Source organism: Phytophthora cinnamomi (assembly GCF_018691715.1).
Source record: "Phytophthora cinnamomi strain GKB4 chromosome Unknown Contig61, whole genome shotgun sequence".
In the NCBI taxonomy this organism is placed as follows: domain Eukaryota; phylum Oomycota; class Peronosporomycetes; order Peronosporales; family Peronosporaceae; genus Phytophthora; species Phytophthora cinnamomi.
Genome location: NW_027150994.1, coordinates 561886 through 631655, shown reverse-complemented (window position 1 = coordinate 631655; position 69770 = coordinate 561886). Strand labels below are relative to the sequence as shown.

Here is a 69770-nt window from a genome sequence, read left to right as displayed (position 1 = left end):
CTCTGCAACAAGCCGCGCCGCCTCGAGCATGGCAGCTCCCTCACTTGCGACCAGGTGTGGCACCAGAACTGGAAGAATGGCACCACAATCCCCCCACAACTGCAGCACAAAAGCAGGTTCGCCAGCAAGCGCAGACCGGAGGTAGTTGAGGAGGCTGAACAGGAGGAGTAAGACAGTTAGGTTTGAGGAGTAAGTGAATGGAAGTCCTCTTTGCTAAATGCTTGTCGCGTTGTCGGTCTCGTCGTTGCAAGAGGAAAAACTATTTTGCAGGGAGATCGCAATTGGTAGAATTTTGGGCATGTTCTGTACTGCACAGCCCAGCGCATTGCCCAATCAAATTTCTCGCTGAGGCCACGTGGTACGCGAAAAGGTTTGATACATGCTCTATAGTACTGATTTTTCGGTATATATGTTAATTCATATATTTAGAATTACGGATTCTCCGGAATAATCTTCAGATTAGAAGGGCTAGGGGGGACCGTGTAACGGGTTTACACGCAGAAGTGGCTACAAGTCATTTGTGATTTTAATAGATAAAATATATGTTAAAAGTTTTAGATACTTCATCACCTTGGTGTGAGTCACATCAATGGATACATTGAAGTGGGTCACCACAATGAGTGATCCACACATACCCAAAGTCCTATTCGTAGAAAAAAAGCATCTTTCTACCAATTAGAGTCGTGCATATTGGCGGGGCAGCCGCTGTCAACCCCTTTCATAGATGATACACATGTTTAGCAGATTTAGGAGGAAGATCAATTTACAAACAATACAGTTCTCATTTTACCCTAATTAAGCTACTTGGAGTCTTTATTTGATTTATATTATACTTGTGTACTAAAGTATAATTAAATCAAGTCATTACTAATTCCTACGCTTCCTCATAGACGTAGCGCAACGTGTAGCTAAAGTAGTGCGCCAAGTTAGGCCCACTACACCTGGTAGCACTTTGTAGTCCGTCCAACGACCGACTGCTTGACGTTCGTACCAGGTGTACCGAAGCAGGCTCTGTTATCTTGCCCGAGCGTCTGGGCAGATCGTATGCTCACGTTGCGTGTTCTCGCGTGAACCTCGAAGTTTCAACACCGTGCTGGCCGTCAGAGATCACCGAATCTCCCCCTACCGGAACGTCCACCGAAGTGTTCGCTCCAATTTTATTAAGGGATTTAGTGAATGAAAACCAAACCACTTGAATAGAAACTAGCTACCCAAGCCAGCACTATTCACCGTTCCGTCTCAACAACCACACAAAGCTCGTACGAACAGCACGACCGACGGTCCACAGATCCCGCGCTCGACGCTTCCAGGGCACTCCGGGACCCAGTGTCCACCGTTACTCCTCTTCACGTCTCACACCGCCTGCTATCCGCTCGTCCGCTTTGCTCGTCGATCCGATGCAGCCACTCGTCTCGCATCCGTCTCACCCGTCTTACGTCCGTCCAGCACTATGTGCCGCCGTCCGTCGTCCACTTCGTGCTCTTCGGCACGTCCGCTCCTTGCGTCCGACGGCGCAAGTCTCGTCGTATGGCCGTCTCGGCTTGTGCCCGAGTCCGCAAATCTGCTTCTGTCCTTCTCTCTGCTTACGCCTCGCCGTTCGGTCGTCGTTCTTCAACGTCGACTTCAACGTCGTCGCTGGGTACAGCGCCGTCCTTCATGCTACTGTCCGTTTTGCCCACTCACCCGGCTTCTACCGGTGCTGTCGCCATCAACTGGACCGCCATCGTGCTTCCCATCAAGATTGTGCCGTGCTGCTCGGCCACCAACTTCGCGTCGCCGTCCGTCACCATCGTAAGGTTCACGTGGGTCTCGACGCTCAACACACCTGTTACACGTCTTCTCCAAAATTAGGGTCTTCCACGACCCTTTCGTCCTGTAGGAGCTGGCCGTACGCGCACATCGAGATCCATCGCTTGGCGCCGTACTTCCGTCATTGCCGAAGTCCTGCTCGTCGTAGGTTGTGCGCCTCAAATTCAAGGACCTACTGTCCTGCTGCATTCCTTCGCCGCCGTCGTCGTATCTCCACCACAAGTCCACGTTGCTGCTGTTCTGCTGCCGCACTCTCCACTGTTCGCTCACGTCGCTTCGTAGCTCGTGCCGCCGTTGCTGCTTGCACGCGAGCTATCGCTGATGCCACAGCCGTTCCGCCCTCCGTTTCATCATGCTCAAGCTCGAGTGCGTCTACGTGCTCGAGTTGCCCCTCGATATCCGCCCCCCACCGTCGTGCGTAGTGTAGTGGGGTAGTGGTAGCTAACTAAGAACGAAGAATGAGCTATAAATTGCTCAGGGTCATTTTCCACGTCCTCTCGTTCCACTAAGTAATTGTCGTAGGCTGCCGGTTCCACCACGCGTACTGGTCCAAGCCACTGATGTACTAATTTCTATGCCTTCGGACCTCTCGGAGGTTTATACAACGATAGTCGATCTCCAGGCGCGAAAACGCGCTTCTTTCGCACCTTACGGTCCTAGTACCGTGCCTGTCGTTCTTGTTCATGCCGCCGAACCACTTCCGCACACTCGTGGCTACTCGCCATTGCTGCCAGTAGTCGTTGGTGATAGTCCGTCAACGGACCAGCTTCCGTGACACTCGCCGCCCTCAGTAAGTCGTTAGGATTCCAAAGTCGTCAGCCCATCATGTGTTCATTTGGTGATAACATGACCGTAGAGTGCCGCCCGCTGTTGTAGGCGTACACTGTGAAGTCCACCCAGACGTCCCAGTCCGTTCCTTCTCGGCATTCATGTACGTAGCAATACAATCATTACATGTTTGATGAAAGCACTCTACTAACCCAATCATTAGTTGACGATATGGCACTGGATTCACTTGCTGCGTCTGCAACATGATCACAAGCTGCTCAATGACCTTGCCCGTCAACTCGGGCGCGCTGTCCGTCAAAATCTCTCGGAAATCACCAAACATCAACACCACGTTCTTCATGAGGAAGGCCGCGACATTCTCCGCGGTGTGCCTCTTCACCGTCATCGCCACCGCATACCGCGTCACATACTCAACCACCGCAATCACATATAATTCACCTCCATCCGTCGTAGGCAGAGGGCCTGCTACATCTAGCGCCCATCTGTCGCCAACGTCTCCGCCTCTGATGCTACGTAGAGGTGATATCACCTCTCTAGGCCTCGCATTGCGGCTTCCGCATTCCTGGCATCCCAAGATCCATCGTTTCACTTCGTTGCGCTAGCCAGGCCACCAGTAAGTTTGAGCGATTCTAGCGTAAGTATGCGGAGCTCGTAGGTGCCCTGCCCATACAGAGTCATGACACTACTTCATAACCGTAGCCCATAACACCGGAGGTAATATAACTCGTTGCCCATATTGCGTCTCGATCACCACTAATCCGAAGGATTTCGTCACCTTCTGGCCTCGGTACTCGCCTGCTTCGAGCATACGCCGCACCAGTCTGTGCGTCAATGATCTCGCCGTCAGTAAGTTGTAGCGCAGCTCGTCGTTGAACTCGTTCACTGCGTTGCTCTAACTGCTCATCATCGTCGTGTTCAGATCCCGGCGGCTTGTTAGGTGCCCGTCTTTCGTCACCGCCATACCGTTCGCTTCGTTGCTCGCCAGCAGCATGCTGAGGTGTCGTTTTGGTACGTGCACCCGTCGTGACGCCTGACTTCGTACTCGACAGACTCGTCACTGTGCTCGTGTTCACTGTTCTCGCAGACCGGGACTCCGGTCTCGTCGTAGGTCGCGTCGACCGTGACATTCGCGTCGCCGTCGTACTCGTTGTCGCTGCTGCCGTGCCCATACTCTCCGTCGTCCGCGCGGGTCGTTCCTCGACCATCCCGCGCTGTACGCCGTCTTGTTCCAGCGGAACCGCGAAGGTCACCCGTTTCCGTGCATGCATGTTGACCGTACTCGTCGAGTCCTGCGCCATGACCAGCGTCGTCTCCATCGTTGCCGTCATGTTTATCGTCTCATTCACCGTCGGGTCCGGCACCACGTCCGCTGTCATGCCCGTCGTCGCTGTCGTCCCTGTGTTTGTCGTCACGGCCGTAATCGTGGTCGTCATCGCACCCGTCGCCTGTGCCTTGGCGTCCGCGCTCGCGGTCTCCAAGCCCATCACCGCTACTCGCTCGCCGTGAACCGTGCCCGGCTCGCCACTCGCCGTCGTCGCCGGTGGTCGTACGCGACCACCGCGTCGTCGTTGATCGTTCGCTGCCCCACCACCATCAACCCGTCGTCCCCGCTGTCGCTGGCTGCTTCCAGTCGCCGGTGTGGCGTCGTCGCAAGTCGCCATCGTCGCCGAATGCTCCTTTCGTGGACTCATGGTCATCGTGGCCATGCTGTCCTCCGTGGTGGCTAACTCATTTGCGGCGTACTGCTTGCCCATCGCGCTCTCGCTCGTGGTCTCGCGCGTCGCAGTCATCTCCAGCACGCGTTGCTGTTCTGCCTCAGCGCGCTTCTTCGCCGCTCGCGTGAGAGGTCGCGTCGTGCTCACCGATCTTCCACTCCGTCGTGCACGTCGCTTTCTGGTGCGCGTGTGGAGCGCTGCCATCATCGCCTCCGTGCCCACTATCAACGTAGGTACTTCTGCTTCCTGCTCATCCCGTGTAGCGTCACCGTCTACCATGAGGCGCTCGTTCCTGCTGTCCACGCGGTCCTCATGCACGGCGCGCATGTCGTGCTCACTCATGTCATGCTCGGCATCGTAGTTCGTGCCGTTCTTCGTCGTCATCTGCTCATCGTCGTCCGTTGCGAGACTCGCTGCTACCAGAAGTTGCTGGGCCGCTGCTCTCGCCGTCGTCCTCATCATGGTTGCGCCTCATCATCCGTCACTGCTTGCTGCTCGGCTGGTTGACTCGCGCCTCGTCCAGCTCGACTCAGTTCGCCATGCGAGCCACCGCCGTCCTGCCGCTCCGTGTCTCGTCCTGATCCAGCCGTCGTTACCGCTGCCGTCCCATTCGTCGTCGCATTAGTGACACGTGCAGCCGCTCGCCGACGTGATCTCCGTCTGCGCCCGATCGCCGCCATTACCGTAGCTGTTGCGGGTGCTCGCGAGAGCGCATCTGCCACTACATTAGTACTACCAGGACGATACTGCACATCGAAATCGAAATCTTGTAAGGTCAAGGCCCGTCGACGGAGCTTGCCTGTGAGGTTTGGGCGGGTCATCAGCCACTTCAACGCCGTATGATCAGCCAAAATCGTGAAATGCCGACCGTAGAGATCGGGCCTAAACAGTTTAATAGACCAAACAACTGCCAAACATTCCAGTTCCGTGATTCCATAGTTCGCCTCAGTAGTGCTAGTGACCTTACTTGCATATGCCACGGATTGCCACCCATGACCATGGTCTTGCATTAAACATGCACCGAGTCCTTGCTTACTTGCATCAGTCACCAGTCGAAACGATAGAAAATCAGGATAAATCAAAAGGGGTTTACTGATCAGAACCCTTTTCACGTGATCGAATGCATGTAGCTGAGCGCTCGTCCATTCCCAATCCACTTTGTCATTGATGCCATTATGCCGCCAAAGCCTGCTATAAGCGTCTGTAATAACCGGCAAGGTGCACAAAACGTTTCACATCAACTGCATCCCGCGATTGAGGAAAATCGCGGCGACTCACCAATCCAATGGCCTCACGCTGTCTGCACTCAACTCGTGCCCTATAGATACTCCATGCGTCTAGCAGCAAATATACATTTCTTGAGCATCAAGGTGAGCCCTGCCGCTGAGAGTCTCTCCAACACGCAAGCCAATTCCAACACGTGCCGCTCAATTCCTCCTCGAGTGTAAACGACAATATCGTCTAGATAAGCTAAACATGTAGTCCACGTAAGCCCGCGTAATACACTGTTCATCAACCTTTGCAATGTGGAGGGTGCATTTGTCAGTCCGAAGGGCATGCGCACAAACTGATACAGCCCTTGTTTCGTCGTAAACGCCGTCTTCTCTGTGTCTTTGTCAGCGACTCGAATCTGCCAATAGCCCGCCTTCAAGTCTAACGTGCTGAACAATAGAGCTCCGCCGAGCGCTTCCAGCGTCTCATCAATTCGAGGTAGTGGGAAGACATCTTTGCGCGTTACTTTGTTGAGTGCTCGATTATCTACGCAAAAGCGTATTTCCCCATCTTTCTTGGGTACTAACACCGCTGGGAAACCCCATGCACCATCGCCCTCCTCAATCACTCCGACCGCCAACATTTTTCGCACATTTGTTTCAGTCACCACGTCTTCCGACTGTGCCTGCCGCCTACACTTCTGCATAGTGGGCGCTGCACCGCCCGTGTCGATGTGGTGCTCTGTGCTAAGTACCGTGGCAGGTGGGCAATCACCCTTCGCCGCCGTCAGTTGCCTATACACACGCAGCATTTTCACTACCAACCGCCTGCTTTCATCGTCCTCGACGCCGATCTGCACGTCCTGCTCGTCCTCAAGTGGCTTGTCAGCACCTCCGAGTCCGTCCAACTATTCGTGAATGCGTTCACGCTTCAACTCGCCGCTCATGTGCAACAACTCCACATCGTCATCCACCGGAATCCAATCACCGAGCTCCCGCCTGGCTGGCAGTCGTGTCCGCTCACCTTTCGCGTTCACCGCCGGGACCAAGGCCCGACGATTCTTCACCTTCGTGACCGTCGCAGCCATCATGACCGCTCCCGTGTACTTCGTCGGCAGGAATACGCCGATCTCCCCGTCGTTTGCCGCCACCGACACTTCGACCGGTATCACTGCACTCCCGTCGAGCTCCGTCGCACCATCCGTACAGCCGCTACTCGTGCACCTCCCGTGGCGCCGTACGTTCGAAATGGGATGGCAACGATGCGTCCCCAAAGTAGTGTAGCCGACCTCGTTCCTCTCGAAGTCCATGGTAGCACCGTGGTCACGCATGAAGTCGACACCAATTAGAACGTCGGGGCAACCCGACACAATGCAGGCTTCAATGTAGATAACTTCACCAAATACATTGCGCATACTGACTTCCAAACGAATACGACGTCTAAAAGAAACCCTCCAATTCCTTCGACATAGTCCACAGGTGATGGTCGATCCACTCGATCGCCAAACCGCATCCAGTCGGTGCCCGCCACTGTGAACCGTGCGCCCCTGTCAAGCTTCACCTGTTTTCGTTCGCCAGCCACCTCCATGATAGCGGTGGGTAATCCATTGTCAGCTCCAACGTACTCCACAGACTCGTCACGCACCGCTCGTCGCGCGGTTTCATCATCTCTGTGCTGTACTAGACTAACACGGGCTCGTTGGCCACTTTCAGGTGCACGTCCATCGTCTTCGTGTTGCTCGCGCTGCAACTTGCGCTCCCGGAGCTGTTCAATTGCTTCAGCTCCTGCTCGTCGTCGCTCGGTACGTCGTTCGTCGCTTCGTCGCCGAACTTCAAACTCAATCTCACGCTCACGTGCACGCTGCTAGCCATCAACACCTTGACTCGTTCTTGCTTTGCGCGAGTGCGATCTTTCCGCCGTGCCAAGCGTGCTTGCTTCACATCGCTCAGCTCGTTGGTTTTGATGCCCATCGCGTCTAGTTTGTTCGTCACGTTGCTCTCCGTGCTCGCCGTTGGCATGTGCGTCAACTCCGCCGTCGTAGCCGTTTCCGGTGAGTTCGCACCCGCTACCGTCACGCCGGTCGCCGAGGTCGTGCTCGTCGCCGTGCACGCTCTCGCCGCCGTCTTCGTCCATGTCGCCGTACTCGTCGTCGACGCTGTGCTCCCATCGCTCGGCACCTTCGTCGACTCGTGCTGCGCTTCCTTCTCGATCACTGTGACCGTCGCCGCCGTGCTTGGTGCTGGCTAGTCCGCCATGCCGTCGGTCGTGTTGTTCGTCGCGTCCGTCGTGACGTTCAGCTTCAGTGCCGCCTTCGTCTCGGTAGCTGCCACGGTCATGCTCGCTGTTGCCGTCCGTGCAGTCGATAGTCGTTGTGTCCGCGCCGTCGAGGCCGCGCACGCATTAACCGTCGCTCGTTCACTTGGACCAGTCGCCGTCGTACTCGCCGTAACTGGGCTTGTCGTCCTCGCTGTTCGTGGTGCTGCGCCTTCTTCAGTGCGGAGTCGGTCGCCAACTTCTCCAGTCAGACGTCCGTTCTCACGTCGTCGCTCGGCTGCATCATCATCTCGTCGTTCTTGTCGGTGGTCGGTGCGCACATACCGTGCCACCGCCATCGCAGGTCTCACCGTAGCCACATACCTGGCCGGTCGTCCTTCGTCGCGCGTTCCCACGCTCCCGTCCATCAATTGCACGACCTTCGCCATGCCGTCACTCGACTTGCCCTTCTCGCGCGTCGCCACGCAAACCAGACCAGTTATCCGCGGTACTGCCGAGCGCTCGCTGAGCCCTCTAGCGCACACCACCATGATCTCATCGTCCACGCAGAGGTTGCCCCCGTCTGCCGTCTCATCATTCACGCCGAGGTTGCCCCCAAGCGTCGTCTCATCATTTGCAGCGGCGTTTCCCCCACTCGTCTCATCATTCGCGGCGGAGTTGCCCCAACTCGTCTCATCACCATTCTCGCCATTGCTTCCACCCGCGAGCCGAACAGCTGCCGAATGCTCGCTGCTCTTCTTTCTCGCGACGGTTGCGACCGTGCTCATCATCTGCCTTCTCGTCTTTCCGCCGTCATCCGCCATCGTCCACTCTACCACCCGGGGTTTTCCTTCTCGTTCTGAGCGCCATATCCCCGCTACAACGCCCTCTTCTCGTTTTCCATCGGTGGTTGACTCTGCCGCCCGCGTGTTTGTAGGTAGGCGTCGTTTCGAGCTCGCGCATTTGGATCGGTGCACGCACGTGCAAAGTGGCCAGATTGGTTGCATGCGAAGCACTTTGGTGCGTCCGGACACTGCGCCACCCAGTGGCCAGCTTGGCCGCATTGGAAGCACGCGCCAGTCGGCGTGCTGTTGCTGCTCGTCCGATTGCTCAGAGGCTTCTCTTCCGTCGCCTGTATCTCCACTTGACGCTTGTCGCGGTGCGCCTGCTTGACAGCCGCCTTCAACTTCTTTTTCCGCGGTTTAGCGTCTGATTCGTCGCTACTTGACTGAACTTGCTCGCATTTCGGCTTCGTCTTGGCCGCCTTCTTGCCCACCGCTCGGCTGCCCGTCGTCGCTGCCGGCGTGGACCTCTTCCGCTCAGATCTGCGCGGTTCGTACCAATATTTACCGTTCCAGACATGACCTGGAGGCGGATCCCATGTACCAGTAGCGTTGGTGTAGACGCCCTGTGGGTTCGTGAAGAGCGCCACCTGCTCTATGTCTGCCCGCACGGTGGAGCCCTCACTTGCACCCCCATTGTTCAGTAGCGAGGTCGGCAAGCCCATGCCGCCAATGCCTGGTATCGTCTGGCCAGTCGTATCCATCATTAGAATAAGGTGAGGCCTCGGCGCCGTCGCCCATAGCGAGTCCATGTTCACCATTCCCTGCGCGACATTGTCGACCGGGTCATCGATCTCGATGGCCTTGTCTACAGCCTCCTCTAATGTCTCGGGTCGCGGTGCCTGTCGCACTAATTTTCTCGTGGTCTTGTCGAGACAGCGGTAGAACTGCGCCAAAAGAACACGCTCCTTGACGTTATTACGTCCCACCACGTCACGCAAACCAGCCGCGAAGTCGGCATAGGTTTCACCGGGCATCATCGGCCTCACGCTAACCCGTTATTCAGCAGCAGACTTGTCCTTCTTCTCACCATAACGTCGTAATAAAGTTTTCTCGAGGTTGTGCCATGTGCGTTTGCGTTTAGGCATTCTGTGATTCATGTTTACCCACCATCGTGCAGCATCCTCCATCTGCTTGTTCCCCAGAATGTAGTAGAGAGCCTTGTCGGACCACCGACCACGTCCTGACTCCTCTGCACCCTTGAGAACTAGATCAACCCGATCTATCCACGTCGATTCTGAGACCTTCGGGGATGGAGTGTAGGTAGTCAGTTCCAAATCTTTGACATTCTTTCGCCGTGGCTGCCGTGCTCGTTGTCTACCTCGTTCGCGTCTTCCGTCACTTCGGCGTCGTCCACCGGTCCCGCCATCAGAATCATCGCTCGGGTCATCGTCGCCGTCATCATCACCGTGGCCGCCGGTACCGGAGCCATCGTCGCTGTCACTGCTGTCGCTGTCGCTGCTGTCGGACTCGGATGAACTGCAGTCGTTCGGTGGTTCTGGCGACCTCCTCGTTCTCTGGCCACGTCGTCGAGCTCCACGCGCAGTTCGTTGTCGTTCTTGGCCGTCACCAGTCGTTGTCTGCGGCTGCATTCGTGCCGTCATCGTGGTGAGTTGCTGCACAGCCGTCGTGACAGCCGTCACATTGGGTGACAACGTCGGTGCCGTTCGCGTAGGTTCGTCAGTCACCGTGCATCTCGTTGAAACCGTCGGTGCCTCCACCGTCGCATTCGTCGTCGTAGCCAACATCGTCTGTGGCGTCGTCGTCGTCACTGGTGTCGTCGTCGTCGTCACTTGTGTCGTCGGCGTTGACACTGGTGGCGTCGTGCTCGTCGTCGCCGACCGAATCCCTCCACGCCGTTCATCACTTCTAATCGTCATCTCACGCTGCTCGTCCGCAGTGCTGACCTCGCACTCATCGACACGTGCGCCTGGGGGGTCGTCACGTCCTTCGGCACGTACACTCGCTTGGATTTGCGCCTGCAGACCAGCTACGCCGTCGGCAGCTTCTGCACCGCCGTCGCAATGGTCGCTACCTCCGCTGCAGTTGCGGGAGCGTTACCGCCGTCGCCTGAATCACCGTGTGCTCCCGTCATTCCTCTCGAAGGCGCCTGTTCCGTCGAGACCCTGTCTGGGTCACCAGTCGTCGCGTGCTCCTCGCGCGACGGCTCAGATCCAGCTACCGCCGGTTCCCCGTCTTGCTGCGTGGACTTCGTCTTCGCCTTCGCCGAGGGCGGATCGTTTTCGTCGGCGCCGTCGTGCTCGTCGTCACCGGCTTCGTCTTCATCATCGTCACTTCATTCCAGCAAATGCTTGGACGTGCGTCTCGTCATACGCCTCATCTTGTCAGGCTTGGTCATCGCCTTGGCTCGCGTGGGGGTCAGAGTAGCCATGGCCGCAGCAACGCTTTCCAAATTGCTCGTTTCATTCACGTTTCGCCCCTGTATGACCACCATGAAGCGGGCTCTGTTATCTTGCCCGAGCGTCTGGGCAGATCGTATGCTCACGTTGCGTGTTCTCGCGTGAACCTCGAAGTTTCAACACCGTGCTGGCCGTCAGAGATCACCGAATCTCCCCCTACCGGAACGTCCACCGAAGTGTTCGCTCCAATTTTATTAAGGGATTTAGTGAATGAAAACCAAACCACTTGAATAGAAACTAGCTACCCAAGCCAGCACTATTCACCGTTCCGTCTCAACAACCACACAAAGCTCGTACGAACAGCACGACCGACCGTCCACAGATCCCGCGCTCGACGCTTCCAGGGCACTCCGGGACCCAGTGTCCACCGTTACTCCTCTTCACGTCTCACACCGCCTGCTATCCGCTCGTCCGCTTTGCTCGTCGATCCGATGCAGCCACTCGTCTCGCATCCGTCTCACTCGTCTTACGTCCGTCCAGCACTATGTGCCGCCGTCCGTCGTCCACTTCGTGCTCTTCGGCACGTCCGCTCCTTGCGTCCGACGGCGCAAGTCTCGTCGTATGGCCGTCTCGGCTTGTGCCCGAGTCCGCAAATCTGCTTCTGTCCTTCTCTCTGCTTACGCCTCGCCGTTCGGTCGTCGTTCTTCAACGTCGACTTCAACGTCGTCGCTGGGTACAGCGCCGTCCTTCATGCTACTGTCCGTTTTGCCCACTCACCCGGCTTCTACCGGTGCTGTCGCCATCAACTGGACCGCCATCGTGCTTCCCATCAAGATTGTGCCGTGCTGCTCGGCCACCAACTTCGCGTCGCCGTCCGTCACCATCGTAAGGTTCACGTGGGTCTCGACGCTCAACACACCTGTTACAGTACGAATGCGGAGCCGAGAACCACATGAGCATGGAGGTACCCATTGATACGCCTGCAACGCATGTTGCACGAGCTGACTTCCCCCACCTGTCTGACCCAGAGTGGGAAGCCCTAGTGGAAATATACTTGGGCTCACTATGGTGCGAACTTACTGTGGCAGATTCACGGGAAGTGTGATAGTGATCTTACCACGCCCTCTCTACGACCTTTGGCATGACTTCAGAACGGAAATGGCGCGCGGCAAGAAGAGAGACGTAGAAGACTTCGCAGATGGAGCTGTCGTTGCGATGTCCCTTCAATCCAAGCGGACGAAAACTACCACTAAACGTACTTACCAGTCCAAGGTGGGCATCCTGACAGCTTGGCTCGCAATACACTTCCTCGAAACTATCGACACCAACACCAAGGAAATGCAAATCCCGCTGCCAAATCGAGAACCCCGGCCCACTTGTGTGATCGTGATAACTTGAATTCAAAGGATGCAACATCAATTCTGCTCTCTGCATCGTGTGTCTGGGGCAATCGTAGCGCTCTCGTTAACATGTATCGCTCAAAGCTTCTTGAACTTTACCCGCAGCTGGACACCGAGCTCTGCGGAGTTCTTGAAGGGTATGAAAAACTTATCAATGATTTGAAAAAGCATGGAATGCTAAAAATCAACGAAGGGAAGCGCCAGCCGAAGGCTGGTGGATATGAACTTCTTGCGCGGAAGTTTATGACAATTGAGCCTATGAAGAAAGGACAGACATAGCCTACCGCATTGGTTTTTTCGTGCTAATGTGGAATTTAATGAGTCGAGCCGACTCCGTGGATGCTATTATGCTGCAGCACATGGAGTGGAGTGATGACTGTCTCATTGTAGACCAACAGGGTCACAAAGGTGATCAGACTGGAGCTGAGAAGTTTGGAAAGCACGTGTAGGCCAATCCCTACGTGCCATCACAATACCCAATTCTTGCTCTCGCAGTACATCTTTTTCGTGCCCCTAACGCTCCGTTAGCAGCAAACAGCAACTATTTCTTGGAAGTGATAACAAAGATCGATTTGGACACTTACTGCGTCGTGGTATTAGTACATTAAAGGAGATGCGCACACTAAGTTGCATCCGTGAAGACATCGGTACGCAAAGTTTGCGCAAAGACAGCAGTTCGTATGCACTTGGTCAAGCCAATGGCCCCGCTCCCGTGTCTGTATAACTTTGCATGGGTCAAAGCCTTGGGAACCTGAAGGATATGTACATATATTTTGGTGAGGGAACCGACCAGCTATACGGCAGGATGATGCCCAGATTACCATTCATTTCAGAGCGTTTTGGTGTATCGCCCCCACACTTTCCACCACTGTTGCTGGAAAAGATGACTACAGCGTACTGGAATCAGATTGTAAGTGGCTACTCTAGCTATCCTCGTGGTGTACAATCAGCAATCCCGTTTCTTTTAGCATCTCTTATCCATCACGAGCAATACTTGCGAGATACATTGAATTCAAAGCCCCCGATTTTTCAGCGAGAGTTTTTTTCAGCAAATTCACGGTTTGGCATCCATCGTGGCGCTACTGTACTAGCTATCGGCGTTTCACCTGTGTGTGGACTGAAGACAACAGGGATACCAGCACACCTTGCCGTAGCTAACCAAGTAAATGATTTACGAGAAGAACTTGCGGGTCTCCGCAATGAATTGACGAGCTTGAAGACAGACTTTGCATCAAATCCGCCGAGGCAATTACAGCGATTGTTGTAAGTGAGCTGCGTCAGCATTTGGTGATAAACGGAGTCGCTCCAATATCGCTGCGCGACCTTGACACAAGGATTGCTGACGTACGGAATAGCGTCATGACTGAATTTTATGATACTCTAACTCAAATTCGGTCTTCTAACTGCTATTCTGTCGCTCACTAATATTGACGATCGTAGAGAGAACTGGGGCAAGATGGAGAGATATCCCATGCTGTTCCAAAGGGTTGGAAATTTCCTGCGCGAGCAAACGTGAAACGATGTGGAACTTGTAGTTTTTCGGGGGTAAAGACGCACGAATCCGTCCGTACGAATAACGCAACAAACAACATGACATACAGCAATCTCACCGAATGCGACACACTCGTGCTAGTGTTGTGATGACGTACCTGGAGCAACATGCTCATAAAGCCGATGCCTTATCAGCTGGTGTGACGCGAATATCCGCTCTATGTATTACTACTGTAGACGAAGTGTTCGACGTCATTCTCTCGAATATGCTGGATCATGTTAACGAAACAAACCCAACAAGGGCCGAGGAGTTGTCTTGTGGTACGCTATACAGTCGGCTGTGTCAGAATCGTAACACTCAGCAGCGTAGTACATGAATAGCAGCACAATATTGTAGTTCGCAGGAGTGTAAGGCATGAACAGCAAGATAATTATCACCACCGGCCACAAATACATCAAATATTATTACAAACGGCCCTAAACCTATTCCGTTTACTGGGGGTTGCACCCCCAGACCCCCGCAAAAAGACAACTAAATCCGAGTTGCCGCAACGGGCCCCTTCGCTGGAATGCACGTCGCTGTGCCCGCCTCCGCAAATACCGCGCGGCCCTGCTTAGTGGGCACCCCGCGCGGGTTTGCTGCGGCTACGCTCCTCGCAACCGCTCACTACCGTCTCTTTGCATGCTGCATACTTTAATCCATTGTGTTGATGTATTTGTGGCCGGTCATGATAATGTTTGATGTATTTGTGGCCGGTGGTGATAAATTTCCTGAATAGCATCAACCCTGAATCCATTTCGTAGTACACTTCCACCGCATCAGGTCTAATCAATCAGAACACTCTATCACATCGTGATCTGATACATATCACAGGCGCCGTCGTTATATACATTCCCGAAAGACTAAAAGTTCTCTATTAACCCTTTCGTGAAAATAGCTTATTGACTGGAGTATCCATGGTATACAAATCTAGCATACTTCCCAATCAAGGGGGGCAAAATGCCCCTCTCATAAACCACGCTACTCTCTTGAATTAAAATCTTGAATATTTTCATTGGCTAATAATGGCAAACACTCGATCATAATTGAAAGCGAACCACAGTGATTGGCTGGAGTTACGAAGCTTTGATCGCGTAATGCATCCCGATCCTCGAAAGATATCGCGTAAATTACGAGTTCCACTCGCCACCAACTTCAAAAATTTGCGTGGGTGCTCCTCGACGCTGTCCGGGCACGGGTGTTGACAATTTCGCGCCATTATCTAATGGAATTAGAGTAGATAATAGCGCGAATTCGTCAATGCTGGTGACTCGCCTTGAGGCCACCGCTGTCCGCGAGGACTTGGGGGATACCCTAGATGAGCGAATAGGTGCTAACGGAGGACTAAGAGGCTTTACGTAGCTACTGGTATGAGCATTGTCCTTGAGCGCTCGCCAACACAATGGTGGCATTATAGCGACCATAGCGCGAATCCTTTCGACCGTTATTGAAGTTAGCATGTGCATTTCACTTGGTTTCGTTATTGAAATAGACATGTGTATTTCACTTGAGTTTAGTATAGGAATTGTCAACTTAGTGTCAAATCGACGGAGACAATGGCTGCCACCCACTTGGCTGCATTCCTCACAACCCAATATTCAGCGACAGTAGAAACCAAGCAGTTAGGGTTACTTTGCGCCGCGCACTACAGTCCAGCGATCGAGATGAGACCCCAGGCCGGCATGATCGACGCAGCGTGCCGACAGCCGTAGAAAGCGGAGACGTAGGGCATCAAGGCGGAGCCTCGGGATCAAGCAAACGAAAGCGAGGCCGATGGAGGGGAAGGTCTAGGATGGGGGCGAGTTTGTGCTGTTGATGAAGGTGGATACGTTCGCATTGACGAAAGCATGGAGATTCGTGAACAGTACGAGATTTTCGGTAGATATTGTAGGTTCAGTAGGCACTATGGCGGCAGTCGCATCAAGAGATAGCGTAGACTCCATGGGCACTACGGCAGCGGTAATTGTTTCAAAAATTTGGTAGATGCAGTTGACACTACAGCAGTGGCGGTAGCAGCAGATGATGGAGAGACTCCATAGGCTCTATGGCGGCAGCAGCAGATAGCGTATACCCCGTAGACGCTACGGTGGCAGCAGTCGTCTGTGTTCGCAGCATCAGCCTGTTCAATGCGAGGGCCTGGAGTACTATCGGATTGTAGTGCAGCCCCGGGAACCCGTTGGCGTGAGAGTGTTGCGGAGCATGCGCTCTTAGTTGTCTTGTTACGCCAGGAGGTCGGCCTCCTGGTCTTTGAACTCGAGCAAGGAAGCTTGGCGGGAAGCGTGAGATGTTGTTGCCCCAGGTTCGCATCAGGACTTGAAGGCGAGACTGACGGGCGGCTGTAGTGTGACCGGTGCGTCTCATGCGGTGGGCGATAGTGGCCCAAGATATTCTTGACCCTTCATCGATGTAGGCACGGGCAAGCTGGGCGAGCTCCTGGTCGTCTTGGAAAGTGAACAACGTTCCCACGACTCGCAATACCGTATCGTCTTAGTCCTAGGCGTCACTTAAATAGCACAAGGTGCAAATCACTTGTGTGGTGAAACGCGTTTGGAAAATGAAGGAAATGAGAGCCTTAGATCTGATGCCAAACGGTGCAATCATTTTGCACGCCCGGGCTGGCTACAGGATCCTCAGATTGACACGAACATTTCGATATGGGTACAGATACTGGTGCAGATCGACCGGTACCAGAAAAATGATACACCCGCATTAACTCTGACCAGGGAGCCAGTTTGGCAAATGTGAGGTTGGGAACCGCTGACACGTGGCGTACTTTAGGAGACGGCAGAGAAAAGGGAAGAACAGTGTAGTTTAGACTTGGCAATTTACCCAGTAACACGGAGAGGGATGTTCCTTGCAAGACACCGGCGCCTTCTATATTCCGGAGCTGGGAGGTAGATTGGCCTCCTCCGACGACCAAGGAACGCTAAGTCACGCAAGGAGAAGGCACCCAAGTCCCCGGATAGCTTGGCCGGGCTGCACACATCTCTCCACCGCTAAAGATCCCGCCAGAAGGAGGCGGTCAAGCACGAAACGGAACAAGAATGATTGGAACACACCCAATGTGCAACCCCGCGTAGATCAATTTTATTCAAGATAAGATCTACACCCTAACGACTGCTGTGTGAAGAGTTTCCACGACAGCGTCAAACCGAATCCCCCAAGTGCCGTCCACTCCACCTCAACCCAAGATCAAGCCCGACATCTTCCAGAGTCACCTTGGAAGAGCGTAACCGCCCACACCGACGGGTACACAAGGTGAGCAAGACTTCAGGCCGTTCACGGCAAGCGTGGTACCCCCTCCGTTAGTCGGTAATCTGGGCGCCTCTGTGTGTGAGTGCGTGCCGCGTCATAGTCTTCGCGAAACCACTACGCTACAATGGTGCGTGTGCCTGGATCTTCTGATGACCCTGGTTTTCACCGCGAGTCCCAAGAAGATGTCAAGAGCAAAGTTGAACCGGGGATCGGCGCGTTGACGAAAGGTGAATCGACGTCCTCGAATCTGAAGAGTAAAGGATTTACCGATCGTCAAAGTGCTGGGAGGAACTCTGACGGGATGAGGATGAAGGTTCAGCGATGGACCTGGAAAAGAAGCCTCACCCTCCTCCCTTAGGCCCCTCCGTGGGCCCCGCGGAACACGATGTGTATCGTGATCCGCTGAATGAAGACTCATCGGTGAAAACCGAAGACCTTCGCCCACAACCACTCTCCCCGCCCCGCATGTCCCCTCGAAGAAGAAGAAGAAGACTGCCACGAAGGTAAAGGCCACCAAGAAGATGAATCTGAAGGCACCGAACGCGGAGGAGACCTGCGAAATCAAGGCGTGGACCGAAGATCAGCTGCAGAAGATCTTCTACCAGAAAGAGTTCAACGTATTCCTGGCAAAAGATCCCACGATGAAAGTACTGAAGCCACAGCTGATCGGAGATCTGCAGGGTCCCGTAGCGGCCCCAGTCCCAGCCACGAACCAGATGGATGCGATTCGCCGATTGATGCGATTGCTGAAGAACGCGAACATCGCGACCAGCGCATTCGACGCAAGCGAGCTGTTTGATCTGAGTGGGGTCACGATCCAGTCGGCGTCCGCGTTGCTGTTCAAGCTGCTGTCTCCACTGGTTGGTGCTTCCCCACAACCGACTATTCCAGATCTCGGTATGCCGCGAGCCACCGAGGGCTCTCACACAGAACCGTCGCTGTTCGTGTCCGCGAACGAATCAGAACGAGGATCTGTGGTGTCGGACCTCGGATCGGATGCTTCGGTCGGTATCGGACGGATGACGCTTGGACCGTCTGGAACTGCCACGATCGAGGATCGGAAAGTGAAAGCGCAGCAACTGCCTCTTCGTCTCGAAGATCTCCGCGGCCGTGAACGGATGCAGTCATTTTTTACTCTGCGATGGAGTGGTTCTTGAAGGAGTAGCAAGCTGCTGCATTGACTTCTCCGTTGACCAACCAGCTTGGGATCTCTGGTGTTCATGAAGTCGAGATGGAATCGGTCGGACCGCTGCACGATTCGCCGAATGAGTATGACCCTGAAGACTTGAGCATCGTTGCACCCTGACGTGCTATCGTGGTATCCGCTGAAGCAACATCTGGATCAGCACCCAGTGCATCGGCGATCCTTCGAGTCCGAATGTCTACGATCGCAGAGCTGAAAGCGTTCTCCTGGAAAGATATCGACGAAGATCGCTCTCGAGTCTGGCTCAGTAAAGTCGAGTCTGCGTTCATCCGTGATCAGGCTCCAGACAGCAAGAAGTGCATCGTCTTCTGTGGGCTACATACTGGGCCGGCTCGCAATTGGTACCAGCAACTTGGTCGCTCGACGCGCAGCAACTGGAAGGAGCTGCTCAAGGACTTCAGTGTCGAGTACTGTGGCCTTGGTGTGTCCCTCGCGAGACAGTACTACCACGCGAGGAAGCGATCCGACGAGTCGCCGCTTGAGTATCTGCACAGACTGACACTGCTGGGCCTAGTATTCCCACCTGCGTCAATGTTATCGTAGGTGCGGAATTCTTTAGCCGTCACTTTAGCATCCTGAGGCGTCGTTTGTCCTTGCCGCTTCCGCACTTAAAGCTGAAATTTGTGACGCTGAAGGAGTAACGTAACCCATGTAGGTGAAGCCGCAAAATTGCCCTCCAATCCATTTTCAGCAGCGATCTCCGCAGCTTGCAGCTGCAACATAACCCTCGATGCTGGGGATCCATCCTTATGCAGCCTGTGCAACCAAAGAACGAAATCTTCCTCTACAGCTTGGGGCAACACCGTGGCTTCGCCAAGGTTGCGCAGGTTATGATGGTGGCCGCGTCCAGCATTACAAACAGCGCGAATTGTAGGAGCTTGTTTACCCACGTATTAATTTGTTTCTTCCGAGCACGGAGCTCCTTGCCCTCCGGTTACCATATAATTTCTTTATAGTCTAGTCTAGGTTATGACCGGACTCTCTGTAGCTTTGGACCTCCTTCTTGTGGGAATACGCCACTTATAATCGCAGATATGACTTGAGCTTCTTGCCTTGCCCGTTGATCCGAGGGTGCCCCATGCTCCTGCTTCTTGTGCACACTCCGAAGAAACGCGGTACAGACACCGCGCCCACTTCCGACACATGGGTACACGGATAATCTTCCAGAGCGAAATGAAATGTTGCAGGAAATTTGATTTAAGGAATGTATACCTGCAAGGTTGAGAGTCGAAGAATTACATCGCCTACCTTTACGTCGTCTTCGTAGCTGCACCCATCAGTGTCAACTGGGGTATCCTTGGGGCCCAAGTAGCAAATGCCAGTGTGGCGGAAGCAGTTCTTGATCGTCTTCTTCCCCGTTATTTCACGCCAGACCTCTTCGCTCCACCGCATAGCTTGGAGCTGATCGATTGCGTACGGATCGTGCTTGATGGCGTCGGGGTCGCGCAGCTTGTTGTAGACCCAGTGGAGTTGCTTTTTCTTGTACGCAGCCTTGAACAACGCTATTATACCCGCGTCCATGGGCTGGAGAAAGGCAGTTGTGTTGGGCGGGAGATGCTTCAGGGTCACATTAGTCAGGGCGAGATCGCCCGCATCATGGGAGGAGGCGTTGTCTAGAAGCAGTAGGATGTGGCGGTTTGCTGCACGCATATGTACAGGATAGGCAGAGCATCCGTGCCGTCAGCGTTTGCTGTCATTGCCAGCGTGATACGTGTCTTCTTTTTCTTCACTCCGCGCATTTTCTTGGTGCAAATGGAGCGCGTAGGACCCATAGCGTAGCCCAGACCTGTTTCATCCATGTTAAAAATATCATGAGGTGCATACAAGTCGGTTACCTGTTGAATATCCTGTAATCCTTTTCGAACGACCTCCGGGTCTACTGATGCAGCTTCACCATGTAGTACGCGATGGCGCAACTTGTGGCGCCGCATGAACGCTGTGAGCCAGCCGTCGGAGAAGTTCAGGTCCCACGCGTCACAAAGGTGGGCTTGCAACTCCCGAGCTTTCATGGTTACCAGCTCCCGAGACAGACAGATATTCCGAGCAGGCTTGGCGTGCAGCTTGAACTTCTTCCTCACCCAGGCTGCCAGCTCAGACTGCGTCATGGCCGGGTATGCCTCAGCCATCCGTATAATGGCTCTCTTGTGGCCAATTTTGAGCCACCGGCCCATTGCTGCTTCGCTTGCGAGGCTTGTTCCAAAGTGAGTGCCAGCAGCAGCAAGCACTAGGTGAAGAGGCCCTCGGGGCCTATCATTTTCTCGCGCAAAATGGTCTCTATAATTTAATTTTTGTTTCTGTATAAATACAGCACGGGTTATTGCCGTACCCCCGTGTCGGAAGTGACCGCGCAGACTGTATGGTCCGTAGGTTTAGCAGTCATTGGGCTTAAAATAGATAAGGTTGGGGTAGTGTGTAACTCAGCCATCTGCTTTACATTCGCGGCTTCTGATTGGCCACTTTGACGCTGACCCTTAGGACTAAGAGCATACGGTAAAGGAATGTGATGCAAATCCTGCCAAATGTCTCGGTTTCACTATATAAATTGATGGATAGGCAACGGGTATAGCCGATACATCGGGAATGGTGTTAAGGGAACACAAGTGCCACGTACGTGTCGTCACTAAAACAATCGTACTTATAGTGAGTTTTGCTGACGTAAACTCGATAAATTTCGCACTGAAGTGCATATTTTGCAGTTGTGATTGTCACATATCGTAATATATCGAAGGGTTGGGGCACGGATACCAGTTCTGATTAGCAGTTAGCAAAGTGGGTGGAAACTTAGTTGAACTTTTGTTAAGGGGGGCAAAATGCCCCCCTTGATGGCCGATTTTCTTGCAGCTTTTGAAACAGCCACCAAAGGGAGCAAAGTGCACACTTTGTTCACGAAAGGGATAATAGCGAGGCGATGCACCTATTGATACCCACGAGCAGCACGGGCTGCAATCCCGCCGACCCGACGCAAATTCTCTTGATCAAGTTCTCATGGTCCATGACATGAGTCGTGGAGATACATGTATACTCACGCTACGCTGCCTTGTCGGGTCATTCAAGGAGGAGGTCGTTGTCAAGAAGACAGGGTTCCTTCAGAGGGGAAGCTTCGTCATTGAAGGTCGTGTCAGCTTTATTGATAGTGAGATGGCCCACAGGTTGTACGCTCGGTACAGTCACGTGACACCCTCACGGAGAGAGAGACGCTTCCAAGCAGCATCTGGAGTAGTTTACTCCAAGAGAGGCAGAGATCTGCACGCCTTGAACAAATCAAACCAACCAAACTGCAAACTATTGGTTCGAAGTTATATTTCATGACCTTTGAACCAATTCTAGCCGTTACTTTGGTTTGAACGTTACCAGACCAACGCTCGTGAACCATTCCTGAGGACCCAACCCCATTCTCGTGGTTTGCTTTGGTTTGCAGTGTCTCACTCGGTTCAAACCACTTCGAACCAAACCACGAAACTGTTTCGAACCTGGTTCATTGGTAATTTTGGTTTGGTTTGTTTACCGAACCAAACCACGTGGTTTATTCGTCGAGATCTGAGCCGATAGGCACAAGTCCAGGTGATTTGCCGGCGTGGTCAGGTCGAGAAAGGGGTGGGGTCACCTCCCCACCTTCGCGCCAGTGTGTGATCAGCTCAGTCCCAACCAACGTCTGGAGCGATAATATGGCGGACTTGCAGTCAAACGACCAGGTCTTGATAGACGACATCGTCGGGCTGCTCGACTTCGACGCCCCGCTCACGCCCAAGGTGCCGACCATCGGGTCGCTAGGAGATGCAAGCAACAAATCTTCGCCCTTCGTGCCACAAGTCGTGGACACCGTAAGCCCATCGAGCGCCAGCAGTGACGACAACGCCCAGGCCAACAAACGCAGCACCAAAAGGGAGAAGGAGAAGGTCCGACAACGGCGACATCGCCAGCGACTCAAAGATAGTCGCGACGAGCTTCAGTGCCAAGTAAACGAGCTCTCCCGACACTTGGAGGCCTTGGTGCAAGAGGCAGAGAGGAAGAGGCAGAAGATGGAGGCAACCAGCAACCAACGCACCAGCTCTGGCTGGATGGAGGCGGATTTCCAGCGAACTCAACGACTCAAGTCGGAAGCGCGACAGCTGCAGCTAGTCTCCGCTATGACGTATCAAGCGGAGTATATCAAAAGTCTCCGCCGAATGTACAGCAAGGCTAATGCGAGCAGAGCCGACAGGTTTCCTCTGGAGCCTTGTATTCCGACATTCCACTCGATGACAAGCGTACTGTACACCACGTATCTCCAGCAACTAGAAGGCTGCTACGCTCGAGTGGACATGGTAATGGACGCTTGTGGCGTGGTTTCGCTGCCTGAAACAACTCTGTCCACCATCCACAGACGCAATTCCGACGGTGATGTGGCTTATTTCCAACACGTGAACAAGGCCATGCTGCCGTGCTCATTTCAGCAGACATGCGACGTATTGTGGAGAGCTGTGCAGGAACAAGAAGAACCAGCTTTCGGAGGCATCGAAGTTGCTCCAGACAGCGACGTATTCATCAAGTCTCGAGTACTCCGGGCTGCGGGCATTGGTACGTTGGCACAGCGCTATGTTTCACGTCGCTATTTCGAGGAAACGCGTATGGTTCTAGTCTGGAAGATGTCCTCGGAGGGTGATGCCGGATTCCGCGGGCTGCACGCGGAAGAAACGGGTTGGCTCTGCGTCGAGCCTTCGCCTGGTGGTGTGGTCCTTTCGGCCTGCGTCCAGCAAGTGCCCATGCGGTTTTGCGATCCCAAGTGTCTGCAGCCCGCGATTGCGCCGTTTTACAACTTGTTGAACGAATCGTTAGAGGCGGATAAAATGGGAATGACGACGAGCATGGGGAGAATGCTACTTGACGACGTTCGGACAGTAATCGAATGCTAGCTACTTCATGTAGTTTCGATGTAGAATAAACAATAGAATTGAGCCTCCACTGCTAGGCTCCTCAGTTCCTCGCGTGCTCTTCTGTTGAAGGCAGTACATGTATATTCGGCACGTCGTTGCTCCTCTAGCCCGGCGGGGTTCGAGAATACTAGTATCTCCAGTCTCATCGTTAAAGATACTGGAGTCGATACGTGATACGTTCGGTGCGTTTGGTGTCTTGGTTGTGGGGAGGGGGATGATAAGTTCTTCAAAAGCCTCGCCACTTGGCAACAATATTTTCGTGTCTTTGGTATCAAACTCAAACTCCATTTTCTCAATTTTTTGTTGCACTTGCAATTTCTGCAGTGAGAACTGTGCTCATTAAGGTAGGTCAACGTCAATCAGAAAGAGATAGTAAAGTTTATCCTGAGCAAACAATGACCACGTGAAATGTGTAGAATGGAGCACTGAGACAGGAATGCCGCAAATAGTCAGTATTCTATTCCAAACCCAATACTTCAATGAGATTGCCAAAAAAGGGTTCAACAATCTTACCTTTTGTTTTTCAGGTTGTGTTCAGGTGTTCTGTTACCGCTGATTTTGACGTACTACCGTTTTGTGGTTCCACCGAAGATCAACACGCGGGATCCGATATCATTGGGGTGCTTCAGCGCCACTCAATCGCTCCACTTCCCCTGCTCGCACGCTTATCTGCTTTTCTTGGCGTTTCCTATCTCATGGCAGACTACTTCTGGTTCTCAGCACTTCGGAACTTAGCGGTGACTGCTGGTTCTGTCATCTTCAACAGCCGCCACTCTTTGTGTACTACTTTTCCGTCTGTCTAGTTCATGGAAAAGTGTCTGAGAACAAGATGTTCGGAGTTTTGACGGCGTTCGTTGGTTTATAGTATTCCAAGGTGGCAGTGAAGGTGAAGGTTTTGGAAACCTGAGTATGGTCGCTTGGCTGATGGTGGTGGCATCCGCGATTTTGAATGCAGGCTACAATGTGACTGTAGCTTTAACTGCCAGCGCGGATATTAACGACACCTCCACGCTCATGATCATGATAGGGCTTAGCGGGATTTTTACAATCCCTGCATGGCTGGTCGGCACGGTGTTCTCCGCACATGGCCCATTCCCTTCATTGTATGAGACTGGATATCCGCCAACAGCGGAAGGAAACGCCATGCTGGCGATTGGCATCCTAATGCCCTCCACGAACTTCGTATTCCTGACGTTTGCTGTCTGCTGGACTTCGTCGTTGGAGACCAGCGTGGGCTTCATGCTGACGATCCCATTATCCACTATGATGCACTACACGGCATTCAGGTGACAGTGCCTAATGGGCTCAGTACTGGTGATGACGGTCTTTTCCATCCTGGGGTTGAGCTCTTCGAATGTTGCTACTCCTCGAATCAGTACTCAACGCAGCAGCCGTAAGTGCTTGAAGGAGATAACAATGCGGATCAATACAATAATGACATCGCTGTTTTATCCTTGAATTCCGATTTGAAGTATTGGGTTTGGAATAGAACACTGACTATTTGCGGTATTCCTGTCTCAATGCTCCATTCTACACATTTCACGTGGTCATTGTTTGCTCAGGATAAACTTTACTATCTCTTTCTGATTGACGTTGACCTACCTTAATGAGCACAGTTCTCACTGCAGAAATTGCAAGTGCAACAAAAAATTGAGAAAATGGAGTTTGAGTTTGATACCAAAGACACGAAAATATTGTTGCCAAGTGGCGAGGCTTTTGAAGAACTTATCATCCCCCTCCCCACAACCAAGACACCGAACGCACCGAACGTATCACGTATCGACTCCAGTATCTTTAACGATGAGACTGGAGATACTAGTATTCTCGAACCCCGCCGGGCTAGAGGAGCAACGACGTGCCGAATATACATGTACTGCCTTCAACAGAAGAGCACGCGAGGAACTGAGGAGCCTAGCAGTGGAGGCTCAATTCTATTGTTTATTCTACATCGAAACTACATGAAGTAGCTAGCATTCGATACCAGCCAGAACGTCGTCAAGTAGCATTCTACAAATGCTCGCCGCCATTTTCACTTTATCCGCCTCTAATGACTTCTTCAACAAGTTGTAAAACGGCGTAATCGCGGGCTGCGGACACTTGGGATCGCAAAACCGCATGGGCACTTGCTGGACGCAGGCCGAAAGGACCACACCACCAGGCGAAGGCTCGACGCAGAGCCAACCCGTTTCTTCCGCGTGCAGCCCGCGGAATCCGGCATCACCCTCCGAGGACATCTTCCAGACTAGAACCATACGCGTTTCCTCGAAATAGCGACGTGAAACATAGCGCTGTGCCAACGTACCAATGCCCGCAGCCTGGAGTACTCGAGACTTGATGAATACGTCGCTGTCTGGAGCAACTTCGATGCCTCCGAAAGCTGGTTCTTCTTCTTCTTGCACAGCTCTCCACAGTACGTCGCACGTCTGCTGAAATGAGTACGGCAGCATGGACTTGTTCACCCGCTCGAAATACGCCACGACACCGTCCGAATTGCGTCTGTGGATGGTGGCTAGAGTTGTTTCAGGCAGCGAAACCACGCCACAAGCGTCCATTACCATGTCCACTCGAGCGTAGCAGCCTTCTAGTTGCTGGAGATACGTGGTGTACAGTACGCTTGTCATCGAGTGGAATGTCGGAATACAAGGCTCCAGAGGAAACCTGTCGGCTCTGCTCGCATTAGCCTTGCTGTACATTCGGCGGAGACTTTTGATATACTCCGCTTGATACGTCATAGCGGAGACTAGCTGCAGCTGTCGCGCTTCCGACTTGAGTCGTTGAGTTCGCTGGAAATCCGCCTCCATCCAGCCAGAGCTGGTGCGTTGGTTGCTGGTTGCCTCCATCTTCTGCCTCTTCCTCTCTGCCTCTTGCACCAAGGCCTCCAAGTGTCGGGAGAGCTCGTTTACTTGGCACTGAAGCTCGTCGCGACTATCTTTGAGTCGCTGGCGATGTCGCCGTTGTCGGACCTTCTCCTTCTCCCTTTTGGTGCTGCGTTTGTTGGCCTGGGCGTTGTCGTCACTGCTGGCGCTCGATGGGCTTACGGTGTCCACGACTTGTGGCACGAAGGGCGAAGATTTGTTGCTTGCATCTCCTAGCGACCCGATGGTCGGCACCTTGGGCGTGAGCGGGGCGTCGAAGTCGAGCAGCCCGACGATGTCGTCTATCAAGACCTGGTCGTTTGACTGCAAGTCCGCCATGTTATCGCTCCAGACGTTGGTTGGGACTGAGCTGATCACACACTGGCGCGAAGGTGGGGAGGTGACCGCATCTTTCTCGACCGGCAAATCACCTGGACTTGAGCCTGTCGGCTGTCCCATGGTCAGATCTCTGCCTCTCTTGGAGTAAACTGCTCCAGATGCTGCTTGGAAGCGTCTCTCTCACCGTGAGGTTGTCGCGTGACTGTACCGAGCGTACAACCTGTGGGCCATCTCACTATCAATAAAGCTGACAAGACCTTCAATGACTAAGCTTCCCCTCTGAAGGAACCCTGTCTTCTTGACAACGACCTCCTCCTTGAATGACCCGACAAGGCAGCGTAGCGTGAGTATACACGTATCTCCACGACTCATGTCATGGACCATGAGAACCTGGTAAAGAAAATTTGCGTCGGGTCGGCGGGATTGCAGCCCGTGCTGCTCGTGGGTATCAATAGGTGCGTCGCCTCGCTATTTGGTCTTTCGGGAATGTTCTCTTTGCAAAGCAAGGAGGCCACAACAGCGCTTTCTTGTCGTTTCACAGTAACTCTACAGATCACGTCGCGTCGTCCCGGCAAACTGACTGACTTGAGGGGTGCCGACTCACAATATTGGAGGTGTTGTACAAGTGTACTTACACTCAAATTCACGTTTTAAGAACAATATTGTAGCAAAACCGACCAGTTCGGGATGCAGATTATTTTAGACCGATAATGCGATCATTTGGACCTATAGCTTCATTCAACGTTAAGCGCAAGCGTCAAAGCCCAGGGCGCATGAATTTCTCACGATCCAATTCCCGCCATAGTCAGCTACATGTCACTATTCTGAATGGATTAGTGACTCCATTTCGAAATCCAGCCAGGAGCAGAGGGAGAGGATGGAGGACCGCTCGGACCTCGTCGACGAAGCTTTCCTGGCGGAAGTGGCTGGCTTTCTGGGCGACTGCGATGCGTCCAGCGCGCCAAGTGAAGTAAAGAACGACAATGCGGCGACCTCCAGCAACGACGACCTTGTCCTTGCCAGTCACCAGCTAGTAGAGGAGACCGAGGAGCTCCTGTCAGGCTTCAGCGCACCTCCCGAACAAGAACCACCCTGCAAAAGCCAAAGTGCCGAGCCAAAAACTCTGAAGATAAAAAAGGCTCCAGTTTCCGCTGAAAAAAGGCGTGAAATTCGGAACGCCCAAGCTGCCAAAAGGAGGCAACGTTATCGTCAAAAGGTAAAAGATGAGAAGGAGACGCTGACTCAACAGAAGCTTGAGTTAACAAGACAGTTAACTCAGCTGCTAGCAGATCAAACAGAGGCACAGTTGAAACAAGTGCGTACTCCGACGCTGGGGGTGTGGAGAGCCATCGCCATAAGACAGTTGGAGAGACGCGTGGACGCCGAGCAAAGGCAGAAGCTGCTGAGAGCAGAGGTGGTAGGGCGGGCGAGGATGATCGAGCAGATGGACATGCTGCTACAACAAAGACTGCCAAGTGACCGGCAAGTTGTTGTTTGTGAGTCGATGAACACCAGCGAGGAACTCAACGGGGAGGCATTGTTCAAGACTTTTTTGCGAGACATGGACGGACTTTATGCCCAAACCAACGATATCATGCGGGGCTTAGTGTTCAAGTCGACACGTTTCGAGTTGGAACCCAAACGGAGAGGAGACGCAGTGTTCTTTGATATTGCCGACAGAATAGAGTTCCCGTACGCCTTTGAAGAAGCCGGAGAGGTTGCAACAGAGGTCTTGCTGTCCGACCCCAACACAAGTTTGGAGGCCGGGAGGGCAAAACAGTCGAAGGATACACACACCACGAGGTATCGCATAAAGTATCGACTGCGGCAAGGCAGAAGCGTGGACTTTGTCATTTCCGGCGCAGGGAAAAAGTACAAAGAAAAAGATCGGCTAGTGTATCTCTGGCGAGGGATTACTGAAGGACAGGGCGAGTTTGACGGCATCCAGTCCGATGAGACTTCGTGGATCGTTGTTCGGCCTTCATCTGGTGCAACACTTTTAGAATGCTATTCGCGCTTTGTACCGGTTACCATGGGCATGAAGACAGCAGGTGATGACATCGATCGATTTGTGAGAGCTTTGGCGGAGACAGCCGAGCACGAAGGAAAGGAGTTGGTAAAGATGATGGAAACCCTAGTACTGAATGCTCCTTAATAGGTCTTCGGGTAACGTTGGATTTTCAACAACAGATACAAATTCCGGTAAGGTTGGGCCGCAGATAAACCTACACAGTTAACCACATTAATCAACATTTGCATCACTACTTTTGCTCACTACCATCGGTTTGCATGCTGCATACTTTAAAAAGTATGCAGCATGCAAACAGACGGATTAAAATCCATTGTATTGATGTATTTGTGGCCGGTCGTGATAATGTTTGATGAATTTGTGGCCGGTAATGATAAATTACCCATTTGCATTCACTTACATGCATAGGTTAGTAAGCGGTGTGAATCATGTCCACGCGACGACATATGCTTACAGCAGGCAAAACTGTCTAATTATTCGCGTCTCTAGTACTCTGAAATTATCTCCTAGAGCGAGTTACGGGAAGACAAGAAGAAGGATGGAGTGATTAACTGGGAAGTAAGTAGACTTATCGTAGTGCTGGCTAAGTGAAAACTAAATCAAACCTAAGGCTGATCTATCCACACACGCCTAATTGCGAGTTGAACGCCGTCATCAACTGGTTCAGAGAACCCCAGCCAACGCAAAACTGTCCTGATCTCGTCACTATCAAGATTGAACTCGGTTGATCGGCGATAGAGGTGCTGGTAGTGTTGCCGAAATGAGCAGCTCAAACGGGGAATGTTTGGGCTGATCGCACGCGTCCCGTGGAAATAGATATCGTTCCAGAGACGCCACAACGCGTGGAACACAATGGCTGTGTGGATCATAAAATGAGAAGAATCTCACTAAGATTGCGCTAGTCGTCATGGACATCGCGGTCGGACGGGAAGATCAGAAGCTTCCACCCCAGGGAGCATCGAAGAGCGGGAGACCACGGTTCCCAGACCTTCTGCAACAACCCCTGGACGGGGTCACACTCAAAGTAGCAATGCGTAGCAGTTTCGATAGCCAGACAACCAGGGCGCACACAGTGTTGCACCAGCGGGTGATACTGCAGAATAGCCGTCCGCTCAATGTCAGGTTACCGAAGTAGAGCCTCAAGACGACATCGTGCACAACCGGGTTACGAGAAGACAATGCACTTGTGAGAAAAAAACCTAGTCATGCTGAAGACTTAATTCCACAAACTAGCTTTCATGGTTTAAATATATTTGTCGGTTTATCGCCAATCTATGAACCACAATGCAGGTTATGACGATGATATAACTTTGCTTCGCTATGCAGCAATTGTCAACGACCGTCAGCATTAGATTTTTCATTATCCCCACTTTCTTCTTGGACTCCACCACGCTAAAAATTGCTGAAGTCATTGAGCTCGTACTCTCGGTAAATTTGAGGGCTTTTATTGCTATTTACTTCGAAGAATAATACGATATTGAAGATGGAAGCCAAACAATAGCTCACTACGCATAATTACATTAAACGATAGAAGGACCAGTACGCAATAACGTTTTTATAATTGCTACCGTAGTACATAAACTACCACCTTCACCTTGAATTGCTTTCCAATCTTACTTCAGCAATTGCATCGCGCAGCTGGAGTCTCTCCATCATGTGCTCTACTTGCAAGTTGTCTTCTTTTCCGGACGTGACCAGCACCTCCGTGAACCGATCAAAGTCGGAGTCACTTGAAACATTCGTACGGAAATGCACTGGAACAAGTCGCACGCACGTTTGAACGATCGTAGAAAACCTGTCAGTACCGTAGATTGTCGAAGCAATCGCGCCAACCGCTCCCTCGCGCGGCTGAATAGTGCACCAGCCCGTCTCGTCGGAGTGTATTCCATCAAAGTCTCCCTCTCCCTCCCACAACTCTCGCCAAATGATCACCGTGCGTCCTTCTTCAACATATCGTCGGGATACAAAATGCGTCGAAAGTGAGACCAGCCCTCCCGTTTGGAGCTTGCACTTGACTCGAAACCGCACGGCGATCGTGTTTTCAACGTCCAGCATGCCGGTATACTCTTCTCTATCGAGCTGTCGGTACGGCTGTCGCGTGACCGCCCACAGCGCCAAACACGTTCGCTTGTACTCAAACGGTACTCGAAGCACGCCAACATTCTCGAAACACTCAGTGTCGCCATCTCTTTTCTTCAGAGGCTTGGTATTCAAAAACGGCCCAGTCGTGGGCTCTGCCTCACACGACTGGAACACCTCGTCCGTCTGGGCGTAGATCGCGTCCAGCTCTCCCAAATACGCTTCAAACAGCTTTTCATCAGTAGCTGCTCCTTCTCTCCTTTCGGTCTTGGTCGTGCAAGTCTCCACTTCGCGCAGCCTCTTCCGCAGCGTGTCCTCCACGTCCTGAATCAGCTCGCGTCGTCTCTTCACAGCAGCCTTCAGTCTTTCCTGCTGAAGTTCAGCTGCTCGTCTGCCTTCGACCTGCCGCATGGCAATTGCGCGCCACGCCGAGCGGGCCATACCGGCGCTGTCATCCCGCCGGTGCTGCTGCATCTCCTCCAGCCTGGCGGCCAGCTCCACTTCTTCGCTGCGCAGCGTCCGCCATTCCTCCTTCAGGCGCTTGCGGTATGCGTCTCGACGCTTGCCCGTCTGGATGTTGCGCAGGACGCGCTTCCGCTCGGTCTCGTCTTCCGGAAGTGGACGCTTGGGTGCTTTCTTATTTTCTTGTTCTTGTTCTGGACGTACAGTACGGGCGGTGACGTTATCTGCGTGCGTTTCATTGTGGACGCGTGTCGTTAATTGAGTGCGGTGATGGACGTTTGACGATGGGTCCTCTTCGTCGTCCAGGAATCCGGAGATGTCCGACAGGAAAGCCGCCACGGCAGCGGCTTCTGGCGCCAAGTCCTCCCTCATGGCCTGTTTGAGTTCCTAGTGAGCGTACCCCGTAGGGGAAAGGTTACGTTGGGTTACGTTCTTGGGTGAAGCTTGGAATTGGAGACCTACTTTGAACAGGTTGATGGTCTTATGCTGGCAGTTGGTAAATACGAAGCGCGTATCCGTACAGTCTGCGAGATTGCTTCGAGCAATTTGCTCGATGCTGTCGATATACAGCATGCAGCTATCCAACTTGGTCCATGCACTTGTGGTGGATCAGCATGATCAACGAAATTGACCCAGCTTCTGCTTTACTACCCCACCTTTGTCCTCAGTTTCTGTCCATTGTGCTTGGATCCCGGGCAACCCCGACGCAAGCAAATACCAACATACTACAGTGTACTAGGTGCATGTATTATACTTGTCATTATATGTTTCGATTTCGGACTCTTTTTATTGCCACTGGTTACCGCAAAGCAGCGTGCCGTCACTGCCCACGAATACGTAGAGCGGTGAAATCGTGACGCGGCCAAGATTGGCTGTTTGCGTAGTGAGCGTGCGCAGCAGTTTGGAAACCACCGCATAGATAACTGCTCGCTCAGAACACAGGGTCGGGAGAGAGCAACCAAGCCCGAAGTACCCACTCGGTTTTTCGCCTTTAAGCAATCAAGCAGCAACGCGACACCGGCATCTCGACCGTTCAAATACATATAAAATGACAGTATTCTGAGTTAGTTGTACGCGTCTAAGCAACATTCATTTGTAGCGACAGGATCCGCTTATCTTCTCAAAACTTCAGTATTATTTCGATAAAATTGGAGCATAGTTAACCAATATCATTGCATGACAGATATCAAGGGTTAGGTTGTATGTTTCCAAAACCCCGACCCACCCGACAGTTTTGAAAAACCCACCGTTCCCTGCAAAAATACAGTATGGGGATTTTCGCATCGTGTCGTCAGTGTCCACGAAGACGTAGAGTGGGTATCAGTCACTCACTCGCGATAATTCTCCCCTGCACCAAAATGGCGAACGCCGCTGATCACGTGACCGACTTTTTGGCGGACATGTCTAGCTTCCTAGACGACAAGAGCCTCTTCCGCACGCCAGACACTCAGCCACATCTGGCGACGACAGCAAATGCCGCCGCAGAACAACTACCGGCGAGTCATCTGCAGCTGATAAAGGAGACCGACGCCCTGCTTTCCGCCCTCGACACGCCGGCGGAAAGTCCGAAGGATCCCTCCCCAACGACCAGCAGCGGAGGGGAGAGCGACGACCACAGTGTCCAGGAAGTATTCCAGATCGGCAAGCACTTGGCAAGCGCAAAACGCGAGCTCCAGAACGCCAAGGCGGCAGTGCGGCGCGAACGCTATCGTCAGAAGGTTCGGCAGGAGAAAGAGTTGCTGGTGCAGCAAGAGCAGCTACTTGCGGTCCAGTTGAACCGGCTGAAGGAGGAACGACGTGAAAGCCAAGCAAGAGACGCTTCCAGGGGAGGCACTTTGAGTGCGTGGAAGGCCGTCGCTGCGCGGCAGCTCGAGAAACGACAAGTAGCCGAGCAGCAGCAGCATTGGCTGCGACGTACCGTCGCCGATCGCCTCCTGCTCATCCACAAGATGAATCTCGTCGTACAACAATGTCTCGCTGCCGACATGGAGGCGACGAGACGACTCGCGCACAGCAACGATTTGGCCTCTTGCAAGGATCCCACCGCACCACTGTTCAAGATATTGCTCAGCGACATCAGTTCACTCTACTTGCAAACCAGCGAGGTGTTCGACGGATTACACATGAAGTCGTCGATTCCGGTGGCCTACGATATGACGCGGAAGTGGAATGGCGGCGTCGAGTACTTCGACAGCGCAGACAAAATGGTAGTTCCTTTCGACTTTGATCGCACAAGTCGTGCGTGGTCGTTGGTGCTGATGACCGGCCCCGAGCAGACTTTTCAAGACGCAACCGTTTCCGACACGATAACATTTCGGTTGAACGACATCCCGGAGAGCGGCAATTGGGTGATGCACTGCGCTGCGAGGAGATTTCGAGGCGAAGGTCGCGTCGTGTTCGTGTGGCGCGCTGTCACGGAAGGCCAAGGCAAGTTCGAAGGACTGCATACAGACGAATCGGGATGGCTCGTTGTCCGACCTTTGCCAGAAGAGCTTCAGTGCGCACATGAGGCGAAGGCTGCACGTTCGTCAACTTTGCTGGAGAGCTACTGCCGCTTGATACCTGTCGGATTCAACAGTGACACCACGAAGCAGCTGAAGGACCAGTTTGTGGCAACGATAGCTAGATCCGGCCACGAGAGCTCCATCGAAATGGAGAAAGTGGCGCAGAAAATGCTGCTTGGGGCAGCCTAGGCGCAGGAAGCGGTTCTGGATACATCGTACCAGGACATCATGGTATTTAACCCGTATTTTGGGCAGGGAATGATAAAAATCCAGTCCAGCAACGCACATATGATTTACCTATTTTAGCCTTTCATTTTTCATTATCTCGGGAACGTAATGCCGGACCATGACCAAGTGGACGCCTTGTTCGCCGAAGTGGTTGGCTTCCTGATCGACAGCGAAGCGTCCAATGCAAGTACACCACAGCAAGACCAGTCGCCCAAGGCCGACCCCGACAGTCTCTTGGTGTCCAGCCACCAGCTCTTAGCTGAGACCGAGACGCTGCTCTCGTCATTAGAGAGGGACGAAAACTCCTTATTAGGGGTCAAGCCGGCCTCGAGAGGAGAACCTATTTCCGCCGAACGGCGGCGCGAGATACGGAATGCCCAGGCATCTGTGAGACGCACGCGATACCGGCAGAAAATTAAGAACGAGCGGGACTCGCTGCGTCATGAAGAAGCTCAACTTTCGCTGGAACTAACCAAGTTGCACCAAGCTCGAGCTACAGCAAAAAAACAACAGGTGGACAAAATGACACTCAATATGTGGAGAGCTATCGCCACAAGGCAAAAGGAGAGGAGGGTCGAGGCTGAAGCTCAGCAGAGGCAGCTAAGGGCAGCCGTGATCGGCAGAGCTAGACTTATTCACCAGATGAACGCCTTATTATCGCAAAGGCCCAGTGCAGAAGACGAGAAGAGCAAGTTGTGGCAGAATCAATGCGATGACGACGGCCAAAAGAACGAATCGGGTTTGCTCCAGACTTTCATCGGGGAACTGGACGATATGTACGCTCGAACGGACCAGATCACGGCGGAGATGGAGTTCAAAATGTCGTCACCGCTGGTGTACAAGCCAGCGAAGACTTTCAAGCATGGCGTCGAGGTGTTCGACAGTGCAGATGCGACGGTAATTCCGTTTGGCTTTGAGGAAACATGTCGAGCTACATCGTTGCTCATGATGACGGATCCCTCGGCGGTCCGATACGGTGACGTTTGTGAGGTGCAAAAAAACACTGTTACTGCGAAGTACCAAGTCCAGTGCCAGCTTTCCCCAGGCGAGAGATCCAGGCTGATGATACATGTCGCTGTGCGGAGATATCAAGAGCCAGGTCGGTTGGTGTTTGTGTGGCGCGCGCTCAACGAAGGGCTGGAAGCTCTGTACGGGTACCACTCGGACGAAAGGGGTTGGCTCGTGTTGCGCCCACACAACGGGGATTATCCGTCGACGATTATGGAAAGCTACGTGCGCTTTGTGCCCGTGAGCGTAGGTTGCAACAAGGAGGACACCGACCGATTTGCCGAGGTGGTTGTTAAAACAGGCGAGGAAGAGGTGAACGAGATGATGAAGATGCTCGAGAAAATACTGCTGACTGAGGCCAATTGAAGGAAAACTGCAACGTGCAACGAGTAAACTTTATGAGTAGAGCAGTAGAAACGTTCCAGTAGAAATTTATGCTTCGTGTTCAAGAAGGCGTTAGTTAAGTGTTGTGTGACCGTGAATCGTCCAGCAGCAGAGAGTCCATCATGCGCGCAACCTCGTCCGCATCCTCCTCGACCGACGTTACGACCAACTTGGTGAACTGAAATCCATCCATTGCATCGAATGTGTTATCCGGCGAGACCCTAATGGGCACGAAGCGGACAAAAGTCTGCATGACGGTCCGCATCAGCGACGTGTTTTCTACCTCGGCGTCATTTGGGCGCACCACACACCATCCCGTTTCGTCAGAATGCATCCCAAAGAACTCTTCTTCTCCTTGAGACAGCGCCCGCCAGACCACCACCATTCGGTCAGCTTCGACGTAGCGGCGAATCACGAAATGAACAAGCATGTCCACAGGTCCACCAGATTCCCGCATTGGCCGAAGTCGCAGCTTGACTGCAACTGTATTATCGGCATCAGCGACGTGGCCATAATGATACCTTTCCTTCTGTCGGTAAACGCGGACCATCGACTGCCACATCGTCCTGCACATCTCTTCAAAGCTGAAGGGGACAAACAGCACGTCCAAGTTGTCGATATACTCCATGTCTCCATCCCATTTCCGCTCAGGCCCCAATCTGTACGACATGTGCGGCATTTCTTCAATTCCACAGGCTCGGAATACTTCATCCGTTCGAGCATAAACCACGTCCAAATCATGTATAAACTCTTCAAACAGCGCCGTGTCGTCGGGGTTTAGCTCATTGCTCTGCTGAATCGCCAGATTATCTTGCCCCGCCTTCTTCGATCCGAACGACCTTTTCCGCACCATTTCTCCGATCTCCTCGATCACCTTTGCTCGGTTTTTCACGGCGTGCTTCAGCCTTTTCTGCTGCTCTTCAGCCACGAGCCGACCCTCCATCTGCCGTGTAGCAATAGCCTTCCACACTGGTACAGCCGAGCTTTTGTCCCAAAGTGACTTGGCTCTCTTCCTTGCATGTTGCAAGTGGCTCAACTGCTCCGACAACCTCTTCTCGTCTTCTTCCAGCGTCTTCCTCTCACTTTTAATCTTGTTGACATATTTCAATCTTCTCTTTGCCGCCTTAGCCTTCTGGTGTTGCACAGCCCCAGCCTCAGAACTGGCAACGGGTTCTTCGATCGAAGCGAGCAGGGCCTCGGTCTCCGCTAGAAGCTGGTCGCCGTGCTGGAGTATCAGATCTGGCGTAATTTCTTCATGTTGCTGCTCAATCGGCGGCTCGAGGGCCTCATAGCCGTCCAGGAGCCCCGCCAAGAAGTTCTCGTCGTCGTTCATCGCCGCGGTGCAGTGTGAAGGACAAATCCCTGGCTTTAGGCTCGTCCAGTCTTTTTGAACCTACAGTTGTCACCTCTGTACCGCATCACCAATCCCACTTGTTATCGGAGACTGTGGCGAAGTCCTCGATGGTCACGCTGGACGAGCACGCGGATGACGAGTCCTTCTTGGCGGACTTGACGGGGTTCCTCAATACTCTGCAGCCCCCGGTCGAGTTGCAAGCTCAGGAGAGGTCTGCCACCGAAGAGACGGACTTGTTGTTGGACAGCGACAAGCTTTTAGCGGAGACCGAGGCCCTGCTCGCCAACGCCAATGCAATAACGGAAGAGCCACGAGATCGAGAGCGCCAAGTCACCACCAGTGGTTTTTACGACGAGGAGCGCTTAGCATTGGAAAAGCAGCGGCTAGAGCACAAGAACAAACTGGCAGCCAAGAGGCGACTCAAGTACCGCAACAAGTTGAAAAGCGAGAGGGAGACGCTGCTGGAGCAGGAGAAGGCGCTGTCGGAGGAGTTGGACCAGTTGCAGCACGCCAGGAAGAAGGCCAAGTCCCGGCAGGAAGACAGAATCTCGCACCCGCTGTGGAAGGGCGTCGCTGCAAGGCAAATGGAAGGGCGATCAGTGGCGGAGCATCAGCAGCAAACGCTCAAAGGCGCCGTCGCTACTCGCCAGAAGGTGATTCTGGAAGTCGGCGAGATGGTTCGACAACAGCTTTGCGGGCTGCGCTCCCCGCCGGTTCGTGTGGACGTTAACTTGACAGAGGACGCAAGAGGTGGACAGCTTGAGGCGGACGACATTGTCTTGTTTGAGGACTACTTGCAGGACATCGACGAAGTCTACGCACAAACTGACGAGGCTTTTCGAGACTGCGGGCTTCAGAAAGACCCTCAGGTGCCGTACAAGGTTGGACCGGTGTGGAAACATGACGGGAAAGCGGAATATCTCGAAACTCTGGACGTGGAGTTGGTGCCGCATGGCTTCGAGCAAACCTGTACAGCGATGTGGCAGGCGATGACCCAGGTCCATGAACGACCAGGCCGGCAACAATATCGCGGCGTCACTGATCCCGACAACACGATAGCTGTGAAGTTGCGCCTTCCATGCCTTAAAGACTCTGGTGAGCCTGTGGACATGCTGATTCACCTAGTGAACCGAAGATACATCGAAGTGGAGAGGATGGTCATCGTGTGGCGAGCTATGACGGAAGGCCAGGACGAGTTTTCAGGCATGCACTCCGACGAGTATGGGTGGTGTATCGTTCGCCAGAATACAGCGGAAACCGGCGGAGATACAACAATGCCGACTGTCATCGAGACTTTTGCGAGGTTCATTCCTATGAAGCTCCCCACTCAGCGCTACGATAAGGTGCATGCTGATCAATTCGCTAAGTTTGTCGTGTCATCGGGAGAAGACGATGGGGCTGAAATCTCTCGCATGATGGAAACACTTCTACTAGATGACTCGGTTAGCTAGGACATGGTCGCAACATAGACATTTGATCCAGTTTATTTTTTTTCTCTTTTTCATGCTGTGTTGCAAACTATTCAAAACGCCATGAAAAGCTCTGTACGTTAGAGTGACAACGAAGATAAATCGCCGTTCTCGTCGATGTCCAATCCGTCCGTTGCGAGCGCGTCGTCTAGCAAGAGTCGTTCCATCATGCGTTCGATTTCTTGGTTATCTTCAACGCCAGTTTTGACTAGGAGTTCCATGAATTGACCAAGTTTCCCCTCCATGTCGGGGATTCCATCCTGAAAGTGCATCGGCACCAAGCGAATGCAAGCTTGCACAAGTGTCGTCGCAGCAAAAGTGGCGTCGTTAGTTGGTGCATGGACAACGGCCCATCCTGTTTCGTCCGAGTTCAATCCTGGAAACTCCCCGTCCGCCTCGCAAAGCGCTCGCCACACCACCACCATCCGTGACTTCTCGACATAGCGTCGCACCACATGATACCAGCGCAGATTGCACACTTCCCCGTTCTCTCTTCGATGAGGGGAACAAAACTGCAGTGCCAACGAGTTTTCCGGGTCGGGTAACCCATCATACACCTTCCGTCCTTCCTGTCGATGTGGCACCGACGTCAGCTCCCACACTGCGTCACACGTCCGTTGAAAGCTAAAGGGCACTCTGCCCACCCCAATCGTCTCGAAGTACTCAGTATCCCCGTCCATTTTCCTCGTTGGTTCCCCGCTCAAAATGCCTCCAGGAGTCGGCGTCACCCCAACGTCTTGGAAAACCTCGTCGATCCTCTCATAAAGAGCGTCCAGATTTTCAAAATAGGTATTGTAGAGCGTGGCATCCTTCGTCCCGAGCCTCGCTTTCTTCTCGAAAAGCTCGGGAACTCCCTCGATGCAATTCAATGTTTCGACTTCGCGCATCCGTTTCCTCAACAGTGTCTCCAAATCTTGGATCATCACCGCGCGGCTATTTATTGCAGCTCGGAGTCTCTTCTGAAGAGCTTCAGATTCCTTTCTGCTCTCGTACTGCCTGGTAGCGATGGCTTTCCAGGCCCCGAGAGCCAAAGTGTCCCCAGGTGCACTTTGTGTTGCCTCTTGACGTTTGAATTGCTGCAGTTTGGCCAATTGTCGACTCAATTCGGCGTCTTGTACCTGCAATATGGCCCGTTCCTCCTTCTGACGCTTGCGGTAGGCATCTCGACGCTGTCCGGCTTTCTCCTTGGCGAGCTCTTGTTTGGACTTTAATTTGGTGTCGCTGATCAAAATTTGTGCGTTTGGGCTATTGGTCCGGACTGGTGAGGCGGTGTGAAGCGACCGCAGCAGCGCGTCCGTGTCGGCCAGAAGCTGCTGACTGTCCAGGTCTTCGAGCTTGATGCCGTGGTCCGGGGCTGCACTAGAGTCTTGCGCCGACAAGAAGCCGCTCACGTCGCGCAGGAGCTGGTCGTCCATCATGACTGAGCGAAAGAGAGAGTGATCAGTTGTGTGGCATAGCACTGTACCACTGGCACGTGTACGCGCGTACACAATGTGTACACGTCATGAAATCCAGTTGTGTGTTTATTATATATATAATAGGTAGTCACGTTTTTGTGTCGCTGGATAGTTTGTGTCGCAGATAAGGTTACAAAATACGCATTCCGACACGGGGGGTCTGCCTACTGTACTACGTTTGCAAAAAAAAAAGAGCGAAGTATTTCCAAGCTCACAAGAATAAAACGATATTTAAACCAACTCCTTTCGCAACCGTTACATGTATTACCCCCCCCCCCCATTCATCAATTAGAACTCGGTCGGAGTCTCCGATGACACAAAACTATTCAGGTCGGAGCCAGACATGATAACAAATTGGGGAAATAGAGAGGTTTCGAAATTGCGCTTTCACTACCACTACCCTCACAGCCCGAGCTTGGTGATAATGAAAGCCATGTCGAGTTTTTTTTAGTCTTCGGAGGTTCACCATCCTCACATTTTGCCTACCGGAGAATACCCAACGATAGCCTACTGTTCACTACGGTACGGTGGAGATGAGTGGCGTTGACACAGAGTACTACGTACACGTCAGTGTTCGCGCGCTCGTCACATCTGCCCCAAGATTGTTGTTTTGGTTGCTTGTGTAGAAGAGGGCAAATGCCGAAGTGAGATTTATCGTTAAGCCTAAGTCTACGTTACTGTCCTCCTCTTCCTGTTGTTCCCCTTGTGCTCCTTGATGCCTCTCATCATGTTGTTTACCCTACCGAGGACTCAGTGCCAGTCTTCGATCTATCCAACCACATCACGGCTAGGCACGCGCCGTGCCCACTGTCAACTCGTTCACCGCGGAGTCATCTCCGGATGAGTCTTCGCTGGGTCCGTCCTGTCTACACTGGCGGTACGCAATACCATCAGTCTTGTCTACACTCGCGGCGCACAATACCAACACTCCCACTCGCCGCTAGTGTTGAGCAGCCTTGGCGATGACTCGACACGCCTCGAGCAGGTACTGCAGGCGCTTGGTTCCCACAGCCTTCGTTAACATGTCGGCGAGCTGATCCTTCGTCGGCACGTAGTCGACCGCGATGACTCCCCGCGCCACATTCTCACGGATGAAGTGATGTTTGATGTCGACATGTTTGGTCCGAGCGTTGTAGCCTGCGTTACTTGCCAACGCGATGTCACCTAGGTTATCCTTCCACACTCGCGTAGCTCCCACTTGCTCGTGGCCCAGGTCCTTCAGCATGGATCGGGCCCACGGCACCACCTGGGTGCACAGTCCGAGTGCCATGTACTCGGCCTCCGCCGAGCTTAGCGCCACTGTGCGCTGGTACTTCGACTTGAAGACCACCGGCGCCCCGCTGATCATCACCATCGTTCCGGAAACCGAGCGGCGGTCGTCCAGATTGCTGCCCCAGTCCGCGTCCGTGTACGCCTCGACCACGATCTTCTCCTCGTTGCCGTTGTAGACGATGCCGACGTCTCGGGTGCTCTTCAGGTACCGGAGCACTCGGACCGCAGCCTTCCAATGCTGTTGCCCAGGATTCTCCAAGAATCTCGACAACTGTGTGACGATGTATGCCACATCCGGGCGAGTGCACGTTGTGATGTACAACAGACATCCAATGAGTGCTCGGTATGGCTTTACCTGCATTGTCTCACGTTCGGCGTGAGTCGTCGGTGACTGAGTCTTCGTCAGCTTCAGGCCCGACTCGCACGGGTTCACCACCACCTTGGCGTCCTGCTGGTTGAACCTCTTCACCACGTCGTCAATGTAACGCGTCTGCTTTATCATGAGCGTCTTGGCCATATCGTCGTGGTTGATCTCCATACCAAGGATGAACTTGGCCTCGCCCAACTCCTTCATCTTGAACGAGTTCTTGAGCGCCACCTTGACCTCCTGGATCTCGACAGTCGTCTTGGCCGCAATGATCATGTCGTCCACGTACAGGCAGATGTACACGTACTTGTCATCCTTGCCCTTGACGTAGACGCACTGGTCGGCACCGCAACTCCAAAATCCGATGTTCACGAAGACTCGGTGGATAGAGTTGTGCCAAGCATACGCTGCTTGCTTCAGACCATAGATCGCCTTCTCGAGTCTGCACATCATGTTCCTCGCGTTCGCGACGCCGTAGGGTACCTCCATGTACACGCGCGCCGTGAGTCCGCTGTTGAAGAACGCAGTGTCCGCATCCAACTGCTCGGTCACGTACGCCTTCGCCACCACCACTGACAACACAACTCGGATTGAGTTCATGTTGGCCACTGGCGAGTATGTCTCGAAGAAGTCTACGCCAAACTTCTGCTTGAACCCTTTCGCCACCAGGCGAGCCTTGTACCTGATTACTTGGCCGTGCTTGTTGCACTTCTTCGCGAACACCCACCGACATCCGATCGGCCGAGCATTTGCTGTCCTTTGCACCATCGTCCAGGACCCATTGTCAGCGTGTACTTTTAACTCCGCGTCCATCGCCTTGATCCACTCCGAAGACTCGTTGCTACGCATCGCCTGTTGATACCTGCTTGGCGCGTCGTCCGCCTCACCGACATTTGCAGCGTACGCCAACACAGCTTCTGCAAGTAGGTTGTCCTCGTCATACCTCGGTCGCTTAGGCGATGGAGGCCAGAAGTGATCATCGTTGTCCGAGTCTTCGCTGCTGTGCATCCTCGAGTCTTCGGCGCCTGCTAATCCATCTCCAAGAATCGCAGATTCACGTACACGCCGGATACGTTCCGGTTCTGGGTGGAACACCATTTCCTCAGTCATCGCTGTGTTCTCCACCCTTTGGAAGTTCGTCAGATCCTGTACCGATGACTCGTTCAACTCCGCCTCTCGCATCTCCGAGTCTTCGGCGGTTTCTTCCACTGACTCCAATGGGTTATCAGTCGTAGGTTGCTGCGCAGGTTCCGGTAATGCAGCATCCTCTCCATCCTCATCACTTGGATGGTCACCGAGTCTTAGGTGGACGCCGTGTCGTAGATGCCATTTACTTCTGGTTCGTCGAGTTTCACCGATCTGGTCACCTTCACCTTGTTTGACTCCAAGCCGTATACTCGGTAACCCTTCGAGTCTTCGGCGTACCCCAGGAACATGCACTTGAAGCTCTTTGCTTCCAGCTTCGTGCGCTTGGCCTTGTCAACGTGTGCATACCCGATCTGTAGTGGGTCTAACTTGACTCACTACTTTTGCTTACACATTGCGCTACGTGTATGAGGAAGCGTAAGAACTTAGTAATAATTTGAATTAATTGTACTTGAGTACACAAGTATAATGTAAATCAAATAAAGACCCCAAATGACTTAGATCAGGTAAAATGAGAACTGTATTGTTTGTAAATTGATCTTCCTCCTAAATCTGCTAAAACTGTTTATCATTTATGAAAGGGGTTGACAGCGGCTGGCCCGCCAATATGCATGTCTCTAATTTGGTAGAAAGATGCTGCTTTCTACCAATAGGATCTTTGGGTAGGTGTGGACCACTTATTGTGGTGGCCCACTTCAATGTATCCATTGGTGTGGCTTACACCAAGGTGAGGAAGTATCTAAAGCTTTTAACAGATATCTTATCTGTTAACATCACAAGTGGCTTGTAGCCACTTGTGCGTGTAGCCCCGTTACACCATCCCCCCTTAAGGTTAGACGCGCGGGGTCTCCGCACGTCAATCTTCGGAATTGACCGTTCGTCAATTCTCCGCGTTTGGAGAAAAAATCCGCGCTCATTGAACGAGGAGCGCGCCTCAAGAGAAGAAGACTTCAAAGTCGGTGGGGAGTCATCTCTCCATCGACGACTACTTCGAACGCCAGAAGGCGAAGTACGGCGACGTCGTCGACTTCGACGACGACGATGAGGATATGGAGGGCGAGGAGGACTCGCCCTCAAAGCGTAAAGACTCAGTGTCGAGCGAATCGCTCGACCCTCACGCCAAGAACGTTCGCCCGCGTGAAGGGGACGAATCGGACGCTTCGAGTTCGAAGCGTTCGCGTACTGAGAGCGATACCCCACTCGCTTCCGCTGGGGCTCTCAGTTCTCCGCGCGCTGCACCTGCAGCGCGCGATATATGGATGCCGTCCGCGTCCGAGATCTCGGACCGGTATGGGAACTCGGTACCGCCGAATGAGGTGCCACTATACGTATGCAGCGCCATCAAGGATGACGCCGTGGCTGCCGAGCTGTACTTTATGCGGAGACGCATCAAAGGCGCGATTATTACATCGGACTCTTCCATGAGCTCCGATGGTTTCAAAGCAAGAAAACATCTTCTCGCAGCAAAGTGCCCGAGTGGCAGGCACCTTGTCAAAGTTGGAACGCCTTTGTTGAAAACTTCAACAAGAAGCCGAGTGCTTACCGTGATCGCATTAAGCAAGAGCGTGATCGCTTCGAGACATACTCGAAGCGTGGAAAGTTGGAGCAACTCCACGTTGCTGCGGAGGAGGCTAATGTGCCGTGCGCTGAGCGCGAGGGCTTTCAGTGCGCGAAGTGCTTCCCAGGAGCGGTCAGCTTGAGCGACCGCGACCTGAATGGGTACACGTCGTTCCGTGTGCCCAAGAGTCTCAAAGAGCTCCGCGCTAAATTCTTAGCACGTGAGGGTTCGGGCGCTAGCGATGACCGCAGCGCTCACACTACTTCCGCTGCGCCAGCGCGTACCGCTCCTCGTACGCCCTCACCATTTCCGGAACGTCCTCCAGCAAGACGTTCCGCGGCTCCCATGTATCTTGATGGGGAGGAAATCCTCTCCAACGAATACGAAAACGAGCCCCTTGAGGGTTCGTTTTCGGGATACTATGGTCAACAATCCGCTCAACAATCCAGCGGGTTGAGCCGCGGGCATCACGGATCGGCGGTGGCGGGGGTGGGAACACGCCCCGGGTATGATCAGCCCCGGGCTGATCAGTACGCGCCTCTCCATGACCGGGTGACCGCCGTGGAGCGTCTACAGGGCGCTGAGTTCGCCGCCCTGAAGCCGGAGCTGGCGTACCAGAAGGCCCAAGTCGCGGCGGTCTCGCAGACCGCCTCGAATATCCAGGTCGAGCTGGGGACCCAGATGAAGGGGTTGCTCCAGCGCGTCCGCGCGCTGGAGGAGATGCTGCTCGTCGCTGAGGCCAAGGCTTCCGCTTCTGGTCGGCTCCTACCGAGGCTTCGGGTCAGCCGAGCTAAATGGCTCGTGCTGCAGGTATGGCTTCAGCTGCCCGACGTAAAAGGTAGGATGGAGGCGCATGCTAGACGGTATGTCTAGCGTGTAAGCGTTGCCGTGCCGTGCCAACACAGTGAACGGCCCGATGAAGCGCGGAGCAAGCTTACTTGCTCTGAAATCCGAAACGGCATGTTTAGGCAGGTTTTGTGTAGCTAACAAAACTAATGATCTAACTTTGAATTCATTTGTGTTGCCTCTGCCCACATTGTCTGCATTCAGCTTCTGTTGATCAACAGAAGCTGCTGTTGCATCCTGGACAAACCGAATTACGGCTTGTCTTTTGGTAATGAAGTTGGTTGCATCCGAGATGAAGTCATTTAGCTAGTTTTTCGCTGGAGGCCCGGACTTTGTATGGCTCTTCGCGGTGTCTGCGCCCTGCGCAGACCCGTGGTCTTTGTCCTTGTTGTTGGGGAGTCTGCGCCCTGCGCAGACTCATGTGGTTTGTTCATTGCTGCAGCTGACACTGTGCAAGCGTCAGCGGTTTTCTGCGGCTGCTGTATTGCAGTCGTAGATCCTCCCCCACTTAAAGTGGGAGCCATCACTCCGAGTAAACTCGGTAGACGTGGATGCCGCATGGCCTTCACGTAGAACGGTGTATGCCCGGTCGAGGCATGCACTGAGTTGTTGATGGCAAACTCTGCCATCGATAAACACTCGCTCCAGTATTGGAACGAGTGAGCGTAGCTCTTTAAAATGTCGACGAGTACGCGATTCACGCGCTCGGTTTGACCGTCCGTCTGCGGATGATCCGCAGTCGACATTGAAAGTTGGCTCCCAAGAAGTGTAAACACTTCTTGCCACAGGTGCGCTGTGAAGCGCGGGTCTCTGTCCGACACGATGTCGGTCGGCATACCATGGTGTTTGAACACCATGTCGACGAACAGACGGGCCGTCTGTTTCGCGGTCACCTCTGCCGGCACCGCAGCAAGATGTACCATCTTGCTGAAGCGGTCGACGAAGACCACAACACCGGTGTTCCCTCCGTTGTCCGGAGGAAGACCAAAGATGAAGTCCAATGACATGGACTTCCAACACTCCGACGGAGTCGGTAGTGATTGCAAAGGAGCCTGCGCCATTCGCGCAGGCTTTACGCGTTGGCATACCTCGCAAACACGGATGTACTTGCGCACCCACTTACACTGGTGGTGCCAGTAGAAGTCGCGCGTGAGAAGGACATATGTCTTCTCACATCCGAGATATCCCACAGTCGGGGCATCATGGTATTCGGACATGATCCTGAGTCGCAGATCACGGTCATTCGGCACGACAACGCGATCCGAGTTGTCGTCGACTGCATTGTAAAGCAGTAGTCCGTCGCGCACTCGAAAGCGGTGTGCACGCACACGAAGGTGCTTGGACAGCTTTTGATGAGACTTATCAGAAGGCGCTTTGCCATAGGCCAGCAAGAGCTTCGTGTCCGCGTCGTGCGCGTACGCGGCCTTCATGTCGTCCAACAGAGAAAACGTGGGTGAGCTCGATCGCATGGCGTCGATGGCTTTGACGTCAGCAGCTTCTCTGTAGTCCGGCCGACGTGACAACGCGTCGGCCACTACATTCAATCTTCCGGGTTTGTATTCGACCCGGAAGTTATACTCCGCAAAGAATGAGAGCCATCTCGCCATACTTTGTGATATGTGAGGTGACTTCACTGCTGTGCGCAGTGATGCATGGTCGGTGTAGACTACAAATGGTCTACATCCACGCAAATACACTCGGAACTTTGCGAGTGCGTATTTCATGCCAAGGAGTTCCTTGTCATGTACCAGATAGTTACGCTCAGCTGACCCGACTGGTAGTAGACGACACGATCACGGCCCTCGTGATCGTGCTGCATCAACGCGCATCCGATCGTGAAGTCGGATGCGTCGCACACTACGTGAAATGGGCGATCTTGGTCAGCCACTGCCAAGATCGGCGCCTCAGTCAAGCCCCGCTTGACTGCATCGAATGCCTTTTGGCAATCGGGTGTCCAATTCCACACAGCTTCTTTCTTAAGAAGCTGCGACAGCGGGTGGATCTTGCCCGCATAATCCTTCACGTACGTGGCCAAGCCAAGGAACTGCCTCAGTTCCTTGACACTTGAAGGCGTTGGCCATTCATTAATCACTCTGACCTTTTCCGGGTCAGGGCGAACACCATTTTCCCCTACGAGACACCCGAGGACGGGTATCTCGCTCGCCCCGAAGATACACTTCTTCAGGTTCGCGTAGAGCTGATGCTTTCGCATAAGTTCAAGTAGCTTCCGGAGATGCACCCGGTGCATCTCTACGTCGGTCTTCCCGTCCACAGCTCGGCTGTGGATGAACACATCATCGAAGTAGCTCGGCGCGAAGTCGCGCACCGAGCGCAACAAGTGCGTCACGCACCTGTTGAAGGTCGCAGGGGCGTTCTTAAGCCCCTGCGGCATTACTAGCCACTCCCAGAGCATGCCACTTGGCGTGCTCACTGCCGTGAGAGGGATGTCGCTCTCACGTGTTAGGATATGATAGAATCCATCTCGCAAGTTGAGAGCACTGTAAACGGTGCTCCCGACCATCGAATCGATGATAACATCTTTTCGTGGTATCGGCGTCTGTGCCAGTACCGTCACATCGTTCAGCTTGTTATACACATGAGCGATGCGCCATCCGCCGTGTGGCGTTTTGACACAGAACGTCGGAGCACTGTGCGGGGACTTTGATTCCCGCACTTGTCCAGCTTTGCGACGACTTTCAAAGAAGTCGTCGATTGTTTTTACTTGTTCTCGCGGCAGTGGCCACTGCCGCGTGACACAGTACTTCGTGCCCGGTACGAGATCAATCTCGTGCTGAATGCCCTTATCCTGCGGAAGCTCCGCAGGAATCTCTTCCGGGAGTACAAAGACGTACTCCCTCAACAGTCCGTAATAGGGACTCGACCTTAACGAGTCCCAACCTTGTTCCTCGCAGCGCCCTCGCTTCGTCTTCGCACTGAGGGTGTCTTCACTCTCAGTGATATTTCCCATGAAGAGCTGTCTCAGCTCTTCGCTCTCGCTCTCCGTTCTTTCGCTGTTCGAAAGAACGCAGACCTGCTCGATGCGTCCAACGTGCAAGTCGCGCGCGAAGCGCTTCCAGCTCATGACTGGAAGCGAAGTCAACTCCGACGCCGTCGTCGGAGGATTAGCGAGTTCCATGTCACGCTACTGGAATCCAGTATCGGTGCGCGTCAAGACGCTTAGCGTCTCGATATCCGGCGTCACCGCCTCAGTCTGCTCAGCAGACGGTTCTTGTTGCGTCTCGGTCCCGGACCGAGACTTGCGCGGCGTTCTTCGCTTGCGCCGCCTTCTTGTTGTGCGGAGCCCGGCCCCGCACAATTGTTCTTTTGATCCAGGCCCGGCCGTGGACAGTTGTTCGCCGGCGGACCCTGTCCGCGGGCGCGCGGTACCAAGCCCGGCTGTAGGACAGCATGCAAATTGCGTCAGTGCGGTACGTTTGCAACCGTCCGCACTGTTTGCAGCGGCAACTCCCGGAGTTGACACGCCTTCGCCACCTCGACGCCATTTATTGGCGGAGCCCCTCACGACCGAAGGTGCGTCGGCTCCCGAAGCCGACGCGTCGTTGTCGACCTGACCTCGTCGGGTCAGGGACTGTCCCTTACACACTTGAACGTGGGTGTTGGTTCCCGGAACCAGCACATCGTTTTCTTCTGACGTCGGCGGTATTGCCGACGGTGGTCTCACTTGTGCGCGCCCTCGCGCACTTCTTGGGCACTCCGGGACAGCAGCATTAAGCGCTGTCTCGACTGGTGAGCCGCGCGCACCTGCTGGTGTGTGCGCTGCGGTAACAGGGTCATCGCTCTCTGTTCCGCTGACGCGGCCGAAGCGCACGAGCGTGCGCTTCTTCCAGTCTATCACCGGATCATGCCGTGCAAGTCACGGCGTGCCCATTACTACGTCGAACTTATCGTCTATGTCCAGGACGATAAAGTGTTCGACAAACACTCGTTGTTTCTACGAGAAGCGCACGTTCACGGCGCGCTTCTCGGTCTTCACGATGGCACCTGTTGCCAGTCGTACCTCCAGAAGACTTCGAGGTACATTTACCTCCTCGAAGTCAAGTCTCGGCAGGATCCGTAGTCGAACAAAATTTTTCGACCCGCCTGAATCTACCAAAGCTCGAAGCGAGTCGTTCGCTCTCTTCGAGTAAACTTTCGGGATGACTAGGTTCGGTCTGTCATCTTGATTCTTGCAGCGAGAGCTAGGCCCACTGGGGATTGCAGTCCTCAGTGTCGCGTGCCCGATGTCGGCACGCGTGACCGCATTACCAGTAGGGCGCCCCGCGCCTACTGGATGTTCGCGTTTTTTGTTGGTCCGCGGCGATGCCTAGCATCGCCATGACGGCCACCTCCAGGGGGCATGGGAGCTGTGCACTCCCGTGCAAAGTGACCGATCCTTTCGCAACGGACGTCACCTCCCTGATGCTGGTAACCAGCAGTTGTTGCGTTCGAGAGTCCATGGGTTCCGGACCTCTCGTCCTCGCTATCGGGCGCGGTTGCGGCTTCGGGACGTCTGCATGGAGTTTACCCTGCCGCAGGCTAAACGCTTCTTGCATGGCAAGGGTGATTGCAGGTTTGAGAGTACTCGGGTACTCTCGGAAGAGATAGGTCTTCACGGGCCTATCGCAAAGCTCCTTCATGAATGTAACGACTTGAGTCGCCTCGTCTATCGGGTTGGTCACGATGTTCGAGACCAAGCATCGTGCGCGCTGCGCGTAAGCATGGACGTCATGCTTACCTTGCTGAAGGTCGAGGAACTCCGCCCTTGACCGGAACTCGTTTTGCGGGGGCTCAAACGCTTGTCTGAGCTCCTCTTTGAATACTTCGTACGTACTAAAGCACGTAGGATCGGAGAGTCGGCGTCCATACGCCCAACTCCTTGCGCGTCCGCCAAGGCAGGACATGGCGAACGCGACCTTCGACAGCGGGTCGACGATGCGTCGAGCCGCTATGGCTGTGTCGAGTTCGACAAGCCATCGGAGGAGAGGCTCGCCCTTTCTTCCCACGTAATTGCTTACGCTCAACTTTAATGGTTGAGCACGCGGTGTCGTCCCTGACGACGCCGTCACTGAGGAAGCAACATCACGCTGATCCTTCATGATGAACTCCAGAGCAACACCATGTTGCTCCGTCGGCGATAGCGTACGCAGCATCGTAGCTATCGCCGCTTCTCCAATGACTGTTGACAGTCGTTGGAGGGCTTCCCACTCTGGGTCAGACAGGTGGGGGCAGTCAGCGCGTGCAACATGCGTTGCAGGCGTGTTGGAGCTCTCCATGGGCCCTCCGTGCTCATGTGGTTCTCGGCTCCGCGTTCGTACACCGCGTATGAACGTCAAGCAGTCTGTCGCTGGACGGACTACAAAGTGCTACCAGGTGTAGTGGGTCTAACTTGACTCACTACTTTAGCTTACACGTCGCGCTACGTGTATGAGGAAGCGTAAGTACTTAGTAATAATTTGAATTAATTGTACTTGAGTACACAAGTATAATGTAAATCAAATAAAGACTCCAAGTGACTTAGATTAGGTAAAATGAGAACTGTATTGTTTGTAAATTGATCTTCCTCCTAAATCTGCTAAAACTGTTTATCATTTATGAAAGGGGTTGACAGCGGCTGGCCCGCCGATATGCATGTCTCTAATTTGGTAGAAAGATGCTGCTTTCTACCAATAGGATCTTTGGGTAGGTGTGGACCACTTATTGTGGTGGACCACTTCAATGTATCCATTGCTGTGACTTACACCAAGGTGAGGACGTATCTAAAACTTTTAACAGATATCCTATCTGTTAACATCACAAGTGGCTTGTAGCCACTTGTGCGTGTAACCCCGTTACATGCACCAAACGATGCGGCTTCGAGAAATGCACTATTTGAACGACTACCGACTGATTTTGATAATGACGGAGACAATACTCATCTGATCCATGTGATCTGTGGAGAATTTAATTTAGCTTTGGATCCGCGAGTTGATACGATCACTGCATGTTCTCGACCTCACTCCAGTAGGAATGCTTTGATATCATGGATGACAGACCTAAATGTTGTAGATGCATGGAGACTCCATCATCCAGACTCAACCTTATTTTCGGGTCCAATTCCTCGTCGGAATCGGCTAGACTATATGTTTATTTCTGACGATTTGACATCATCAAGTTAGCATGATTCTGGATATAAAGATTGGGAAGGTAGTGACCACAGAGCTCACCATGTTGAGCTCACATCGTGGCATCACCCCACTGGCCCGGGTTTTTGGCGACTTCCTGACTGGTTTCTTCAGATACTACAACTCCGAGATGATATACGGGAGGAAGCTAAAAAGGTCCTCCAGATTCTAAAAACCTCGAGGAATCCCGGAATTGTGTGGAAAACATGGAAACAGCGAATGAAGAGCTACCTCAAGAAATGCCAGCATAATTTAAAATCAACTGAACGAGCTGAACTCACCCATGCTCGACAGCAATTGGAAGAATGTGCTTCGGCTGCTGCTCGAGATAGCGACAACGAGTAGATCTCTTTAGATCTTTATTTTGCAAAGGAGAGATACGAGGAATGTAAGGAAGAATGGGAGGCGTTTCAAAGTACAGTTGGATTTGAACGCACGGTAACTGAATCAGAGAAAAGCTCGACGTTTATCTTTCGCTCTCCACGTTTTGAACTACGACATACACCGTTGGATTCGATAATGCGCTCAGAGGGAACAGTATCTAGCGACCCAGCAGACATTGTTAGTGGCTTTCAACGTCATTGGGGGAAAATCCTCGTAGATTCTTGATACGCGCAAAGTGAACCACAGCCAAATGATAATGCCCAACAGCAATTACTGGACTCAATTGATCGTACGCTTACAACGGAAGCAAAACAAATTCTTGATTCGGAGCTAACCGGCGAAGAAGTAGCTGATGCAATACGATCCATGCGTGGGCATTCTGCTCCGGGGCCCGATGGATTCACCACAGCCTTTTATCACATTGCTTCTGCGGTGTTTGGAGAAATACTACGCATTGTGTTTCGATATCAACTGCAACGGGGAGAACTTCTACCACACCAGAGGTATTCATCGGTGGTGCTCCTTTTCAAAAAGGGGGACCGATCGAACCCTGGTAATTATCGACCGATAACATTAATGCCCGTGGAAGTCAAGGCACTATCCAAAACACTGACAGAGAGACTAAAACCTTTCATGACATTGCTAGTTCATCCAGATCAAAAAGTTTTCATTCCTGGAAGATCCACTCATCACCAAGTAATGCTAGTTTGAGATCTTCAACATTTGGTAACTAGTCGAGGGGGGAAAGCTGTTGCTGCATTTCTTGATGTTGCCAAAGCATATGACCGCGTGAATAGAGACTATTTACTGAAAGTAATGGAGCGTCAAGGTTTTGGACCCAAGTTTTTAACATGGATAAAGCTCCTCTACAATCGGTCACAATGGTCATTAATGATAAATGGATGGGCGCAAGCTGCTCTAGAGCCCTCTCGAGGGGTTAAGCAAGGTGATTCGATATCACCTTTTCTTTTTGCTTTAGCTCTGGAACCTTTAGGAAATTTGATTCGTGCACAACGGCAGTGCGGTGTTGCGGTTGATGAGGAGGTATCGATTCCTGTGGCCTTTTTCGCAGACGACACTGTTATTTTCAATGGATGTAACACATCTACAACGACAATTGCGAATAGTTGACATGTATTGTGCTGGATCAGGCGCGAAGCTTAACCCTGCCAAGAGTGTGATTATGAGTCTAAATAGGCATCGCCCAGCACCCAAGCTCGAACCACTACATTCGCTGCAGAATGACGAGATCGTAAAATACCTTGGAATTCCGTTCGGAAATTTGATACCTCCACCCAACTAGCCGAGACTTTGGATCAAAAGTTAATGAATCGTCTTCGCTTGTGGAAGGGAAGGGCACGTACTCTAATGGGGCGCCGGTTAATTGTTGAAGCGATGATAGTATCAACGATTTGGTACTTCACAACCACAGTTAATATCCCAGTTCGTTTTATTAATCGGTGGCACCCGATACGTGCTGTACAATAGAGTGTCAACAAGATCCGGGGGAATAAACATAGTAAAAAAAGGAATGGCGATATTACCACGAGGAAAAGATGGAATCGGAGTACTGGACATCGCAGTAATAGTCAAAAGACAGCATTTTAAGATACTTCAACAATTTATACAGGCGCTGCAAACTCACAATGAAGATACAGACTCTGTGTGGTACCGTCCAATAACGGGATTATTGTTCCAACGATACGGATTTGATTTGATTTGATTGCGGTTTAGACGGCTAACTACGCCCGAAGCCGCGCTGAGCGCAGCAACGCCTACGGGTATACCCATACTTCTTCTGTTCCATCCACTGCTGCTCCTGCTCCAGCCGCTGCTGCCCCTCGACTCCGTCTCACGACACTCTAACAGCACGCCCATGCTGCTGTTCCTCCATCAGGTCTCTTTGATGGTCCTACCAATACATTTTCCAAGTCAAAAATCTTTTGCCGAAGAGGCGCCCACTCCGAGGCTCCTCCGGACCTTGCCGCTACACGAGCATTCCAGCTCAAATCGCAAAAGTACTGTTCCAACGGTACGGAGCATATTCTCGGAAGTGGTCTGCTGAGTTTCTTCTCCAGAACCCACCAAAACCGCCTGGTTGGGGGGCAACGAAGCTACCTATTTGGTGGCGTCAGCTATTAAGGATTGGAACCGTTTAAAATGGCCTCACCGTTACTCTTTACAGTACACGAGAGCAAAAGAGGTTCAATACGCGCTGTGTAGTCCAATCTGGTGGAATATATCAACAACCTTTCAAGTTTTTCATCGACAAGAAGCGGCTCGTACACCTTTGGGAATAGGAACAAATAACTTTAGATTCCTGTGCCGTGAACTAGCGCATAAACAACTTCGATGTGTAGCTGACTTTCTGGATGAATGTCATCCCTGGCCCACTGCTTACGGGTTTTTCTGTAAGATTCGCACACTGGTACGGCCGATGCTAGGATCAAGAATTTTTGTGTCTGATATATTTACGTTATACCATCAAATGACTCAAGTATTTCGTCGAGTGTTACCTCACCCAGAAGCTGGTGGAGTGAGTGCCGCTACGATGGGGATTTTTCCACCAACATTTGGAGTGATAACAGACAAAGGAACCAGATTTTTCCCGAACCTTCAGTTGACAGATTGGAACGAACTTCTACGACCTGCTAACGTGATCAGCACTCAACCAATGCAAGAGCTAGGATACGAATTCATTCGACACTATCCCAGTACAATCTACTGCGCCGATGTCTTACTCCTGTAGTCCATGACGTCATGCTTCGACTGATTTTTGGAGATCTGATTGTTGCGCATTCCAAAAGTACAGGAATGTGTTCGGGAAGCATGTACAGCCATTGAAACAGTTGAACACTGTTTCTTCACATGCCCTGCAATACATGAAATGTGGTGACTCTTTGGAATCCATGGAGAAACGCTTTCCGCACAGACTTATGCTGGCAGCTTTTGCTTTTCCCACACCACAAGACATCAAAGCGGGATGGAGACACCAATACAAAGTTTTACTAATATTATGGAGAGTTCATACAGATATAGTTTTTCATTCAACTTGGCGATTACGCAATGAATTGCACTTTCATGAAACAGAAGATAACCAGCCAAATATTCAGAGATTGGTGAAGTCATTTGGTAGACATTGCCGGTATATCTTCCAGCATCCCGATACGCTCAAGCTATCCAAACAGGCAGTTGCTGACGTGCTTAAACGACTAGGTTTTGATACGCCGACATCAAATACGATTACCCACTCCAAGCGAACCAATTCGGATCCCAAGATAAGACCAAATTGTTTACTGTAGCCAATCGGTCTACCTGTAGCTAGCAAAACGAAACGCCCGCTAAATAGTTAATCAAATTTAATTCTTCTTCGGGTATACCCGAGTATATCTATAAGTTGTATGCAGTATAGCCGCTTGTCTGCCTTTGTTTTAGATACTGTATATCTCGCTGTGCGTTCCGGCGGCGGATTTTTCCATCCTGGAGTTGAGCTCTTCGAGTGCTGCTACTCCTCGAATCAGCACTCATCGTGACGCGGGGCCATGATGACTAGCCGCCATAATTGCTTGAATATGCAACAATGTGGATCAATACAATAATAACATCGCCGTTTTCTCTGCGGCATTTCTGTCTCAGTGCTCAATCCTACACATTTCACGTGTACATTGTTTGCTCAGGATAATGTTTACTGTCTCTTTCTGCTTGACGATGACCTGCCTTGGTGAGCACAGCTCTCACAACCGAAATTGCAAGCGCAACAAAAAAAATTGAGAAAATGGAGTTTGAAACCAAAGACATGGCAATATTGTTCCCAGTGACGAAGGTTTTGAAGAACTTCTCATCCCCCTCCCCACACCGAACGCACAGAACGTATCAGTATCGCCTCCAGTACCTTTAGCGATGAGACTGGTGATACCAGCTATGAGGCTGGGCTAGAGGAGCAACGAAGTACTGAATATTCCGCCTTCAACAAAAGAGCACGCGCGACGAACTGAGGTGCCTAGCAATGGAGGCTCATTTATATTGTTTATTCTACATCGATACTACATGAAGTAGCTAGCATTCGATACCGGTCCGAACGTCGTCAAGTAGCATTCTCCACATGTTCGTCGTCATTTCCACTTTATCCGCCTCTAACGACTTGCTCAACAAGTTGTAAAACGGCGTAATCGCGGGCTGCGGACACTGGGGGTCGCAAAACCGCATGGGAACTTGTTGGACGCAGCCCGAAAGGACCACACCCCCAGGCGATGGCTCGACGCAGAGCCAACCCGTTTCTTCTGCGTGAAGCCCGCGGAATGCGTCATCACCCTCCGAGGACACCTTCCAGACTAGGACCATACGCTTTTCGTCGAAATAGCGACGCGAAACATAGCGCTGTGCCAACGTACCAATGCCCGCAGCCCGGAGTACTCGAGACCTCATAAATACGTCGCTGTCTGGAGCAACCTCGATGTCGCCGAAAGCTGGTACCTCATGTTCCTGTACAGCTCTCCACGCTACGTCGCACGTCTGTTGAAACGAGTACGGCAGCATGGCCCTGTTCACGTGCTGGATATACGCCACATCACCGTCTGAATTGCGTCTGTGGATGGTGGTGACCAGAGTTGTTTCAGGCAGCAAAACCACACCACAAGCATCCATTACCGTGTCCACTCGAGCGTAGCAGCCTTCTAGCTGCTGCAGATACGTGGTGTACAGTACGCTTGTCATCGAGTGGAATATCGGAATACTAGTCTCCAGAGGAAACCTGCCGGCTCTGTCCGCATTAGCCTTGCTGTACATTCGGCGGAGACTTTTTTTAATGTACTCCGCTTGATACGCCATAGCGGAGACTAGCTGTAGCTGTCGCGCTTCCGACTTGAGTCGTTGAGTTCGCTGGAAATCCGCCTCCATCCAGCCAGAGCTGGTGCGTTGGTTGCTGGCTGCCTCCATCTTCTGCCTCTGCCTCTCTGCCTCTTGCGCCAAGGCCTCCAAGTGTCGGGAGAGCTCGTTTACTTGGCACTGAAGCTCGTCGCGACTATCTTTGAGTCGCTGGCGATGTCGCCGTTGTCGGACCTTCTCCTTCTCCCTTTTGGTGCTGCGTTTGTTGGCCTGGGCGTTGTCGTCACTGCTGGCGCTAGATGGGCTTACGGTGTCCACGACTTGTGTCACGAAGGGCGAAGATTTGTTGCTTGCGTCTCCTATCAACCCGATGGTCGGCACCTTGGGCGTGAGCGGGGCGTCGAAATCGAGCAGCCCGACGATGTCGTCTATCAAGACCTGGTCGTTCGACAGCGAGTCCGCCATGTATCACTCCAGAGGTCGGTTGGGACTGAGCTGATCGCACACTGGCGCGAAGGTGGAGAGGACGTGACCCCACCCCTTTCTCGACCTGGCCACACAGGCAAATCACTTGGACTTCTTCGGATAAGATCAGCCAGGTGGCGTAGTGAGCCGACAGAGATCTATCTCTGCCTGAGGCAGCCTGTTATTGCGGCATAGCTCCCCGAGTTCTGATAATCGCGCGAAGACCCGTAATAGCTTTGTATTGATTTCGCCCACTAGTTATCATTTTGCTTGCAGCAATTTTACTGGCCAAAATAGTTGATACCACCTTTTGAAATATTGTTCGGCTAATATCAGTCAAAGGAGGATGAAACTACCCAAAAATTATTGCCAAGCATCTCCTCTTGAGGTAATAGTGGGTTACATTGCCAAACGAGAATTGAGAGTGTGCGAATGAGGCTTGGTAGTCGAGTGAGTAGTTGGAAGGAAATCCGAAAGTGAGCTCGATTTAGGTTAGTGTGTTTGCCAGCTAGCAGTCCCTACTGTATGCAATGTTCCCTAGTAGGTGAGGCTTGTAGATGTGGTCCAAACGATCTCGGCTGCGGTCCAAACGAAGTTGCCAGTCGTAAGACTGATCCGCCTAGTCACGGCTGCGGCTCAAAACGGTTGACTCAACACATGCAAATCATAAGCACCCAAATTGAAGTTGTCGTCCAATCACATTCCAGTATCAGAGATAGTCCAGCCAATCAGGTTGCGAGATCTTCCCATCTTCAACCACAGACCCCGGTGGCACGTGCTAGCACGCGCAGTCCGTCTGCCTCGCGGTAGGGATCCAGTCGATCAGACAGCGAAGTGCAACCTCAACACCCCCACTCAATTCGATGTCTCGAGCTTGGGTCCAACGTTGCTACACATCATCAAGTAGCGGAGCGTCTTCGACGATAGACCCTTTGTCATGAAGTCAGCGAGCTGGTTCTTGGTCTCCACATACTCCAACGCGACTTCGTTGCTCACCACCTTCTCGCGAATGAAGTGGTAGCGTATGTCGATGTGTTTCGTGCGAGCTTGGTATCCAACATTCTTCGCCAATGCCATCGCGCCTTGGTTGTCTTCATGGATCACCGTAGCCCCCACTTGTTCAGTGCCAATGTCCTTCAATAGACGGCGCATCCAGACGCACTCCTTCACGCATTCGCTCAGCGCCATATACTCGGCCTCTGTAGAACTTAACGCGATAGTCTTCTGATACGTCGAACGCCACACCACAGGAGCACCGCACATCATCAACATCGTCCCGCTTACGGAACGACGGTCGTCGCGGCTGCCGGCCCAGTCCGCATCCGAGTAGGCGACGAGCTCGGTTCCACATAACCCATCGTACGTGATTCCCACGTCCTTGGTCTTCAGTAGGTAGCGCACTACCTTGATTCCGGCGTCCCAGTGCTTCTGGCCAGGGTTCTCCAGGAAACGACTCAACTTGACAACCGCGACCGAAATGTCAGGTCGTGTTCCACATGCCAGGTACATCAGGCTGCCCACCAGCGATCGGTAGGGCTTCGACTTCATCTTGGTCTTCTCTTCTTCCGCCTGCGGTTCGTCGGCCTTGGTCAGATGAACTCCAGCTTCCATAGGCGATGTGCACGGCTTCGCGTTCTCTTGCCCAAACTTCTTGATGATCGACTCGGTGTCCGCTTGTTGAGATATCCTCAGTGTCTTGCGATCCATGTTGTAGTCGATCTCAATTCCAAGAATGAAACGTGCGCGCCCGAGGTTCTTGATTCGAAACTTCTCCGCGATTCCAGCCTTCACCGATGTAATCACCGCATTGTCCCGCGATGCGATCAGCATGTCGTCCACGTAGAGACACACAATGCAGTGGTCGTCTCCATCCCCTCTTGTGTACACACACGGGTCGGCGTCAGCAGGCTTGAATCCCATCACCTTGAGGTGCGCGTCAATCGTTTCGTTCCATATTCGTGACGCCTGCTTGAGTCCGTACAAACTTTGCAGCAACATGCAAACGACGTCCTCTTCACCATCTTCTTCGGCAAGTGCCAAGAGATCTCGGAGTCCCTCTGGCAAGTCCATGTAGATCTCTTCTTCCAGCTTGCCGTACAGGAACGCGGTGTCGACGTCGCATTGCTCGATGTCGTATCCATCTGCGACACACTTCGCCAGTTTGGCGCGAATCGAGTTGAGATAAGCCACCGGGGCGTACGTCTCTTCGTAGTCCACGCCGTGACGTTGCGAGTAACCCTTGGCTACGAGACGGGCCTTGTGACGAATGACTTGTCCCTTCTTGTAGTGGGTCTAACTTGACTCACTACTTTAGCTTACACGTTGCGCAACGTGTATGAGGAAGCGTAAGTACTTAGTAATTACTTAGGTTAATTATATTTGAATACACAAATATAAGTTAAGTAACAAAAGGATTCCAAGTGACTTAGATTAGGTAAAATGAGAACCGTATTGTTTGTAAATTGATCTTCCTCTAAAAGCTGCTAAAAACTGTTTATCATCTATGAAAGGGTTGGCAGCGGCTGGCTGTCAGAGCCCCGCTAATATGCATGTCTCTGATTGGTAGAAAGATGCTGCTTTCTACCAATAGGATCTTTGGGTATGTGTGGACCACTCATTGTGGTGGTCCACTTCAATGTATCCATCGGTGTGTCTTACACCAATGTGAGGAAGTATCCAAAACGTTTAACAGATAACCTATCTGTTAAATTCACAAGTGGCTTGCAGCCACTTGTGCGTGTAACCCCGTTACACCATCCCCCCTTAAGGTTAGACGCGCGGGGTCCCCGCACGTCAATCTTTGGAATTGACCATTCGTCAATTCTCCGCGTTTGGAGAAGAAATCCGCGCTCATTCAACGATGAGCGCGCCTCAGAAGAAGTCCGCAAAGTCGATGGGGAGTCATCTCTCCATCGACGACTACTCGAACGCCAGAAGGCGAAGTATGGTGACGTCGTCGACTTTGACGGCGACGATGAAGACATGGAGGGCGAGGAAGACTCGCCCTCAAAGCGTAAAGACTCAGTGTCGAGCGAATCGCTCGACCCTCACGCCAAGAACGTTCGCCCGCGTGAAGGGGGACGAATCGGACGCTTCGAGTTCGAAGCGTTCGCGTACTGAGAGCGATACCCCACTCGCTTCCGCTGGGGCTCTCAGTACTCCGCGCGCTGCTGCTGCAGCGCGTGATGTTAAAGCTCAAGGCTCTCCGCGCGCTGCGCCTGCAGCGCGCGATCCATGGATGCCGTCCGCGTCCGAGATCGCGGACCGGTTTGGGAACTCGGTACCTCCGAATGAGGTGCCGCTGTACGTATGCAGCGCCATCAAAGATGACGCTGTGGCTGCCGAGCTGCACTTTGATGCGGAAACGCATCAAAGGCACGATACTACATCGGACTCTTTCATGAGCTCCGATGGTTTCAAAGCAAGAAGACCTCTTCTCGCAGCAAAGTGCCCGAATGGCAGGCACTTTGTCAAAGCTGGAACGCCTTTGTTGAGAACTTCAACAAGAGGCCGAGTGCTTACCGTGATCGGATTAAGCAAGCGCGTGATCGCTTCGAGACGTACTCGAAGCGTGGAAAGCTGGAGCAACTTCATGTTGCTGCTGAGGAGGCAAATGTGCCGTGCGCTGTGCCCGAGGGCTTTCAGTGCACGAAGTGCTTTCCAGGCGCGGTCCGCTTGAGCGACCGCGACCTGAACGGGTACACGTCGTTCCGTGTGCCCGAGAGTCTCAAAGAGCTCCGTGCTAAGTTCTTAGCACGTGAGGGATCGGGCGCTAGCGATGATCGCAGCGCTCGTACTACTTCCGATGCACCAGCGCGTACTGTTCCTCGTACGCCCTCACCATTTCCGGAACGTCCTCCAGCAAGACGTTCCGCGGCTCCCATGTATCTCGATGGGGAGGAAATCCTCTCCAACGAATACGAAAACGAGCCCCTTGAGGGTTCGTTTTCGGGATACTGTGGTCAACAATCCGCTCAACAATCCAGCGGGTTGAGCCGCGGGCGTCACGGGTCGGCGGTGGCGGGGGTGGGAACACGCCCCGGGTATGATCAGCCCCGGGCTGATCAGTATGCGCCTCTCCACGACCGGGTGACCGTCGTGGAGCGTCTTCAGGGCGCTGAGTTCGCCGCCCTAAAACAGGAGCTGGCGAACCAGAAGGCCCAAGTCGCGGCGGTCTCGCAGGCCGCCTCGAACATCCAGGTCGAGCTGGGGACCCAGATGAAGGGGTTGCTCCAGCGCGTCCGCGCGCTGGAGGAGAGGTTGCTCGTCGCCGAGGCCAAGTCCTCCGCTTCTGCCTCGGCTCCTGCCGAGGCTTCGGGTCAGCCGAGCTAGATGGCTCGTGCTGCCGGTATGGCTTCAGCCGTCCGACGTAAAGGTCGGATGGAGGCGCATGCTAGACGGTATGTCTAGCGTGTATGCGTTGCCGTGCCGTGCCAACACAGTGAACGGCCCGATGAAGCGCGGAGCAAGCTTGCTTGCTCCGAAATCCGAAACTGCATGTCTAGGCAGGTTTTGTGTAGCTAACAAAACTAATGAACCAACTTTAAATTCATTTGTGTTGCCTCTGCCCGCATTGTCTGCGTTCAGCTTCTGTTGATCAACAGAAGCTGCTATTAGGTCTTGGACAAACCGAATCACGGCTTGTCTTTTGGTGATGAAACTGATTGCATCCGAGCTGAAGTCATTCAGCTCGCTCTCCGCTAGAGGCCCGGCCTCTGCGTGGTTTCTTGCGGTGTCTGCGCCCTGCGCAGACCCGTGGTCGTTGGCCATGTTGTTGGGGGAGTCTGCGCCCTGCGCAGACTCATGTGGTTTGTCCATTGTTGCAGCTGACACTGTGCAAGCGTCAGCGGTTTTCTGCGGCTGCTGTATTGCAGTCGTAGATCCTCCCCCACTTAAAGTGGGAGCCATCACTCCGAGTAAACTCGGGAGGCGTGGATGCCGCATGGCATTCACGTAGAACGGTGTATGCCCGGTCGAGGCATGCACTGAGTTATTGATGGCAAACTCTGCCATCGATAAACACTCGCTCCAGTATTGGAACGAGTGAGCGTAGCTCTTTAACATATCGACGAGCACGCGATTCACGCGCTCGGTTTGACCGTCCGTCTGCGGATGATCCGCAGTCGACATGGAAAGCTGGCTCCCAAGAAGTGTAAACACTTCTTGCCACAGATGCGCTGTGAAGCGCGGGTCTCTGTCCGACACGATGTCGGACGGCATGCCATGGTGTTTGAACACCATGTCGACGAGCAGACGGGCTGTCTGCTTCGCGGTCACCTCTGTTGGCACCGCAGCAAGATGTACCATCTTGCTGAAACGGTCTACAAAGACCACAACACCGGTGTTCCCTCCGCTGTCCGGGGAAGACCAAAGATGAAGTCCAAAGACATGGATCTCCAACACTCCGACGGAGTCGGTAGTGATTACAGTGGAGCCTGCGCGAATGGCGCAGGCTTCACGCGTTGGCATACCTCGCAAGCACGGATGTACTTGCGCACCCACTTATACTGGTGGTGCCAGTAGAAGTCGCGCGTGAGAAGGACGTAAGTCTTCTCACGTCCGAGATGTCCCGCAGTCGGGGCATCATGATACTCGTACATGATCCTGAGTCGCAGGTCATGGTCATTTGGCACGACAACGCGATCCGCGTTGTCGTCGACTGCGTTGTAGAGTAGCAGTCCGTCGTGCACACGAAAGCGGTGTGCACGCGCTCGAAGGTGCTTGGGCAGCTTCTGACGGGACTTGTCAGAAGGCGCTGTGCCATAGGCCAGCAGAGCTTCGCGTCCGCGTCGTGCGCGTACGCGGCCTTCACATCATCCAACAGAGATGATGTGGGTTTGCTCGATCGCATGGCGTCAATGGCATTGACGTCAACAGCTTCTGCATAGTCTGGCCGACGTGATAACGCGTCGGCCACCACGTTCAATCTTCCGGGTTTATATTCGACCCGGAAGTTATACTCCGCAAAGAATGAGAGCCATCTCGCCATTCTTTGTGAAATGTGTGGCGACTTCACTGCGGTGCGCAGTGAAGCATGGTCGGTGTAGACCACAAATGGTCTACTCCCAAGCAAATACACTCGGAACTTTGCGAGTGGATACTTCATGGCAAGGAGTTCCTTGTCATGCACCGGATAGTTGCGCTCAGCTGGCTTCAGCTGACGCGATTGGTAATAGACGACACGATCACGGCCCTCGTGATCGTGCTGCATTAACGCGCATCCGATCGCGAAATTGGATGCGTCACACACTACGTGAAATGGGCGATCTTGGTCAGCCACTGCCAAGATTGGCGCCTCAGTCAAGCCCCGCTTGACTGTATCGAATGCCTTTGGCAATCGGGTGTCTATTCCACACAGCTTCTTTCTTAAGAAGCTGTGACAGCGGGCGGATCTTGCCCGCGTAATCCTCCACGTACTTGCACAAGTACGTGGCCAAGCCAAGGAACTGTCTCAGTTCCTTGACACTTGAAGGCGTTGGCCATTCATCAATCACTCTGACCTTTTCCGGGTCAGGGCGAACGCCATCTTCCCCTACGAGACACCCGAGGACGGGTATCTCGCTCGCCCCGAAGATACACTTCTTCAGGTTCGCGTAGAGCTTATGCTTTCGCATAAGCTCGGTGAAGCTGTCGGAGATGCACCCTGTGCATCTCTACGTCGGTGTCTTCCCGTCCACAGCCCGGCTGTGGATGAATACATCATCGAAGTAGCTCGGTGCGAAGTCGCGCACCGAGCGCAACAAGTGCGTCACGCACCTGTTGAAAGTCGCAGGGGCATTTTTAAGCCCCTGTGGCATTACTAGCCATTCCCAGAGCATGCCGCTTGGCGTGCTCACTGCCGTGAGAGGGATATCGCTCTCACGCATTAGGATTTGATAAAATCCATCTCGCAAGTCGAGAGCACTGTAAACGGTGCTCCCGGCCATCGAATCGATGATAACATCTTTTCGTGGTATCGGCGTCTGCGTTGGTACCGTCGCATCGTTCAGCTTGTTGTAGGCATGAACGATGCGCCATCCGCCCTGTGGCTTCTTGACACAGAACGTCGGAGCACTGTGCGGGGACTTTGATTCCCGCACTTGTCCTGTTTTACGACGACTTTCAAAGAAGTCGTCGATCGCTTTCACTTGCTCTCGCGGCAGTGGCCACTGCCACGTGACACAGTACTTTCGTGCCCGGCACGAGATCAATCTCGTGCTGAATGCCCTTATCCTGCGGAAGCTCCGCAGGAATGTCTTCCGGGAGTACGTCTTTGTACTCCCTCAACACTCGTAATAGGGACTCGACTTCAGCGAGTCCCAACCTTGTTCCTCGAAGCGCTCTCGCTTCGTCTTCGCACTGAGAGTGTCTTCACTCTCAGTGGTACTTCCCATGAAGAGCTGCCTCAGCTCTTCGCTCTCGCTCGTCGTTCTTTCGCTGTCCGAAAGAACGCAGACTTGCTCGATGCGTCCATCGTGCAAGTCGCGCGTGAAGCGCTTCCAGCTCATGGCTGGAAGCGAAGTCAACTCCGACGCCGTCGTCGGAGGACTAGCGAGTTCCATCTCGCGATACTGGAATCCAGTATCGGTGCGCGTCAAGACGCTTAGCGTCTTGACATTCGGCGTCACCGCCGCAGTCTGCCCAGCAGACTGCTCTTGTTGCGTCTCGGTCCCGGACCGAGACTTGCGCAGCGTTTTCCGCTTGCGCCGTCTTTCTTGTTGTGCGGAGCCCGGCTCCGCACAGTTGTTCTTCTTGTCCAGGCCCGGCCGTGGACAGTTGTTCGCCGGCGGACCCTGTCCGCGGGCGCGCGGTATCAAGCCCGGCTTGACTGCGTTTTCCTTCGTGCAGCCCGGCTGCACGGTAATGTGTCCTTCGCCGGCAGACCCTGTCTGCGGGCGCGCGATATCAAGCCCGGCTTGATCGCATGAGCGCTTCGTCGTGCAGCCCGGCTGCACGACAGCATGGAAATTGCGTCAGTGCGGTACGTTTGCAACCGTCCGCACTGTTTGCAGCGTCAACTCCCGGAGTTGACACGCCTTCGTCACCTCGACGCCAATCATTGGCGGAGCCCCTCATGACCGAGGGTGCGTCGGCTCCCGGAGCCGACGCGTCGTTGTCGACCTGACCGCTTCGGGTCAGGGACTGTCCCTTACACGCTTGAACGTGGGTGTTGGTTCCCGGAACCAACACATCTTTTTTTTTCCGACGTCGGCATCATTGCCGACGTGGGTCTCACTTGTGCGCGCCCTCGCGCACTTCCTGGCACTCCGGGACAGCAGCATGAAGCGCTGTCTCGACTGAGAGCCGCGCGCACCTGCTGGTGCGCGCGCTGCGGTAACAGGGCCATCGCTCTCTGTTCCGCTATCGCGTCCGAAGCGCACGAGCGTGCGCTTCTTCCAGTCTATCACCGGATCATGCCGTGCAAGCCACGGCATGCCCATTACCACGTCGAACTTATCGTCCAGGTCCAGGACGATAAAGTGTTCGACAAACACTCGTTGTTTGTGCGAGAAGCGCACGTTCACGACGCGCTTCTCGGTCTTCACGATGGCACCTGTTGCCAGTCGTACCTCCAGAAGACTTCGAGGTGTATCTACCTCCTCGAAGTCAAGTCTCGACAGGCTTCGTAGTCGAACAAAGTTGTTCGACGCGCCTGAGTCTACCAAAGCTCGAAGAGAGTCACTCGCTCTCTTCGAGTAAACCTTCAAGATGACTAGGTTCGGCCTGTCATCTTGTTTCTTGCAGTGAGAGCTGGTCTCACTGGGGCTGCAGTCCTTAGTGTCGCGTGCCCGATGTCGGCACGCGCGACTGCATTACCAGTAGGGCGCCCCGCGCCTACTGGATGTTCGCGTGTTTGTTGGTCCGCGGGGATGCCTAGCATCGCCACGACGGCCACCTCCAGGGGGCATGGGAGCTGTGCACTCCCGTGCAAGTGACCGATCCTTCCGCAACGGAAGCATCGCACGTTACCTCCCTGCTGCTGGTAACCAGCAGTTGTTGCGCTCGAGAGGTCCATTGGCTCCGGACCTCCCGTCCTCGCTACCGGGCGCGGTTGCGGCCTCGGTACGTTTACATGGAGTTTCAGCCTGCCGCAGGCTAAACTCTTCTTGCATGGCAAGAGTGATTGCAGCTTCGAGAGTACTCGGTACTCGGAAGAGATAGGTCTTTACAGGCCCATCTCTAAGCCCTTTCATGAACGTGACGACCTTGGTCGCCTCGTCAATCGGTTAGTCACGATATTTGATACCAAATATCGTGCGCGCTGCGCGTAAGCATGGACGTCATGCTTACCCTGCTGAAGGTCGAGGAACTCCGCCCTCGACCGGAACTCGTTTGCGGGGGCTCAAACGCTTGTTTGAGCTCCTCTTTGAACACTTCTCGTACGTGCTGAAGCACGTAGGATCGGAGAGTCGGCGTCCATACGCCCAACTCCTTGCGCGTCCGCCAAGGCAGGACATGGCGAACGCGACCTTCGACAGCGGGTCGACGATGCGTCGAGCCGCTATGGCTGTGTCGAGTTCGACAAGCCATCGGAGGAGAGGCTCGCCCTCTCTTCCCACGTAATTGCTTACGCTCAACTTTAATGGTTGAGCACGCGGTGTCGTCCCTGACGACGCCGTCACTGAGGAAGCAGCGTCACGCTGCTCCTTCATGATGAACCCCAGAGCAACACCATGTTGCTCCGTCGGCGATAGCGTACGCAGCATCGTAGCTATCGCTGCTTCTCCAATGACTGTTGACAGTCGTTGGAGGGCCTCCCACTCTGGGTCAGACAGGTTGGGGCAGTCAGCGCGTGCAACATGCGTTGCAGGCGTGTTGGAGCTCTCCATGGGCACCTCCATGCTCATGTGGTTCTCGGCTCCGCGTTCGTACACCTCGTACGAACGTCAAGCAGTCGGTCGTTAGACGGACTACAAAGTGCTACCAGGTGTAGTGGGCCTACTTCGGCTCACTACTTTAGCTTACACGTTGCGCAACGTGTATGAGGAAGCGTAAGTACTTAGTAATTACTTAGGTTAATTATATTTGAATACACAAATATAAGTTAAGTAACAAAAGGATTCCAAGTGACTTAGATTAGGTAAAATGAGAACCGTATTGTTTGTAAATTGATCTTCCTCTAAAAGCTGCTAAAAACTGTTTATCATCTATGAAAGGGTTGGCAGCGGCTGGCTGTCAGAGCCCCGCTAATATGCATGTCTCTGATTGGTAGAAAGATGCTGCTTTCTACCAATAGGATCTTTAGTATGTGTGGACCACTCATTGTGGTGGTCCACTTCAATGTATCCATCGGTGTGTCTTACACCAATGTGAGGAAGTATCCAAAACGTTTAACAGATAATCTATCTGTTAAATTCACAAGTGGCTTGCAGCCACTTGAACGTGTAACCCCGTTACACTTCTCGTTGCGTTTCAATGCGAATACCCAACGACAGCCGATCGGTCGTTGGTGAGCTGGTCTCGGCACCAGCTTCCATGTCTTGTTTGCTACGAGCGACTTCAACTCGCTCTGCATAGCCCTCTTCCATTCCACTTGGTCCGCACTCGCCATAGCTTCTTCATATGACGTCGGGACCTCTTCCGTTGCAGCCATTGCTTGGCCACCTTCAATTGCATATTGGTCCTCGTTAACCTGAACTCTGCCTTGAATCATCTTCTGGCGCTTCGTGCCAGTAGTCGAGGGTGCCACGACTTGCTTCTTGCGAGCGCCTGCCTCTTCAGGATCCGTTGTCTCGTCAATGTGGCGAGCACGCGATCGGGTAATCATATGATGTGTCGATCCGTATGGCACGATCGCATCGTTTACGCCCATGTCACGTTGAAGTGGGATAACGTCCCCAACTTCAGAATCCATTGGCACGACTTGTCCTGACTCGTCCGGTTGATACCCACCATGGCTGGGCTGCTCCACCTTGACTTCATCGTCATCCAGCTCCATTTTCTCCACCATGTCATCCAGACTTGTTGTTTCCACGAACTTCACGGTGCGCACGATTTGCACCTTTCCCGTCGCCACGTTGAGAACTCGGTATCCATTGACACCATCCTCGTAGCCCACGAATTGACACTTGAAGGCCTTAGCATCCAACTTGCGGCGCTTCTCGTCGGGAATGTGCGCGTAGCCAACTGAACCAAATACTTTCATGTTCTTGAGCTGCGGCTTGGTTCCATGCACAATTTCGTAGGGCGTCTTGACGTTCACCGAGTTGGGGAGCCGGTTGATGATCCACGCAGCCGTGTTTATGGCTTCGGCCCACCACTTTTTCTCAATGGCTTCGTGGTAGAGCATACAGCGCGCCATCTCCACCAAACTTCGGTTCATGCGCTCAGCCAGTCCATTTTGCTGAGGCGTGTATGGCACCGTCTTTTCATGCTTGATGCCACTGCGGTCGAGGTAGGCCTTGAACTGCTTGCCCGTGTACTCGCCACCATTGTCAGAACGTAGGCGCTTGATCGCCTTGCCTGTTGCGTTCTCCATTGCCGCCTTGAAGATCTTGAACTTCGACAGCACTTCCGATTTGGCCTTCATGAAGTAGATGGTCACGTGACGTGAGTAGTCATCAATGAAGGTTACCACATACGTGCAGCCACCGGGTGTCTTGGTCTGCATCGGACCCATCACGTCCGTGTGGACCAGATCCAGTACACCTGCACTCTTGACGAGCTTCTCCGGGTGGCGCGGATAGTCGTCCGCTCTCATCTTGCCCATGCAGCAGCCTGCGCAAACGGTACCACTTGTGACACCATCCGAAACGCAAGGCACTCCGTCTGCCATGGTCAACAGCTGTTCGTAACGTTTGAACGGGATGTGGCCGAGACGGGCGTGCACAACGGCCCATGGCTACTTACGAGATGCCGTCGCCGCACGACACACCTCGCCCCCCACTGTCTTCAACTTGTAGACGTTTCCAAAACGCTTGGCCTCCATGACGGTAGCATCGCCATAGCGAAAGACACACTTGTCCTTGCTGAACTGCGCGACGACGTCCTTCTCGGCCAGCTTCGCAATCGAGATGAGGCTTCCATCAACTTCAGGGATGTATAGCACATCCGACAGCGTGACAGACGTTCCGTCCATCAGCTTCATTCCGACGGTGCCCTTTGCAACTGCGTCGATTTTCGTGCCATCCGCGATCGTGATGCGGACTGGCGTCTTCAGCTCCTTCATGGACACGAACTTGTCCCGGACGCTGGTCATGTGCGAGCTGGCACCGGAGTCCACGAGCCACTCCGACTTGTCCATCGCACCCGTTGCCGTAAACGCGAAGTCGGACGCAGCTTGCGCGACTTGCCCACGTTCGTTGTCGACCTTCTTCTTGCGGCACTCGAATTCCTTGTGGCCAGTCTTCTTGCAGTAGAAGCACTTGCCGTTGAACCGATGCTTGAAATTCTCCTTCTTCTTCGTAGCAAACGCCTTCTCTTGATCCGGTGACGATTCATCCGAGGCTTCAACACCAGCGAGCGCTTGGATTGCGTACGAGAGCGTCATGTTCGGCGTGTTCTCGAGCACGGTACTGATCATCCGGTACTCATCGGTCAAACTGCCGAGCAGCAGCACGAGTTGGCGGGTCTCGTCGAGAGGCTCACCAATCGTCTCCATTTGGAGCACGATTTCCTTGAATCGGTCCACGTGCGTCGTGAACCGCGTACCGGGCTCCATCTTGAAGTTATGCAGCTTCTTGGTGACGAGGAGTCGGTTCTTGAGCGTGCTCCGGTTGAACTGCTCCTGGAGCATGGTCCATGCGTCCATCGCAGTCATCGCACCACGGATGTAGACTTGGAATGTGAGGCTGACGTCGCCAGCGATCACTCCAAGGGCTTTCAGATCGTCGGTCTTCCATGCATCCGTGGTGCGGTTGCTCACCGGGTCGAACTCTGCCTTGATGATGTGGGGCAGCAGTCCCTTGCGCGAGAGCTTCATCCGCATGTTGAACTCCCAGTGGAAGTAGTTATCTTCCACGAGCTTGACGGTGTCCGCGTAGCTTGGGCTCATAACCAATTGAGAGTGTGCGAATGAGGCTTGGTAGTCGAGTGAGTAGTTGGAAGGAAATCCGAAAGTGAGCTCGATTTAGGTTAGTGTGTTTGCCAGCTAGCAGTCCCTACTGTATGCAATGTTCCCTAGTAGGTGAGGCTTGTAGATGTGGTCCAAACGATCTCGGCTGCGGTCCAAACGAAGTTGCCAGTCGTAAGACTGATCCGCCTAGTCACGGCTGCGGCTCAAAACGGTTGACTCAACACATGCAAATCATAAGCACCCAAATTGAAGTTGTCGTCCAATCACATTCCAGTATCAGAGATAGTCCAGCCAATCAGGTT

The 69770-nt window shown here is 53.1% G+C and overlaps 12 protein-coding genes across 12 annotated transcripts; 5 read left to right on the top strand and 7 right to left on the bottom strand.

Moving 5' to 3' along the window:
• Positions 1-17687: 17687 nt before the first annotated feature.
• IUM83_17609 (reverse transcriptase) lies at positions 17688-18323 on the top strand (the record flags this gene model as incomplete). The annotated part of the gene is made up of 1 exon (XM_067942571.1): positions 17688-18323. The coding sequence occupies one exon, from the start codon at positions 17688-17690 to the stop codon at positions 18321-18323; it is 636 nt and encodes a 211-aa protein (XP_067787347.1).
• A 1244-nt stretch (positions 18324-19567) lies between these two features.
• Positions 19568-19891, bottom strand: IUM83_17608 (CENPB protein Homeodomainlike; the record flags this gene model as incomplete). Its single annotated transcript, XM_067942570.1, has 1 exon — positions 19568-19891. One exon carries the CDS (start codon positions 19889-19891, stop codon positions 19568-19570), a length of 324 nt encoding a protein of 107 aa, XP_067787346.1.
• A 92-nt stretch (positions 19892-19983) lies between these two features.
• Positions 19984-20541, bottom strand: IUM83_17607 (Eukaryotic peptide chain release factor GTP-binding subunit; the record flags this gene model as incomplete). Its single annotated transcript, XM_067942569.1, has 1 exon — positions 19984-20541. One exon carries the CDS (start codon positions 20539-20541, stop codon positions 19984-19986), a length of 558 nt encoding a protein of 185 aa, XP_067787314.1.
• A 1494-nt stretch (positions 20542-22035) lies between these two features.
• Positions 22036-23262, top strand: IUM83_17606 (NPP1 protein; the record flags this gene model as incomplete). The annotated part of the gene is made up of 1 exon (XM_067942568.1): positions 22036-23262. One exon carries the CDS (start codon positions 22036-22038, stop codon positions 23260-23262), a length of 1227 nt encoding a protein of 408 aa, XP_067787395.1.
• Positions 23263-25250: 1988 nt separating this feature from the next.
• IUM83_17605 (NPP1 protein) lies at positions 25251-26597 on the bottom strand (the record flags this gene model as incomplete). Its single annotated transcript, XM_067942567.1, has 1 exon — positions 25251-26597. The coding sequence occupies one exon, from the start codon at positions 26595-26597 to the stop codon at positions 25251-25253; it is 1347 nt and encodes a 448-aa protein (XP_067787331.1).
• Positions 26598-30096: 3499 nt separating this feature from the next.
• On the bottom strand, positions 30097-31419 carry IUM83_17604 (uncharacterized protein; the record flags this gene model as incomplete). The annotated part of the gene is made up of 1 exon (XM_067942566.1): positions 30097-31419. The coding sequence occupies one exon, from the start codon at positions 31417-31419 to the stop codon at positions 30097-30099; it is 1323 nt and encodes a 440-aa protein (XP_067787394.1).
• A 986-nt stretch (positions 31420-32405) lies between these two features.
• On the top strand, positions 32406-33740 carry IUM83_17603 (uncharacterized protein; the record flags this gene model as incomplete). Its single annotated transcript, XM_067942565.1, has 1 exon — positions 32406-33740. One exon carries the CDS (start codon positions 32406-32408, stop codon positions 33738-33740), a length of 1335 nt encoding a protein of 444 aa, XP_067787330.1.
• A 147-nt stretch (positions 33741-33887) lies between these two features.
• Positions 33888-35153, top strand: IUM83_17602 (uncharacterized protein; the record flags this gene model as incomplete). Its single annotated transcript, XM_067942564.1, has 1 exon — positions 33888-35153. One exon carries the CDS (start codon positions 33888-33890, stop codon positions 35151-35153), a length of 1266 nt encoding a protein of 421 aa, XP_067787349.1.
• Positions 35154-35247: 94 nt separating this feature from the next.
• Positions 35248-36504, bottom strand: IUM83_17601 (uncharacterized protein; the record flags this gene model as incomplete). Its single annotated transcript, XM_067942563.1, has 1 exon — positions 35248-36504. One exon carries the CDS (start codon positions 36502-36504, stop codon positions 35248-35250), a length of 1257 nt encoding a protein of 418 aa, XP_067787311.1.
• Positions 36505-36632: 128 nt separating this feature from the next.
• On the top strand, positions 36633-37976 carry IUM83_17600 (uncharacterized protein; the record flags this gene model as incomplete). Its single annotated transcript, XM_067942562.1, has 1 exon — positions 36633-37976. The coding sequence occupies one exon, from the start codon at positions 36633-36635 to the stop codon at positions 37974-37976; it is 1344 nt and encodes a 447-aa protein (XP_067787348.1).
• Positions 37977-38074: 98 nt separating this feature from the next.
• Positions 38075-39412, bottom strand: IUM83_17599 (Rio kinase; the record flags this gene model as incomplete). The annotated part of the gene is made up of 1 exon (XM_067942561.1): positions 38075-39412. One exon carries the CDS (start codon positions 39410-39412, stop codon positions 38075-38077), a length of 1338 nt encoding a protein of 445 aa, XP_067787362.1.
• Positions 39413-55241: 15829 nt separating this feature from the next.
• Positions 55242-56474, bottom strand: IUM83_17598 (NPP1 protein; the record flags this gene model as incomplete). Its single annotated transcript, XM_067942560.1, has 1 exon — positions 55242-56474. One exon carries the CDS (start codon positions 56472-56474, stop codon positions 55242-55244), a length of 1233 nt encoding a protein of 410 aa, XP_067787371.1.
• Between the last annotated feature and the right edge of the window lie 13296 nt (positions 56475-69770).